Source organism: Cotesia typhae, unplaced genomic scaffold, assembly GCF_013202065.1.
Source record: "Cotesia typhae breed Kobodo isofemale line unplaced genomic scaffold, CoteBio_Ctyphae contig_4, whole genome shotgun sequence".
Lineage (NCBI taxonomy): Eukaryota > Metazoa > Arthropoda > Insecta > Hymenoptera > Braconidae > Cotesia > Cotesia typhae.
In genome coordinates, this window is record NW_027423748.1 from 1,126,614 (window position 1) to 1,198,702 (window position 72,089).

The 72,089-nt window shown below is 34.7% G+C and overlaps 5 protein-coding genes and 1 long non-coding RNA gene across 6 annotated transcripts; 3 read left to right on the top strand and 3 right to left on the bottom strand.

Annotated features, from left to right (window-relative positions):
• Positions 1-1,186: 1,186 nt before the first annotated feature.
• LOC141527420 (uncharacterized) lies at positions 1,187-2,147 on the bottom strand. The gene is made up of 2 exons (XM_074242901.1): positions 2,110-2,147; positions 1,187-2,041 (listed from the first exon to the last, which is right to left on the bottom strand). The coding sequence occupies exon 2, from the start codon at positions 1,976-1,978 to the stop codon at positions 1,187-1,189; it is 792 nt and encodes a 263-aa protein (XP_074099002.1). The 5' UTR covers positions 1,979-2,041; positions 2,110-2,147.
• Positions 2,148-2,209: 62 nt separating this feature from the next.
• LOC141527421 (uncharacterized) lies at positions 2,210-3,574 on the bottom strand. Its single transcript, XM_074242902.1, has 3 exons — positions 3,390-3,574; positions 2,566-3,150; positions 2,210-2,391 (listed from the first exon to the last, which is right to left on the bottom strand). The coding sequence occupies exons 1-3, from the start codon at positions 3,409-3,411 to the stop codon at positions 2,210-2,212; spliced, it is 789 nt and encodes a 262-aa protein (XP_074099003.1). The 5' UTR covers positions 3,412-3,574.
• A 4,908-nt stretch (positions 3,575-8,482) lies between these two features.
• LOC141527422 (activity-regulated cytoskeleton associated protein 2-like) lies at positions 8,483-8,830 on the top strand. The gene has a single exon (XM_074242903.1). It carries the CDS (start codon positions 8,483-8,485, stop codon positions 8,828-8,830), a length of 348 nt encoding a protein of 115 aa, XP_074099004.1.
• A 22,858-nt stretch (positions 8,831-31,688) lies between these two features.
• On the bottom strand, positions 31,689-32,475 carry LOC141527371 (uncharacterized). Its single transcript, XR_012479187.1, has 3 exons — positions 32,351-32,475; positions 32,068-32,276; positions 31,689-31,992 (listed from the first exon to the last, which is right to left on the bottom strand). It is a non-coding gene; the product is annotated as an uncharacterized LOC141527371 (long non-coding RNA).
• A 4,807-nt stretch (positions 32,476-37,282) lies between these two features.
• LOC141527425 (uncharacterized) lies at positions 37,283-37,796 on the top strand. The gene is made up of 2 exons (XM_074242906.1): positions 37,283-37,424; positions 37,524-37,796. Exons 1-2 carry the CDS (start codon positions 37,350-37,352, stop codon positions 37,794-37,796), a joined length of 348 nt encoding a protein of 115 aa, XP_074099007.1. The 5' UTR covers positions 37,283-37,349.
• Positions 37,797-62,662: 24,866 nt separating this feature from the next.
• On the top strand, positions 62,663-64,173 carry LOC141527432 (uncharacterized). Its single transcript, XM_074242918.1, has 3 exons — positions 62,663-62,993; positions 63,233-63,817; positions 63,992-64,173. The coding sequence occupies exons 1-3, from the start codon at positions 62,972-62,974 to the stop codon at positions 64,171-64,173; spliced, it is 789 nt and encodes a 262-aa protein (XP_074099019.1). The 5' UTR covers positions 62,663-62,971.
• The last annotated feature ends 7,916 nt before the right edge of the window (positions 64,174-72,089 follow it).

Consider the following 72,089-nt stretch of genomic DNA (forward strand, 5'->3'; position numbering starts at 1 on the left):
GGACACAGAAAATCTTAAAATCGCTGTTTTAAGTTCAAAATAAACAAAAAAAACAATCAAATTCATAACGAATAATTTTTTGCATAAATTATTTAAAAAATTTGTCAAAACACACAAATTTTGAAAAAAAAAAAAACGATTCAAATCGGACAATCATATACTAAGTTATGGTTTTTAAGAGAAAAATCCTCGAAATCTGAAAAAAATTCATGTTTCCCGATTGGGTGGATGAAAAATTTGAAAAAATTTATAAAAACCTTTTTTTAGGAGTACGAAAAAATGTCTAAATTTCAGCGAAGTCGAGGATGCAAATCCATTGGTAAAACGAGTTGGTATGGAATGCCCCATATACGTATACATTAGGGTGGGTCAAAAAAATCGAATAATTTATTTTTGACTTTATACTCTGAAAAATAGGTTCGTAGACACCTAAAAAGAATTCTCTCCAAGTATAAGCTCTTAATTATAACGGGAAGGTCCTCCGCTTTGCGGGTTTCTATTTTTTTCGAATAATCAGATAAAAAAGTTTATATCTCGCTTCCAACTGCTTGGAAAAATATTCCGTGGCATAGATTTTGTGAGAAATTGAATGCTTTACAAAAAAGGTCTCTTATGACTTTTTCAAAAACTCAACCGATTAAAAGATATTCATAGTTGAAGTTTGGCTATTTTAAGGAAAATATTCGTTTTTATTATGAATTTTATAAGTCGATGAAAAAAATTATTTCGGATTGCGGAACTCATGATTTTGTAGGAAATTTACTGCTCTACAAAAATGGTCTCTTATGATTTTTTGATTAAGTGAAGCCGTTACGAGATATTCATCGTCAAACATTAACGAATATCAATATTTCCAGTTTTTGATCAATAATTCGATAAATTTTAATTTAAACTATGAGTTTCAGGAAAATTTACATAAATTTGAGTTTCGATCGATAAAGAAATGTTATAAACAATTTTTTAATATTGTTTTCAGTCTTGAGCTTGTTTGATTGCATTAAAACAAGAAATTAGAGCATTTTTTTCGACATATAGCCAATGATTAGTTTAATTTGAAGTGAATGACATATTTCTTTTCAAATTTAATATGAAAAGTATTGAATCAAGTGAGAAACAACCAGTATTTAACTTTTTTATAGATAAATGTTTTATTGAATTATCAATTGCAATATAATTGTCTATATTTTTAACATAACAGTACGCTATTACTATAAATAATTTCTTTTATTACAATTTGGGAATGTTTTTGATGTTCTTTGACAACTTGCAATAAGTACTGGAATTGTTCTTCATTTTTTGTCAAGCATTGATTATATTCACTGACTAATGCAACAGCTCGCTCTGCTGAATCATTGACAACTTTTAGTTGTTGAAAGTATTCTTTATTTTCGAGATAACTCTCATTAGTAGGCCATAATTCAACATCGACATCAAGAAAGTCATACGGTAGATCGAAGATTTTGAAAAGATTTAATGACTTTTTAGACACAAAGTCACTCAGAGTTCTCTGCGCCAATGAATTCAAATCTTTTTTAGCAATTACAAATCTTTTAGCTTTAGAATCTGTACCTTCACGAGTATTAACAGCTTCAACAATACTTTTTTTTACTTCTAATGGAACGCCATCGTCAAACAGTGATACAATGGCAAGTTCATCGCTCAAATACCATAAGTGCGAAATCATTTTTTCACACGTACCTGAAGAAATCAAAGGATTGATATTTTTGTACCCCAATAAATTTTTCATAAACTGCAAGTCATGATAAGCAGCAGTTGTTCCAGAAGTTGATGAAAACCAAGCTTTTAAATACAATGTGACTATAAAAATACAGAAATGACGAAGACCATGCAATTCTTTCTGAGAGAGTTTGAATTCATCTCTGAATAGATACATTTTCAAACTATAAATGGCCTTAGCCATCCATCTAGCATGATGAACAGCACCAGGACGTTTGAAAGAAATCTTTTCTTGAGGCATTTCTCCAAGGAAAATCAATGATAATTCCAATAATTCTTTATAATCATCTCGGGGTTGTAGTAACTATCAAAAATAAAAAATTTGTCAAAAATAACGAAATTTTTATAATTTAAATCACAGTTAAATCATACCTGTAAAGATTTCGTAATAAAACTAGAGATTTCATCTTTTTATTCGAAATGATATCAGCAACAACAGCATCTTCAACACCAGATTTATAATTAGTTATATCTATATCATCCCAAAATTTTTAAACCTTCCAAACATCTGTACATTTGGCCCAGATGACACAGGCCAAAATACTTCAAATGCGCCCCTTAATACGATCTCAAAAATGTGATGACGACATGATAACCAGATCAACTCTCTTCCCAAAATCTTTTCAATTTCCTTACATGTACCGTTGTGAATTCCTGTAGAACAATAATAAATGACTATCGTTAAATTTAGTATTTAAGAAAAATCAATGGTTATATTTCAAATCCAAACGAGTAAACGATTAATACATTTTGATAGTAAAATTCAGTAAGAAATAGAAATTAAACTAGAATGACAACAATAAAATATTTTTGTAATTGATTGATTACCTGTATTAACAGCCGTAGTGTCAAAACACATCGCCTTGACATACTTAATAATACCCCATTCACTCAATGTTGATAAAATGGCGGATGTTTGATTAACTGCCGTCCCAGAATTCATTATTGGAACTCCAAGTAATTGTTCAGTACCATACGCAGTTAAAAGAACCGGTAGTCGTTCCACAGATTTGGATTCAATTAGATCATTTAGCATTTTACCATCCCAATGCACTACGTATTTATCGTGTGTTTTAAAATTTTCTTTTAATCCTTGAGCAATGTCTTTTCTTTGAACCATACGAGCTCGTTGGATGGACCTATAGCTGAGCGTTGTATCTTCAATTTTTATACCAACAGCTGATAAAACCGGAGCAATAATGAACATCGCGTTTCTACTGCTGACATTAGCTCTGTCAAGTGCAGAAACGACTTCAGGAGTTAAGACATTTATTTTTGCTCGTTTTGTCGGAATTGGGGGTTCATACTCCAAATCAGATCCAGAATTTGTAGTTCCACTTAATGTATGCGTCGAGAATGATTCTGATTTTCCACTTAAAACAATCCCATGACTGGTAGACGGCTGATTCAAGTCTGTAATAAGAGTTCATTTTTAAATTAAACAGACAAAATTTCCAACACTTATTCATTATGATGAGAAGCAATTAAACATGAGTACCAGAAACCGTCGAGTCAAATGTCATACGTAGGAATACCGATATTTATAATGCAAGTAAAGTAGAAAAATGATATTCTCATTGTTTATAATAAATATAAAGGAAGTTTTACACTCCTACCTGAATTTATAACAATTATTTATCTCAGATACTTACTGCTTTCATCGATTTCCATCATATCTGTAGTTGAGTTTGACGCAGGTACAATATTCGAAAGAATCTCTTTGTGTGTACAGAATTTTTGATCCAAATACAACTTCCTAATGTTATCATCCACCCCTTTTAGGAAATTTTTACTTACAATGTCGAATAATTGTTCAAGATCAGTCTGAAACTCCTTTTCCTTTTGGTTTTGCGCTGAATTCTTTTTATCGAAATTTTTTTGTAATTTTAACCATTGACTGTGATAGCGAAGAAATTTTTTGATTGCATTAGGAGCTCCACTAGTTGGAATCTGATTTTTTCTCCACAGTTCAATAACTTGGTCAACTGAATTTTTAGCACTTTGTTTGATTGAATACTTTAAAATTTTAAGTTGGTAGAAAAACACACGCATAACCTCTTTCACTTTTGGTAACTTACGTTCCGAAATTCTTTGTAGAGGTATTCCGATAAAACGTATTTCTTTATTCATTGTAGGTTAATTGATGATAAATAAATTTATGTGATGATTATAAGACTTATTTAAAATGAATTATTTTATTACGTATTTAAGATGATCAGTTTTAGGAACACTGAAAATACGGTATTAAATGGGTAGATACTGAAGATAGTTGAGAGTAAAAACATAGATGGCGTTAGTTTCAGAAGACAAACAGAAGAAGAAATGGAATTCAAAACAAAAATCCCCTCGAACGAAAATTTTATGTATATTTTGTGAAAAACAATTTAAAAATACGCACTGAACAAATTTCATAATAATAAATGACAACGCGATTAGGATTTTAAATTATTAAAGATAAAATTAAAAAAATATTATTAGAATAAAAACTTTCAAATGAATTTTTGAACAGAAAACATCTATAGGAGTTGCTTTTATAATAAAAACTCAAATTTGTCTAAATTTCCTTGAAACTCACAGAATAAATTGAAATTTTTCGAATTAATGATCAAAAACTAGAAAAATTGATATGCATTGATGTTTGACGATGAATATCTCGTAAACGCTCAACTTGATCGAAAAATCATAAGAGACCATTTTTATAGAGCAGTAAATTTCCTACAAAACTATGAGTTTCATCATTCATAATGATTTTTTTCATTGAGTTATAAAATTCATAAGAAATAAAAAATTTTCCCAAAAATAATCAAACTTTAACCGTTAATATCTTTTAAACGGTTGGGTTTACGAAAAAATCGTAAGAGACCTTTTTTGTAGAGCATTCAATTTCCTACAAAATCTAAGGAACAAGATATTTTTTCAAGTAGTTGGAAGCGAGATATAAATTTTTCTATCTGATAATAAGAAAAAATAGAAAACTGTAAGAAGGAGGACCTTCCCGTTACAATTAAGAACTCATGCTTGGAGAGGCTTTCTTAGAGGTGTCTAGGAACCTATTGTTCAGAGTACCAAACGAAAAAAAAAATATTCTTTTTTTTTGAATCACCCTAATATATATATATATATTGTGACGTTATTTTAACGACCGGGGTCTATTTAAAATGAAGGTCACTAGCGCCAACGAATTTTTGTAGTTTTAAGCTGATATTTCAAGGCCAAATACCATAGAAAATATAATTTTAAAGATTAAAGAAAATTGTTTTGTGAATTAAGTGAGTGTTGATGCCGAGTAACGAAGTTTATAGTTTTAGAGTGAATTTAGAGAATTAATGTTACAGTTAAGATTTTAGGATTTTAAGAGTAGAGTAAGTTTTTAGAGTCAAGTTGTGAAAAATATCAAGGTCAAGTCGATTAAGGGTTTTCTTGAGTTATTTTTGAGTTATTTTGAGTTTTGAATTTTGTTTCGGATTTTGAGTTTTGAGTTTCGAGTTCTGAATTTTTAGTGTTGGGTTTTGAGGTTGCAGAGGACGTGGGTAAGTCAGCGTTACCGTGGAGCGGGACTATAAGTGACCCGGTTTCGTTTGACGTTAGACACCAGTCTAACCCTTTGAGACTTACTGGTGGAATGCCTAAGTCTGATTGAGATGCCAGCGCTCCGACGTAAAGGAATATGGCGAAAGCATAGGGGATCAATTTAAGTTTTCGGTTAAGTTTACGTTTTAGCTAGTTTTGAACATTTCTAGCCAATAAAAAATTATCTACTTTTGTTTAATGTTACGTTTACGTTTTGAGTTTTGAGTTTCGATCCCAGCCGTAGTCAGTTCCTGGAGAGCATCTACCAAAGGAATATCCGTACTCAGAGCTTCAATTGTTTGATTAAAGATTCAAAATATTTGGGAATTAATTGATTATAGAGATTTTAGTTGTGAGAGAGTCACGTTTAACAGTCGAGTTTTGGACTTCGTAGAGTACAGTCGTGTTTATGAGTTGCCGCTGGTCACTTCAGGTGATCGGACGTCCGTAGAGTTTCAGTTCCAGGTTATGGAACTGTTATAAGGGGTATGAGATCGCTTTATTTATTGTAATTTGAGCGTTAATAATCGAGTTCTTGGTCATAAGATATTAGTTAGCCGATTCTACAGCACCCTTTTATGTTGTAAATAATCTAGAGTACGTTGACTGATCTATTTGAGAATATTGTTCAAGTTGTTTAGATTCATTTATTTATTTGAGATTATTATTCTAAAATTTATTTATTTTATTTGTTTAATTTTATAAGAGTAAGAGTATATAACATGACTATAGCGTTTCTTATTGTTAGTTATGTTGTTCCGATAATTTTGTCGTAGTTATGTTTAAGTTTGTTATTTAAGATAAAGTTTTGGTTAAATAAATAAGGATTTTGTTGAGTATAAATTTTGGTGTTGCGAATAAAGTCATTGCAATCATGGATCCACTCTTTACTCGAATCACACCCTCTCTCCACGAACCAGCACACTGAGCAACCCCGAGGTATCCCGTTGTCTTTCTGGTTGTTGGTTATTTGGTCTATATTTTGTTAAGTTTTGTGTTCCCCATTACGTTTACGTTTATTGGCTAGTTTGATAGTTTCTAGCTATCAAAAATTATCTAATTTCGTTTATGAGTTTGGGCTAGTTTGATAATTCCTAGCGAATAAAAATTATCTGATTACGTTTTCACTGGTTTGGTAATTCCAGTGATTAAAAATTACCTAGCGCCCTATTTTTATTGAGACCAGCAACCAAAAATCGGGAAAATACCGAAGTATAATTTAGAATTTTAGTAAGAAGTAAGATCCCGTAAACCCCCAAGAAAAATCCGATTATCAATTGGCGATTCACGCCAAGGTCTGGAAGCGGGGAACACTGTAGCGATCGAACACCTGGATCGACTTTAAAAAATTCTCGTTATAAATTGGCGTCCAACGTACGGGCCTGCGAAATAAGAGAAACAACACCTTAAGATCCATAATTTTGTTGCAAGAATTTTATTCGCGGTATTTGAGTTATAAGTTATTGAGAATTATTCAAAGAGTGTTAGAGATAAAGTTTAATCCAAAGTTTGTGTAAAAGATTAGCCTCCGTAATACGTGAAAGTTATTTCTTAAGTTTGTTAGTTTTACAGTTCCGAGAAAACAGTACAGAGAAAAAGAAAATAAAATATCTATTTTAGTTACTCAAATATTTTTGTCAACATAATATAAGTGAGTTCATCGAGTCTTTATAAAGTATCATATTACGGTAATCTTCTAAGGAATGTAACTTTGGCTGTCGAATATTTCTCAGCCGAAGAAAGAAAAGAAAGAATGTCTTTGTTATAAGCTGAGGCTTAGATGCTACAGTGTAAACAACAGCTCAAGTGTTGGCACGAGCCAACCACCCCTCTAGCTATGGTGACAACATCACCGAAAAGCGCGCAAACCGACTCAACGCCTATCAGGAGAAGTAGCTGAGCCCTCCACTCTTATCGGTGGAAGGGGTAGCAAGGGGTGAGTACTGGGCCCTAGGACTGTCCTAATTGGCTAAGACGCTCGAACTATGATCGAATATCGACACCGGCGGTGGCGGAGAAAAATCTCAAGATGACATCGACCCCCGGAAAAAGTCATCGATCACAGCTCATTCCAAAGTGACTATTAGTGCGATTCAGACGTGTCTGCTAATAACTCAAAATTTATCAAAGTTCTTTATGCCATACAAGCTACCTACATTTAGTCTCACCGCTATTACAGTATAATCAATTCCGAAATTAATTACAGTAAAATTACAAAAGTAATTACAATTAATTAACAAATTATTTTGTTAATAATTCAGTGATTCTATTGAGTTGATTCCAGTTAGTGTACATACAGATAATAAGGCTACATTATTCAAATTAAATTACATTGTTCAGACAAAGCTACAGTATTAAAATAAAGTTAAGTAGTAAATCTACGGTAGGGGTTCCTGAATTGGTGAGTTTAATAATAATATCTAATTAATAATAAATTTATATTGCTTTATTAATAATAATATTCAGTTAGCTAACAGTGAAAACGTAATAACTAAGTTAACCTTAGAAAACTCCTTACACCCTAAATATACCTCTCCCGTTACATTGATAAAATACCCCAAGTGAGTTACAGAAAATAACCGAAGTTACATTTAGTACATCATACCTTTGTCTCTTGTACAAAGACTTGCCTTTTCCCACCCCTTTCGGGAATAATAAGTGAGCGAAGATGTCGGACGACGGTTCCACAAAGGACGCTCAGCGAGAAAGGCGTATGAACGTTGAAGAGACCGGCACCTCGGATGAGGACAGCCGGCGATTTCGTTTCAGATCACCGTATAACGTCCTACCCGGACAGAATCCCGAAGACCCGGGGAATACCGGTCGACTAGGTCAGCCGAACACCGGTACAATACCAAAACGAAACCGTTACAGTTGCGATCGGGATCAATTGAGTGAGCCTCCACCCACTCGCCCTGGTAACGACCCACGGCGAGATAGAACCCGATACAGTCTAGATCATCGCCAGAGGAGGGAGTACCGATCTCCACCGCGCCGATCGCACAGTTTTAGGCGAATTCCACCACGTGGACAGGATCCCCGCCGAACACCAGGAGATCAAACATGACGTCCAGTTCACCCAACGCTGGAAGATTACGAGATACCCGACGACGATGACATCAACTATGACGCTAGAGCTCCAGCACCTATCAGAGCCACCACGCTGTTGAGCATCATGCACAAATGGCGCGTTTCGTTCGGTGGTGCACGTCATGAGGATGTCGAGACCTTTATTATGAGGGTCGACGAGGGACTCGAGATGGTTAGGGTGAGAGATGAGGACCTGTTAAGGGCCTTACCGTTCTCACTATCTGGTGCCGCATTAACATGGTATCGAGGCCGCTTGCAAAACTTCCATACGTGGGTAGACGTCAAGCAAACTATGAGATACAGATTTGCCGATCCAGATAATCAAATGGCGTTCCGAGAAGAGATCTCGAACCAACCAGAGGCGCGAGACGAGCTGATCAGTCATTACATCGCGTGTATGAATGGCTTATTCTCACGCACTGACCCTCCGTGACCAGAAATCGAGAGAGTGAAGTACACGCATCGTAACATGTTACCGTCATTCCAATTAGTCATTTCAGCTCAAAATTGTTGGACAATGGACGAGTTGGAAGTGCAGGCAATCCGCCAAGAAAGGATAATACAGAGGGCAAACAATTATCGTCCCCCACCGCTACCGAGAAACTCACTGTGTCCATCGTTTGTCTACTCAACTGAGGATCAGCAGACGGGACGATATAGAGTTACAGATCAGCGAGGTACAGGTACACGTCGTTTGGGTCGGGATAGAATGGATCCCCTCCCACTGAGAGTAGTCCAGGACTCCGAGGATAAACCCCAAGGAGAAATTGAGGGAACCTTGGAAATCGAAGTCCCAGTCGACAACTTGGACGCGCTACAGTTAGGGCGAAAGGCCTCAAGGCCTTAGGGTAAGCCCCAGAAATTTGGTAATAAGAATAAACATACTGCTACAGACTCGAGAACGAACACTGTAATGAGCCTACCAGAGCCGCTGGCTTCGAGCCTCGTTACCAACAACAGCCATCCCAAGGCTGATAATACAGCTGCAGATTCAGTGTCACAGTCTAAAGAATTTCGATGTTGGAACTGTGAGGAGACAGGACATCGTCACCGAGACTGTCCAAAGCCCAGACGAATCTTTTGCTTCAGATGTCGAGCCTCAGGATACACTACAGCAACGTGTCCATTCTGTAACCCGGGAAACGAGCAACAGTGAGACCCCAACCGACGCGGGAATCACTAATAAAACGCCCGGAGTCGGATCAGTTAATCCAGGACACAGTACACCCCGTGGAAAGCTCGACAAGTGAGGCCAATAAAATTCCGGTCATTATCGACTTTTCCCAGCTACAGAATAATTCCATGAAACGAGACAACCAGTCTCCAGCAGCTTTCTACGTCACGATATACATCGGTGACCAACCATTAGAAGCTCTATTGGACTCCGGAGCATCCAAATCGTTCCTGGGACTCGAAGGAATTGCTCTAGTAACTCGTTTGAACTTGCCAACCGAACTGGTGCCTACACGTCGAGTTATACTCGCCAATGGCGAGGAACAGCGAGTTAATCAAACGACTACAACGGAAATACAGTTGCAGAAACGTTTAGTTACAGCACAACTATACTGGATGCCCTCCTTCTCTCAACCATGTGTGTTGGGATTGGACTTTTTAAGCGCAGCTGAGATGGTGATCGGCTTCTCAGCTAACCTATGGTATTTCAGCTCAAAGCCTGAGGAAAAATATAAGTTCGTAAAAGGAACGGTTTCCTCATGTGCAATTATTTGCTGCGGTATCCAGACTCTTACAGGGGAACAACAGGACCAGCTACAGGAATTTCTGGACCATAACATTCTACCATCAGGAAAACTTGGGATGACGAACTTGGTAGAACACAATATAGATGTCGGAGATCATCCACCGATCAAGCAAAAACCGTATAACGTGACGCCCATACTCCAGGAGAGCATTTGGAAAGAAGTCGATAAAATGTTAGACGAAGGCGTCATCGAGGTATCCGACAGCGATTGGTCAAGCCCTGTCGTCATGGTACGGAAACCGAATGGGAAGTGGCGATTCTGTATCGACTACAGAAAGTTAAATGCCGTCACTGAGAAAGCCGCGTATCCGATACCAAACATGACTGGTATTTTGGATCACCTACGACAAGCTAAATACATCACGACTATTGATCTTAGTCAAGCTTATTATCAAATCCAAGTTACGCAGCGCTCCAGACCGTTAACAGCCTTTGTAGTACCAAGTAGAGGATTGTTCCAATTTCGAAGAATGCCTTTTGGCTTAACTAATGCTCCAGCAACCTTCCAGAAGATGATAGACCAACTCATTGGTCTGGAAATGTATCGACACGTTTTCGTATACCTGGATGACATTATTGTCGTTACTGAAACATATGAGGAACACTTGAAATGGTTGAAGAAAGTGTTAGAGAAACTTCAGGGTGCCGGACTAATAATCAACCGAGAGAAGAGCGAATTTTGCTGCTCCGAGGTCCGTTATCTGGGATTTCTCGTCAATTCCGAAGGGTTACAGGTCGATCCAGAGAAAACTTCAGCAGTGAAAAAATTTCCAAGCCCGCGCAACATCAAGCAGCTGCGGAAATTTTTAGGTATGGCGTCTTGGTATAGACGGTTCATCCTGTAACAGTTTTACCTGTTCAGGTTGGCCCCTAATCTATTTTATAAATAAATAAATAAAACTAACAACCAATGTAATTATCAGGGCGCCAACAGGATTTTTAATCACGGTTCCTGGAACCGGTCCAGAGCTGAGAAAACTTAATCTTAGGGTAGAGAGAGTGGAGGAAGGCGCTGTTGAATAATATATAATTAATTAACAAGGTTGATCAACATTTATTAACAATAAAAAAAAAACTTAACAAGGTTTGACTTAAAATTAGTTAACAAAATACATTCACTCACACACTAACCACACTTAACAACTTCCTTATTCTCGACGAGCCCCTTTTCGGCGTCTACCCGTCGATTTCTAACTTATTCTCGACGAGCACCTTTCGGCGTCTACCCGTCGATTTCTAACACGTGCCCCTTTCGGCGTCTACACGTAACGGACCCCTTTCGGCGTCTACCCGATTTCTAAACCTACAATCACCCGCACAGAGACGAATCATATACCGGGCTCGTTGACTCGGCTCACAGGAGTAACAGCCCAGCGACGAAACATAGACCTAGATACTCCTGCAGCTTATACACACATTACTACAGAACAACAGCCCAGCGACGAAACATAGACCTAGATACTCTGCAACTCACACATAACCCACACTTGTCTCACACTCACACTACTACTGACTCTAATTGATTTTTACTTTATAAAATTTTAACAAATCGAATGTAATTAAATTTTAGTTAAAATATTTAAATTAAATTATTCAATCATTAGTAATTTAATAAAACGACAAACAATATTCAATTTACAACCAATTCTCAATTCCAATTGTTAATTTTAATTCCGTTAAAATATTAGATGGATTAAAATTCCTCAGTAACTTATTGTCATGGTCTTAAGAATATATCAAAACTTATTTAGAACAAAAGGTCTTACTGCCTTGAATTAACTTTTGATAATTAAATAAATCACAATATAAAATTCTCAATCACGTTCAAAATTATTAACATAAGTTAATTAATTAATTTTGACTAAATTTTTACTGCGAAAAATTTTTCACTCAATTAACCGATTTCTTGGACTTAATATTCACGCCGATAATTATCAATTTCAGTAATTTTAATTTAACTACTTCACGGACTTAATCCCCAAAATTACTAAATTTACACTTGACGAAATAATTTTATAATATAATATTCTCAATAAAAAATTCCTAATATAATATACTTAATAATTTGTCGATTTTTTTTCAATGACAAAAATCAATCAATTTTACTAATTTAATTGTTATAAGAATTACAACAATAAAATTAACGAAATTTTCAGATGTTAATTAATTAATTGATAATTTTTAGTTATTAAAATTTTCCCGCAAGGTCGATTGAGTGATCCTCGGGTATAAACCCCCATGAAAATCACTAAATCCAAAACTAGGAAATGTTCCACAATTAATTTATTAATAATCGTCGATTAAACGATCTATAATAATTAAATAGGAGAAGTAACTGGGTATTCGGTAAACCGCGGTCCACATCTTTCCCACAGAGCAATAATTGATACCTTGACGAACAAAACGATGATCTAACTCACTCATTGGGGATGAAGTCCTAGTTGTAGTTGGCTTCCTTCGTCTCGTCACTACTCCGGGGATCGGTCCTTCTTGATTACCGTGGCACTCAGTCTGACGGTCACACTACTTCTCCCTTTTCCACTGCACGGCTCACCTATTTTAACCCAAACTCACCCCCTCCTATTCTCCCTTTAGGCCCGAAGATCGAGACGCGCCAGTGCTATGTCGAATAATTATCGATATCCGGTGACTTATCGATTAAGGGTAATTTTACCCTGTTACAATCCCGGAGTTCACTATCATCGCGGCTCCACTCACAAAACTGCTGAAAAAGGACCAACCATGGAACTGGGGTCCCGAACAGGATACAGCTATGCAGACGTTAAAGGAATATCTGACTTCAGCCCCAATATTACCCTGTCCCGAGTTCAGTTTACCGTTCACCTTGCAGACTGACTCCAGCTCAGTAGGACTTGGCGCAGCCCTAACACAGTTTATTGGTGATCAAGAACGAGTTATCGCTTATGCGAGTCGAACCCTGACTGACGCGGAGAGAAAATACATCGTCACCGAGCAAGAATGTCTTGCAGTCATTTGGTCTATCCGCAAGTTTCGGTGTTACGTAGAAGGGTACGAGTTCACAGTTGTTACAGATCATAGTAGTCTACCTTGGCTTCACAACCTCAAAAATCCAACAGGTAGACTTGCCAGATGGGAGTTAGAGCTCATGGAGTACCGATACACCATAGTCCATCGATAGGGAGCTCTACACCACGTTCCAGATGCCGTATCCAGAATTTCAGAAGGGCAGGATAAAATCCTTGCAGTGATAGGCGACGATATAGATCGCTAGTACGACCGACGTGAAAGAGATGTACGATGAAGGCCTGACAAGTTTCCAGACTGGCGAATCGATGGGGAAGAATTATATTTCCACAGACCCTCGAAGTTCGCAGAGGCAGAATTAGAAGACCTCAAAGCATGGAAACTAGTCTTGAGGAAAGTGCATCACCAACGAGCCATCACCGAGTGTCACTCAACACCAGAAGTGATGTACCTGAAGATCAGAACGTTTTTTTTTGAACGAAAATCAAAAAAAAATTTTTTTTGCTTTTGAGACTGAAAACGATTTTTCAGTTTCAAAATAAGTCAAAGAGCCCGGGAAATAGTATATTGGATTCTCAAAATACCAAAACTACCCCTTCAGCAACCCCTAAGACTTAGACATCTAAAAAAAAAAATACAAGAAAAATAGTTCAACGGGTCGTTTGAAGCTGCCATTTGTTCTGAACACTCCTTTTACACCCCCACCTAATATAAAAAATAATCAAGACAATAACTCCCCCGGAACTACCCTTCCAGCCACCCCAAAGACTTAAGAATTTGGAAAAAAATGATTTAAAAATAGTTTAAAAGGTCGTTTGAAGCTACGATTTTTTGAACTACGCGGACAACTATTTTACGTCATTAGACAAAAATTGTTACGCTTTATATTCATGCAATTTTATTTAATCCTTTTGCGTTGCTTGTTCTGTAGTTCTTTGGTCGTTACCCAGGACACGCCACGTGGAGGCGATCATATTTTTATAAAGGATATTAGTATTTATTTTGTTAGATCGATATACGTCGATCGAACATTACTTGTCGTTCTAATATCCTTTATCAAGTGTCCCACCCTATTTTTTTTTAATCTATTATCGATCTATATTAGGGTGGGTCAAAAAAATCAACTATTTTTTTTTTACAATTAATACGGAAAAATGGGTTACTAGGCACCTTAAAAAAATTCTCACCAAATATGAATTCGTAATTTTAATAGGAAGATCCTCCGCGTCGCAGTTTTTCATTTTTTTCTCAGTCCAATAGAAAAAAATTCATTCCTCATCATTAATTGGTCGTACAGAAAAAATTTTTTTAAGAATTTTGTAGGAAATTTAATGCTCTACAAAAAAGGTATCTTATGTTTTTTCCGTAAACCTCACCATTTCACTAATATTGAAGATTTAAGATTGATTATTTTAAGTCAAATGTCACTTTTGTTTATCAATTTTATAACTCGACAAGAAATGGCTATTATTGAATGGGCAATAGAAATTTTTGTAGCACATTAACTGCTCTATAAAAATGAAATCTTATGTTTTGGCGATTAAATTAATCGTTCAAAAGATATTCATCATCAAACTTTCATGTATATCGATTTTAAAAGTTTTTGATTAAATAATCGAAAAATTTCAATTTAATCTATCAGTTTTGAGAAAATTTCATTTTTTGTCTTTAATGTAAGTATTATTTGAATTTTGTTTTCAAAATTTTTATTCAATAATTCCAAACTTTTTATTTTTCATCATTAGAAATCACGATCATGTTGTTTTTTTATAACGTCTTCAAAACGTCTTAAAAAATTTCTCCACTACAGCTGTATATTGTCCTTGGGAAAATTTCTTCTGTAGAGAATTTTTGTTTTGTATTCTATTTACTCTGTTTCCCTTGTGAACTAGCGCCACCTATATTTTTCTTTATAGTTATATTGTTTATATTTGTTTACATTTTCTACAGCATTTCTAGTGTTTCTACAAGTTATGATCTTGTATATGTGATAAAACGATTAAATATTTACAAATTTTGCGGTCACTACATAAATTTATATATTTATCGTAAATATGGATAAGGAAATTCATTTGATCGGAAAACCCATGCAAAAAATTTCAGAACGTAAGTTGCCAACAGTGAAAGAGGTTATGAGTGTTTTTTTTTTATCAGCTCAAAGTGTTAAAATGTTCTATCAAACAAAGTGCTAAAAATGCAACTGATCAAGTTATTGAACTATGGAAAAACAACCAGATTCCGACTAGTGGATCAACTAATGTAATACAAAAAATTCTTCGCTATCATAACCGATGGTTGAAATTGCAAAAATCTTTTGTGCGAAAAAAATCATCAGCCCAAAACAAAAATGTAATAATATTTCAGAATGAAATCAAAGCATTATTTGATATTGTAGATCATAAATCAACAAAACTGCTTGATAATGATATTCGTGAACTATATTCAAATCAAAAAAGTGATACCCGGAAAGAAATTCTTTCAAATAACCCAAATAAATTAAACAGTACTATGAATACGATGGAAGTAGATGAAAGTCGTGAGTATTTACAATATTTAATTATTATAAATTTTAATCAGAATTGAAAATAAATTAAATTGATTATAAATTATGAATAATAAAGTATATTATTGTTTTTCTAATTAATTAAATCACAAATATCAATATGTTCGTAGATGATAAATAAAAAACTCTTTGTGTTCCTTATTTGATGTCAAAATGAATGAGTTCCATATTTTTGCTTCCATTAATTAAATAACAACGCTTATTTTAGATTTGAATCAACCCTCAACCAGCCATGAGATTGTTCGAAGTGAGGAATCAGAGTCATCTTCAACTCTTACATTAAGTCAAGCTACAAATTTTGGTTCAGATTTAGAGTATGTGCCTCAAATACTGACAACACGAGCAAAAATAAATATTCTAACTCCAGAGCTTATCTCAGCACTCGACAGAGCTAATGTCAGTAGTAGAAATGCGATCTTCATTATTGCTCCAGTTCTATCAAGTGTTGGTGTTAATGTAGAAGATACAACTCTTAGTTATCGAACAATTCAACGAACTCGCATGCTTTTACGAAAAGACATTGCTATAGGACTAAAAGATAACTTCAAAGCTCATGATAAATATGTCGTGCATTGGGATGGAAAAATACTGAATGACAATTCTGAATCGAAATTTTTGGATCGATTACCGATTATTTTGACTGCTTTTGGTACTGAGCAGTTACTTGGAGTTCCAAAAATGAATAGTGGATCGGCAGAAAATCAAACAGCAACCATCTTGTCAACGTTAAATCAATGGGGTATTATTAGTTACATTAAGGCGATGTGTTTTGACACGACTGCGGTTAATACGGGTAACTAATCAATGATAAAATATTTAAAAGAAAATTTTATTTTCATCGTTCTAGTTGAATTGTTTTCATACATTAATTAAATTTTCGACACGTGCCCATTAGTTATAATTCTTTATTTATTTATAGATTTTAAATATGCGTTAAAATTTTTATTAAATACAGAACTTAAAGTGTAATTATCTATTTTTACTATACAGGAATCCATCATGGTACATGTAAAGAAATTGAAAAGGCCTTAGGAAAAGAATTAATTTGGTTACCATGTCGCCATCATATTTATGAGATCATTTTAAGGAGTGCATTCGAAGTCTATTGGCCAGTATCATCCGGACCAAATGTTCCAATATTTGGCAGATTCAAAAATTTTGGGACACATTCGATAAAACGAAGTATAAATCTGGTGTTGAAGATAGTATTGTTGCTAATATTATTACGAATGAAAAAATAATCTATCTTCATTTATTAAGCGATACTTACAGGTATTATTTAAATACAATTTTAAGTGTAGAGGATAATTTTTGATTTTTTACGAATAATTGATTACTTTTGGTAGTTATCGCAACCCCTAGATGACTATAAAGAAATATTGGAATTGTCATTAATTTTTCTGGGAGAAATGCCACGAGAGCAAGTTTTCTTCAAGCGTCCTGGTGCAGTTCATCATGCAAGATGGATGGCAAAGGCAATTTATTGCCTAAAAATGTTTATTTTTAGAGATGAATTTGACCTTTCTAAGAAAGAATTGGATGGTCTTCGACAATTTTGTATTTTCATAGTTATGGTGTATGTAAAAGCTTGGTTTTCATCAACTTCTGCGACTTCTGCTACTAATCACGACTTAGAGTTTATGAAAAATTTAATTGAGTACAGTAAAATTAATTCTTTAATTTCCTTGGCTACATGTGAAAAAATGACTTCACATTTATGGTACTTAAGTGATGAACTTGCTATTTTATCACTTTTTGATGATACCGTTCCATTAAACATAAAGAAGAATATTGTCGAAGCTGTTAAGACTCGCGAAGGTACAGATTCTAAAGCAAGAAGATTTATTATTGATAGAAAAAATTTACATTTAATTCTGCAAAAAAATATAAGTGACTTTGTTTCTAAGAAGTCATTAAAACTTTTTGAGATCTTTGATCTGCCGTATGATTTTCTTGACAAAAATATTGATTTATGGTCTACTGATGAGAGTTATAATGAAAATAAAGAATTTTTCGCACAATTGAAAGTTGTTAATGATGTGGCAGAGCGAGGTGTCGCATTAGTAAGTGAATATAACCAATGCTTAACGAAAGACGAAGAGCAATTTCAATTTTTATTGCAAGTTGTGAAAGAGCATCGAAAAAACTACCCTACTTGCAACAAAAAATTGTTTGAAAATAAATAGCTCAGTTGAAAATTGAAATAAAAACTATCTTATAACTAATCGGACATTTTTTCTCTAAAACTGAAATCATAATATATTTATAATGAAAACTTTGCTTTTTTATTGATAAATGATTAACTAAGCGATAAATAATGTACAATTTATTTTTTTAAATGTAGATAAAAATACTTACACATAAAAAAAAAGCTTGAAAAACATTTTGAAGTTTCTCAGTTGATGAAAAAAATTTTTCGTGTAAATTTTCTCAAAACTGATAGATTAAATTGAAATTTTTCGATTATTTAATCAAAAACTCTTAAAATCGATATACATGAAAGTTTGATGATGAATATCTTTTGAACGATTAATTTAATCGCCAAAACATAAGATTTCATTTTTATAGAGCAGTTAATTTGCTACAAAAATTTCTATTGCCCATTCAATAATAGCCATTTCTTGTCGAGTTATAAAATTTATAAACAAAAGTGACATTTGACTTAAAATAATCAATCTTAAATCTTCAATATTAGTGAAATGGTGAGGTTTACGGAAAAAACATAGGATACCTTTTTTGTAGAGCATTAAATTTCCTACAAAATTCTTAAAAAAATTTTTTCTGTACGACCAATTAATGATGAGGAATGAATTTTTTTCTATTGGACTGAGAAAAAAATGAAAAACTGCGACGCGGAGGATCTTCCTATTAAAATTAAGAGTTCATATTTGGTGAGAATTTTTTTAAGATGCCTAGTAACCCATTTTTCCGTATTAATTGTAAAAAAAAAAATAGTTGATTTTTTTGACCCACCCTAATCTATATTCATTCCGACTCTTTTCTCGGAAATATATTCGAATACTATTTCTAGTTATGTTAAAAAATTGACTTAATGAAAAATTTTGAATGATTGTTATGTCGGACTCAATGTTCGACATTTTTATTTAATATTGAATAGACTTTAATTATTTTAGTAATAATTTTGTAATTTTGTCGTTACGTACATTTACTTTGTTATCTCAAATTTTTGTTATCTTCAAATTTATCAATAGTATTTTCAAAAGAAACTTATTTTAAAAAAATTTAGTTTTAGCTGGGCCTGACCACACTAAGAGATTTAAGCCTGAACAAATACCCTAATGGAATTTTAAACTTTGTCGAGATCCGAAATAGAAGTTTTCGATAACAAAATAAATGTATATATAAACAATAGTTTAAATACAACGAAAGTAAATAATGATAAAAGAAAAAAATAAAAAGGAATGTCATGATAATTCTAGTATCAACAAAAAAAAATATAAATGTTGATAATTTAAGGAACAAAAATTAAATAACTATAGTTTAAGTCTAAACAAAAAAAAATAAATAAATGGTTCTTTTATTTTCGAATGACATAACGACTTAAATAAAAAGAAAAATTTAGATCTAAGAAACTAATGATAATTTGTAATCTATACACAAATTAATTTTTAGCTAACTAATTTAATAATACCTCGTGAGTAGAATAATAAGATATGATCATCGGAAATTATATTTTAATTAATAATTTAAAATAGTGAAAAGGGTAAAAATTTAATAATAATTCCTTTCTAATTATTAAATATAGAATTTAAGAGAAGGGGGTCAACAGGCCCTTGAGACAACGTGGAAGGAGTAGTGCGCAACCCGAAGCGTTGGGCTCCTTGAGAAAGGGAAACTCGGACCACTGAGTGTTATTGTAATTGGCCTAGAGTTTCCCCTGAACATAGACTTTAGGAAAATGTCACCGCCCACAAGGTCTTGTCGATTTCAGTTTTCCAATTTTTTCAAATCAGTTGTAACGGGTTTTGCTCTCCCTACGACTCGTACACTAATTATCGGTGAAAAGAAAAGTAGAAATCTGCCAAACGCCTATCCCCTGCTCAGATTTATTACTCGTCGGAGTCCAGGATCGAAAAAGGGATGAAAGAATGAACCAGGTGGAAACCCAAATTTGCGGTTAAAGAATAGATACTTTATTATTAAATCTCTAATTACACAAGAAAAGACGGATAGCCCTCTACTACTACCTTTACAAAAGGAAAATTTCGCGTTCTCGCGTTTTCACGGTGACCATCGGTCGGTAACACTCCCACACACTCCCAACAAGACTCGCGGTCTACTGTTCGCGGTTCTAATTACCCCGGTCGCCGTTGGGGGTGTCTGGTCGACGAAACCCCAATAGCCCTACTCGGCCCTTCCCCCCAGAGGGTAAGCGGATGGTCTCTGTCTCGCCCCCACCTACTCGACTAGTTTCACCTGCCGTACCTCCGCTGAAGGCCTTCGTACGGGGAGTCCCTAATCTCCAGGAGTACTGAAGCACTTACCTTGGTCTCGGTCGGACTCGAAGGTAGAGCTCTTCCGTTTTCGTTGTCCAGAGAATGGTCTTCTTCAGGAGAACTACTGCCAGGAGACTAGTTGCTAATTGTCATTAATTTTCCGGCTTTATCATTTTCCAAACAAGTCACTCACAGCGAAACGGAATGATCGTTTTTGCCATCTACTTTGTATTTACAAACTATCAATTTAATTGGCTTCCCTTCATTCTCTATCCATTCGTTTCGCCAAATTCTAAGTTCTTATTTTCGATTTCAAATTATTTTACATTTTAATCGGCATTTCGCTCATTCTCTATCCATTCGTTTAGTTCCCATACAAATTTTGGCTCGGGACTTATAAAATTTCCTTTGCGCTTAAATTAAAATAATTTTCCCAAAACTTATTTTTCATACTAAAATATCACAAAACTTCGAAAATTGTTCCTTCAAATAATTATTTTGGCGATTTAATCCTTTCGTCCAAAATAATTATTAGGCAATTTTTAACCATCCAATATATTTTATTTTCCACAATTACGCGCTGGCAAAATTTGGAACAAGTAACAAAATTTTATTAAACCATAAACAAACGATTGTTAAGTAATATAAACAAGAATAAGTAACATGTTAAATCGAGGTACACAAATCGGTGTTCCGACATTTAAACAACAAAAATAATAATAGTCCCTGGATAAACAAAAGAATGTTATACGTAAATAATAATAATTTAACTGAACTAAAACGGTCTTAAATAATAATAATACTTTGTTAAATAATAATACGGTCAAAAACAAGATGAAAATAATAACTTTCCGGTGGTTCCGCCTGGCTTAGTGTCAGGCGAACATGACGGTCGAAGAGTAGGTATTCCTACTGTTGCCTCGCTGTCTCGCTCGCATCTTTGCTCCCGCTGTTTCGCACTCCCGCTCACCGTCTCACTCGCTCCCACTAGACCTTACGTCACACAGTTCAGTTCAAGTTTTTACCACCTCAACATGAGGTCAAGTTTGGAGTAGACCCAAGTTTCATCAGTTCAATTTACAATTTAAATTTTTCATTTCGTACGCGTTGTTTTAAAACAGATTCGATTTAATTCTTTCCTTAACGCTACTGAAGCAGACAAGAAACGGTGACACAGATATTGAGTAAGTGTAAAATTATAAGTTTCGTTTTGTGTATTTCTTTTTATTCCGAATTGAAATTTGTATTAGAATTTTAAAATATATCTATGAAATTTAACTCATATTTATTATTCTTCATTTCACGAAATTTTTCCTGTAAGCTTCAGATCCTTATCTATTAGCCTAACGGCTAGGATAAAAATAATTAAATTTTAGTTGCGTTTTCGACGTAACAGATTTTATTACCCAAGATTAAAATTTCCTAACGATTTTAGATTTTTTGTAGGTACTACTTGGTTCTACGTAAGGTAAATGCTCAATGGTTTTATAACTTTATTATAATGTTATATTCATGTTTTTTTTTTCCCAATCTTGGTAATTTTTCAGCTGACCGAAGAAAACACAGTGTATTTGCGTAATTACATTATGTATCATTGTTAATAATTCAAACTTTACCGTTACGTTTATTGCTAAATATTAAAATGAATCATATAAAAAAAATATACTCTTAGTCGCATTACTGCTGACCGAATTACTCATCAAGTTCGTCTCTATTTAACTTTTTTTTCTTTCGAAAAAGTTGTTCTAACATTTTTTATTGTTAATACCTACGAAACCAGTATTCTTGGTCGCATTACTGCTGACCGAATTATATTTGAAAATTTTCTTTGGAGAGCTCATTTTTTTGTAATGTAGATAACAAAATTTTGGAAAATCCAATAGTGCACGCCTCATAATCTCATTTTTCACAATAAAATTGATTAAATTGAGAGATAAAAAACAAAATAATAAAAAACAGAAAATTCTGCTATGGTTTAGTGGTGCCGAAGCTCTAAGGTAAGGAAAAAAATATTATAATGAAATGTATATATATATATATATATATATATATATATATATATATATATATATATATATATATATATATATATATATGTTGTGACGTGGGAAAATTTTCCCACTAAAATTTCATATTCGAGATTATTTTTTTTAAGTAGTAATTAGTCTAGAATGTTGGCGAAGCTGACGGAATGCGGAGATTCGACGCGCCTGTGTCGCCCTACGTGGTTTGCGGTCAGAAGGCGAAGCTCGAGGTAATTAAAAAAAAAAAAAATTAAGCCGAACCGTGCCAAATTATCAAAATGAGTATGGATGGATGCGTTCGAAATAAATTTACTATGTAATTAAGAATGTGTGTGATAGAGAGAGCGAATGACAAAAGCGACCGAGCGAACCCGCAGTTCAGTTCGCAATCAACGACCGAGGAGACATCTGGAAGCGACAACGATCAACGAGGGAAACCCGAAACCGGAATGGAATCAGAATTGACCAATGACAGGACGTTGAATCACCGGGAGCACACCAGGGCTCCACCTGAACGCCGAATGCCGAACTGAATTGAGTATCGACCAACCATCGACGATGGAAATTTATCCAACGACTGCTGATTGGACGCGCAGCTTGGTAGCTGCGCTAGCGAAAAACCATATGTTGCTGAAAAACGGAAAAGCCAGTAATTCTGGGCGAGATACCGAAACGACTGTTGAACATTGTTAATTTTGTTATCACGATTAAAAAGAAAAATTGAATCGATTAGTAATTATTAATTGTGAAATTCTGATCCGGACCCCGAAAAGCCACTGTCGAACCGCTGTCAATTTATTGGCACGATCCGAAATAAAATTAAACGATTAAGTATTTTTTTGTACAAAATTCAGCCGCTCCTTGGTGCATTGATTGAATTGACGATTTTGTTAATTGTGTGAGTTGATCGAGTCGAAGTTAGAAATTCTCTCGGGAATTATTGTAATTGTCAACCGACAAAAGTCGAGAATTCGACACACGTTTGGTCATTTCAACAACGGAAATTCCGGGAGGCCATCGCCGAGAACCTCTGCCGCCGTCAGCAACGCCGTGACCTTCTGCCTGGATCCACACCTTCACCGAGAAGTCGATTGGACTGGGGTAAGTGCGGTCGCAGTTATTATACACCTGGGTGACTTCACCGCGGTCCACGATTAAGTAGAGAGTTATGATTTGCATTTAATTAATTATTTTTTTTATTGTATCGAAAAATCAGATAATTACGAATTTTGTAATTAAGTCAAAAGGTAGAATTTTACCGAAATTCAGCAATTGCGTTGTTGAATTTCGGCTTCGGGGTGACGTCAGCCAGGTATCCGGTGCCAAAAATATTTTAATCCAGTGTAAAGGAATGTTGTGTACAGTGTCAATTTATTTGATCAAAGTTTAAGATTGCATGCCGAATAAAATTGGCTCGAATCAAGGGCCATCTAAGAGCGTAACTAGGGACTATACCTCGAGCTTTGTCCCGTATATTGCCCGCCGGGTAACAACAGTTACCGACGGTTCACTTACCCGCCGCGGTGGATAATTGATCGATCGATTGTGACACCAATAATCAATATCCGACAAATCGATGCTATTGATAAATTAAAAAATTCGGCTGTTACGAAGAGCAGTGACGATAATTCGATTTTTTTTTTTAAAACGCGAAATTTGTTGCTGGGAAAGAAGTACGAACCGTATAATTTTTTTGTTTGTTGTTAAGTTTATTTAAAATGTAAAAATTTGTTATTACGAAAGGAAGGCTACGACAATTATATTTTTTTTGGAAACTCAAATTTATTTGTTACGAAGAAAGTGACGATAATTAATTATATTGATGAAGTCGAAATTTTTGTTGTTAGGAAAATAAACGCGAACTAGAACATTTTTTTTTCTTTCTCTTTGTTAATTTTCTTTGAATTGGTTAATACGAAGCGGCGACATTTAATTTGTTTTGTTGAGAAATTCGAAATTTGTTGTTACGATACGATTATTTTTTTTGCTTTTTTTTTTGTTGTTAGTTTTTTTATTTGTTGTTGGCGATAATAAAGCGAATGCAATTAATTTCCTTAATTCGAAATTTTGTTTGTTAAACGAATCAAGAATAACTCATTATTGGTAATTTCGATCATATTCAGATTCTTTTTTTTAATTGAATAGTCCCTGCGCATTACTTGTTTCTTTGAGCTGTCTCTATTTTTCTATTCTCTGGTGGCAAAAATATTCTGCATCGATTTCTACACTCGCTCTACAAAATTTAGGATCTCTTCGACGTTGACCTGCCGTCCGACGACGATCAATTGCTGAATTCGAACCGCGGAACGTAAAGTTCCTGGCGCCCAACAAGCTACGAACCAGGTAAGCCAACATTTAGGTGGAACTCCCCGGCGCTGTCGACGCCAGCACCGTGAAAAAAAAACCCATCATAATATATATATATATATATATATATATATATATATATATATATATATATATATATATATATATATATATATAGGAGAGTTGCGTCTATCCACGGACATAACACGAGATCTCTGAAACTATAAGACCTAGAGACTTGAAATTTGGTATGTATATTCCTTTCCCGAAGTTTAGGTCAGCTAAGAACGGATTTTACGAAATTCGACCCACAAGGTGGGTTGCGGGGGTGTTAACTTAAAAAAATTAAATATACATTGACATAACACGAGATCTCTGAAACTATAAGACCTAGAGACTTGAAATTTAGTATGCATATCCCTTTCCCCGAGTCCAGGTCAGCTAAGAACGGATTTTTCGAAATTCGACCTACAAGGGGGGTTGTGGGGGTGTTAACCTAAAAATATTAAATTTTTCAAATATTGCTCCTATAAACTTGAAATTTGGTATGCATATTCGTTTCCCAGAGTAGAGGTCGGCTAAGAACGGATTTTTCGAAATTCGACCCACAGGCGGGATTGCGGAGGTGTTAATCTATTTATATATAAGCGAAATACCACTCACTCACTCATCACCAGATCTCCGAAACTATTCGCCCGATTGACTTGAAATTTAGCATACTTACTCCATTCGTGATGTAGACGCTCACTAAGAACGGATTTTACGCAATTCCTAGCTATAATGAATTTTTCGTCCACCATCACGTATGCTACTCCCTCCCCTCCCTCTCATTCTTCCCCTCCCCTCCCGTGACTTCTTCCCCGTTCCCTATATCTCTCTCTTTTTTTTTTTTTTTTTTGGAAAATGTCATTTTGATTCCCCAATCTAAGAAACCCATCAAGTGCCACCCATCAATTATAGAACTCACCCCCCCCCCAGCCCAACCACCCACGCTAATCAACCGTTGCCATGGTTACCGTTGATATGGATACCGTTGCCATGGTTATCGTTGTCCTGGATACCGTTACCATGGATACCGTTGCCATGGATACCGTTGCCATGGCTACCGTTGCCATGGATACCGTTGCCATGGCTACCGTTGCCATGGTTATCGTTGTCCTGGATACCGTTACCATGGATACCGTTGCCATGGATACCGTTGCCATGGTTACTGTTGCCATGGTCACAGTTGCAATGGTTACCGTTGCTAAAACAACTGTTAACATGAATAAATTGTAATAATAAATTCGGTTGTAAACTAAATTCAGAGGAATGATTAGAATAAAAGTAGAAAGTTACTAAATATTAATATTCTATACAAGTATTATTCAACAGTATTATTCTACACAATGTTAGGCAAATACATGGATTTTCATCGATTGATTGTTAGGACAGTAGGAATTTATAATCATACTTTTTTTAAGAAAGAATAGCTTAATCATTAATAACTGAAATAGCTAATATGTATTGAAATGAACATGAAGGATAAACTCCATTATATCATAAAACAGATAAATATAACATAAATATTAATGTTGATATTGTTAAATGATTATACTGATTTAAATGATTAAAAATAAAATGGTAAATTGTGTGTGATATATATAGGAGCTGTTCTATAGATAGATTGACTCATCACGATATCTCGGGAACCATCGGACCTAGAAACTTGAAATTTGGTAGGAATTATACGTTTGCCCTGTAGAGGTCAGCTAAGAACAGATTTTAAAATATTCCACCCCCAAAGGGGTTCGCGGCGGCGTTAACAATGCAAAACTCCAATTTTTAAACTGTAGCTCCTATCAACTCCAATTTTGGTAGGAATCTTTTGTAAGAGATGTAGAAATAATCTATAAACAAATTTCACGATATCTCACCTCACAGAGGGTTGCGGGGGTGGGTATTAACAATCAAAATTCTTAATTTCCAAGCTATAACTCCTACAGACTCCAAATTTTGTAGGAATTTTCTATAATAAATGATGAAAAAATAATTTATGAACGAATTTTACGATATTCTACCCCAAAGAGGATTGTAGGAGCGTTAATAATAAAAAATTCCCGTTTTTAAACTATAGCTCCTATCGACTCCAAATTTGGTAGGAATCTTCTGTGAGAGATGTAGAAGTCCATGGGAAAATTTTACGATAGCTCATCTCACAGGGGTTTGCGAAGGTGGGTGCTAACATCAAAAATTTTTAGTTTCTAAGCTATAGCTCCTATAGACTCCAAATTCTCATTTCAAATTTTTTTCTTTGTGTCAATTATTACACGACTCTACAAAAAAAATTTTCGTTCTTTGTCCTAAAGTTTATACTATTATTTTCCAGTTAGTTATGCACAAAAACGAAAAGAAAATATCTTTTTTCGGTATAAAGTTTGCTTTTGTGATAGTTATAATAATAATACTCATTTTTCAATTATTTCATAAATTTTAATTGATTTTAATATTTTTAAAAAGACCGCGCGGTGAGAGTGGGGTATTAACGTTTACACTGTGCCGCTAGATGGCACCCGAGTGATAAACAACCATCAGATGTTATTTACAAGCCCAGAATAACTTAAAATGTCGTCACGAAAGTGCAAATACGATGCTGATGCATTTTGTTTTATATGTGGTCAATTTATTAAAGTTCGAGACGTGAAATATGAACTAAAGACATCTCACGTTCTCTGTGAAGCCTATGAAGCATATTTTGACTGTCCTGTACGGACTCAAGATAAGCCATGGGCTCCACATGTTGCTTGTAGTTATTGTAAAAGGTGTTTGGAAGGTAAGCAATTTTTATTTAATTAAGCGATGAATCCAAAATAATACACATATTAATTTATATTTTTATATTTTTAGGTTGGTATCGAGGTGAGAAAAGGTCTATGAAATTTGCAATACCAAGGATTTGGCGAGAACCAAAAGAACATATTACTGACTGCTACTTTTGTATGGTGAATCCGAGTAAAAGACGTAGAGGTAAAAATGCAAAACCTATTGAATATCCTGACCTCGAATCTTCTTCTGCTCCAATTGCTCACGACCTAACACGACCAGTACCTAAGCCACCGAAAAAATTATCGCAGAAAAGTAGCTCATCTTTTAGTTCTTATAAAAGTAATTCCGATAAGGAGTTTTTGCCCTACACCTGAACAACCAAAATACTATCTCATTACTTCAGAAGATTTTAACGATCTAATTAGAGATTTAAATTTGCCAAAAAAAAAAAAGCAGAGCTTCTAGGCTCTCGGTTAAAACAGTGGAATTTGCTCGATGATGTTAAGATCACGGATCAGCGGACTAGGCATGAAATGTTTGCAACGTTTTTCACGAAGGAAGATGGACTTTGTTTTTGTAATGACATTAAAGGTATGTTTGAAGCAATTGGCATACCCTGTGTCCCTAGCGAATGGCGTTTATTCATTGACAGCTCTACAAAAAGTTTAAAAGCAGTTCTATTGCACAACGGAAATAAATTTCCGTCTCTTCCAATTGCTCACTCAGTATATCTTAAAGAAAATGATGAAAGTGTCAAAATTTTGCTTGAATCTGTAAAGTATCATGAGTATAACTGGGAGCTAATTGAAGATTTTAAAATGGTGGGATTTTTAATGGGGCTACAGGGTGGATATACAAAGTATCCGTGTTATTTGTGCTTGTGGGATAGCAGAGCGGATTCTAAACACTATATTCAACGGTCATGGCCTGTAAGAACAGAATTGTGTGTCGGAAAACATGTGACAGGGAATTTTAATTCCGGCGCGGGGCTTGTGTCACTGTTATCTTGTCGCGGTGAGTAGGGACTACTCCGTACCTTCTGAGCGTGAGTAGCTAGTTGTAAGACTCGTCACCGGGTCGTACGGGTCGCTAAGTCCCCACCGCTGTCCCCCAGAAAATCTAAACGGGAACGAGATAATGGAAAAATTCGAGAACCTGAGAGAGAGGTTATAAAAGAGCCGGCGAAAACGAAAACAGGACCTTTTGGCGGACGAGACTTGTGGTTGTACAGTGCTCAGTGACTTACCATCAAAATAAACGTAAGTAGAAATTTGCTCGAGGCTTCACGAAAGAGGAACGAAGCGAGCCGTTATATTCTAATTCTTTATTAAAATTTCATTCCGTTAGGCCGTTAGGCTGACGAATTTGTATTTGATCCGTTATTTATTTATCGGCTTTTACAGAGATAATTTGTACGAGAGAAAATTGAGATCAAGGAGACGAGGAAAGGAATTTACGGACTCGAGAAGCTGAAGGAAGTTGCTGTTCGCAAAATTTTACTTACTCTGGAACAACTCCATCGTTGACAGATAAAATTGGAACTTCAGGTAAATTGGTTATTCAGGCCATTCTAATCGTCATTAGGCCGAATTAACCAATCTAAGTTTTTATTGAGAATAAAATAAGCGTCTCGAGTAGTCTTTACATAATTAGCAAATTCCAATCGAGGTAAGTTCGTCAAGGTAATTTAGTAATTAAGACAATAGAACTAAAAACATTTATTAAGTAACTGCAAATGAGAAATTAAATAAATTCAATTCGGTCTTTTGTTTATAATTATCAAAAAATTATTTAAAAATTAGTTCAGAAAATTTGATAATAAATTTGAATAAGTACGTAGTTTAGGATAAAGGTCATTTATAGTCATGTGTTAAATTTTTGGCAATTGTGGAAGGATAAATTTAGGCCCTTTGGCTAAATTTAATGAAGCAATTTTAATTATTGAGTTTGAGGAAATTTGGGAATTAGGAAATTATTAAAGAAAAAATTGTCAGAAGATATTTAGTGAAATTTGGTGAAATTTAGTTGAAGAATTTTGGTTGAGAAATTTGGAAAAGTAATTCTGTAGATTCTGTGATTAGGATTGTATTGAAATGAATCAATTAGGAAAATCGACAAGTGATAAATTTTGTGAATTTGAAAATTTTGTATTAAGAATTGTAGGAAATATTTGATTGTTATTTGGAATTAAAATTCGGAGAATTTAGAAGTAATAAAAGTTAGAGAGATTGAGTTAGCGTCCGGTGGACGATGTAATAGATAAGTAAGGAAAAATGATGGAATAAGGAATCCATCAGGTTGACGTGAAAATTGAGAATTTTGATATGCCATCAGGTTGACGAGGGGAAATATTAGATTTTAAGGTATTCCGTCGGAGTGACGAGGTTGAATAAATTGGTTATTTAGTTGTAAGAAAAATTGGCAAGGGCCAGCGTAGGTGAGAGGTTCTCACGATTAAGTTAGTTTAAGTTGTAGGAATAATTGGCAAGGGCCAACGTAGGTGAGAGGTTCTCACAATTAAGTTAGTATTAAGGAAATTGTTAAGTTTGTAGAGTTGGTTGAATAAATCAGTTTAATTTTTATAAATAATTTTTCTCAGTTTTATTTACAGCCTTTCTCGGACTTCTCACGACCCTGTCTTTTCCTCTCATGTTTCCCCGGTTTCTGGGACACCGAGTCTAAAACCCCAGTGGCGCCCTTTCTAAAGAGGAAAGGGGTAGCTAACTGAACCTGGGCTAAAACCCCCTGGTTACAAACAGAACGTCAAATTTGAGCCGATTGTTGAAGCGGAAAAGGTGTTAATGCCGCCTTTGCACATTAAGTTAGGGTTGATGAAACAATTTGTTAAAAAACTGGATGAAACTTCAGAAGCTTTTGGATACTTAAAAAAATTTTTTCCGAAGTTATCGGAAGCAAAGGTTAAAGCTGCGGTTTTTGTTGGTCCGCAAATAAGACAGATTTTCGCTGATGAAAAATGTCTAACGTTGCTGAATCGTACTCAAAAAGCAAGTTGGAACAGTTTTAAAGCAGTAGTTTCTGGATTTTTAGGAAATAATAAAGCTGAAAACTACGAAAAGTTGGTTGAGGATATGCTTACAAATTTTAAGGCCATGGGCTGCAGGATGTTATTAAAAGTACATATGCTGCATGCTCATTTGGATAAATTTAAAAACAATATGGGAGCCTATTCCGAAGAGCAAGGAGAACGTTTCCATCAGGCCATCGTGAATTTTGAACAACGCTATCAAGGCCAATACAATGAAAACATGACGGGCGACTATATTTGGGGTTTATTGAGAGAAAGTAGCTATGAACATAAAAGAAAAAGTAAAAGTGTGCACTTTTAAGTTATTTTCCACTTTTCTGTAAGCTAATTTGATAGTAAAACTTAATAAAAATAATAAACATTTTTATTTCAATAGTTTTATTTTCAATCAAAAATTAAAATACGAGATTTTTAAAAATTTCGTTCAATCAGTCTTCTAAGCACAAAAGCAAAGTTTTTCATGCCATATATTTTTTTTCCGTCTTATTACGACCTAAACTACCGAAATTTAATGCTTTGCAATCAAAGTCAAATTTCATGTTGACCCGTGTTATTCATTTTTGAAAAAAAGGCCACGCAAACATTATAGTGATTGCACATTGAAAGTTAGAATGAATATTAGCTGGAATAATTTCATAGATAAAAGGTATATGCTTATTCGATGAAATTTGGAATTTGTGAAAGTCAAAACAATACTCTAATCAAATTTTAAGTTTAGATCGAAAAATACAATTCTATAATTGCCCAGCGAAGCGGGCGGGTAACAGCTAGTATATGTATATTGTGTTCATATTGTTTATCTTTTACATTGTTCCTTCAGTTTACCTTATGCTTTTTAACTTATAGTAAAGGGTGTTGCAGAAATAATTCGGCCTATTGAAATAAAAAAAATTACTTTGACTTAATAAGAAATAATTTTTAAGTACAAAAATAAAATAAATAACTCATATTTAAGTTTCTATGAAAAACTGTTAGCCTGCGTCTCACCTCATATTCTTCAAAATACGGTTCTCTATACGTAATTTGAACTTATGCTTTATCAAGATTCAGTTTGTTAACAAATGGACTAGAATCTTTTATTATAATGACATTATCAATACTAAATTGTCTGATGTAAGAATTTTTTAAGTCTACTTCAGAAAGTTTCGTTAGAATATTTACTTGAAAAATAAATTCCTTACCATCGATATCACTCAATTTTCTTCCGTAAAAACTAACTTTGATATAAGGTTTAATTACTCGTTAACCGGATAGTTCATCTATTCTTGAATAAGCTTCATGAAGTTTGCGAAACAAAAAAAGAATAATATTAAAATATTAAAAGTATAATTTCTATATAATTGAATTATATTTACTCATAAATATAACATAGTTTTTTATAATTATATGCAGTTTCTTATGTTAGAAGTAGTATATGATAAACATCAAGAATATCTTGTTTTTCTGTTGGGTCCATGTTTACGACCAACAAGAGTAGATAATGATATCTCCATTAGCATTTAAGATATGAGTTCACAGCTGCACCAGATAATTTTAGTCAAGATTATCTTGATTCTGTTTCTATTCGTGTTTCTCCGATTCTTGGAGGTACTTGTTAAGTTTTTCAATAACCTCAGGTAGATGAAAATCTGAAAAAAAATTTGAAATTATTTTGTGTAGAATCAATATTTTTAGTTTTTACGAGAGATTTGAAATAAGAGTACCTATCAATACATTTATTTTGAAGATGTACACTTGAAACAGGTTATATGAGGATGATCAACCTCCCACGATGAGCATCGATCCATCTAGCTCTAGGTAAAAGTATATCTGGTGCTATGTAAGAATAATTTAATGGTGATGGAGCAATCATAGCAGGTAATATAAGTTCACCGAATTGAAAATATTCATCTTTTCATAACAAAGATAACCGCTGAAAAAAATTAAATTTATTTAATGTCATAACAAGTGTATTTTAATTTTATTAATTATTAAAGATGCACTTACCATATAAGTGATTGGAGTTTCTTTTATTTGAAAGGTGCTCAAATCATCAGCTGGAAATGTACTCCAATTTTGTTCTGTCCAATAGGTATAGGATGTACATTTACATTCGTGTGAGTTTACGCATGCGCCACAAAATAAAAAAATTAATCTAAAAAATTAATTAAAAATATAAAAACGATCGAACAAAGAATTAAATTGATCGAACAATTCATAAAAAAAAATAATCTATCAATTAAAGTTATAAATATTAAAATTGGAAATACAAAGCGTTAGCTTACAACAAAAATTTATTTAATTTTTTATAAATAAACAATAATCGAACAAATAATAATTTTTAACGAACATTAAAGAACAAATGACGAACAATTGATTTGTTTATAACAAATTGATATTAAACAATTTGAAGTCGACAAGTTCAATGAGGTAGAATTTTGTCTAGTAAAAATATACACGATTCCAATATTTCAATTGAAAGACCCAGTGATCGGTTCTATAATAGAATACGCACTTTTATTACCTCCTCTGTACATAGTGGTTCAATAAATTGCTGTGCGATAGTTATCTTAATTTTTATTTTCTTTTCATTCATTAACAACATAATTTAAAAATTTATTATCATTCACCGCATCCGGCCCACGAGAAAAGATTAGTATAACCCCTCATCTCTTTTCGGGGATGAACTCAGATTGGTATTTGAATGTCTCTCAATGATGTAAATTTCGTTTCCCAATCCTTTAGTTTCTCTTGGTGAGCACGTGGGAAACTTACGAGTTACCACGGACTGTTTTTTTGATGTTGTATAATTGACCCAGGGTTTAATTGAGTCCGCTCACCCATAGGTGCAAAAGAATTGCCTGACCCGGGTATATTTCGAGTTGCTCACCCTTGGATCTTTGACCAACAAAATGTCCTGGGTCATATAAAGTACATAGTGATTCTACCTCATCCTCTTCCTAAAGAAACTCGTCGAGACTCAGCTTGTCGCTCTACTTCGAGTCCTTGAGACCCGGTTCTCGGTTCACCGAGACGTAACATTGTATTATAGTTTATTAAATTTATTGTCTAGTTCGAAAATATTACAGATGAAACGCGACAATAAATTTTAATCCGCAATATGTGCAATTCAATTTTAAAATTTAGAAAATATTTTGATTTAAAAATATGTTCGATAAAAAACAATAAAATTTGAAATAAATCTTAGAATCCAAAAAAAACAAAAACAAAAATTATCTAAATTTTACGTTGAAAATAAGATTTTCAAACTTTGAAAACAATTTCCTAAAAAGAAAAAAAATTTTTTTTAACTCAATTTCGAAAAAAAATGAAAGAGAAAAAAAATTTTTCTTATTAAAAATGAACCATTTTAAGAATCTCAATAATAAAAAAAAAATCATTTTGTCGAGTCGACAATTCCAAAAACTAAATTACAAAAGAAAAATTTTTAATGAATGTGTGACGTTCTGGGAAAAAAAATGTGAATTTTAAATCGAATTTATTTTAAAATTAATAAATCATTTTCTTAGAATTACATTCCAAAGGAGATTCGTTGCTTCGTTGTTGAATTAGCAACGCGGCAACGGAAATTTTAGACGATAAGAAGTCGTCGCGGCCTGCGAAACGTTAATGTACCCACGTCAGCATGGGATCCGGGCCTTGACGACGTTCCCGAGATGTAACTTGAGCCCAACAATGGCTGCCACTGATTATTTGTATGATTAAATAATTAACTAAGTCAATCGACCGGGAGCGCTCTTCGAGCTTAGACCTTGTCCACCGGCTTCTATCTAACCTTTTTCTTACGATTAAATTTCTATAATACAATGTTAATCTTGACTAATTACTTCTAATAGGGGCGAGCGCTTATTAGCTGTTCCGCCCTGTTCCTATCAGTAAAAATTAATAATTAAGTTATAAATAAAATCATGGTACGAGACATTATCTGTGCGGCCCACCGGAGATCTATCGATTAGCTAACGCGGCTGGCCTGGAAATAAATTTTGAAGTTCGAAAAATCCAGAACGTAACAAAGAAAAAAAAAGTTCATTTTCTGTGCAAGAAAAAAAATTAAGAATTTTTTTTTTTTTCAAATTTCTGGAAAATTTTGGAAAAAGGAAAATAATATTACAGAGTGATAATTCCGAGAATTAAATTACAAAAGTACACTTTTTGAGAAAGAAAAAAAATTTAATTTTCTTTATGAAAAAAAAATAAAAGAATTTATTTAAATTACATTTCTAAAAAATTTTGAAAAACAAAATTTTTGAAAATTAGTCTTCTAAAAAAAAATTTTTTTTGAAAAGTAAATTTCAAAAAAAAAAGTTCAAAAGTAAATTCCTCGAAGATGAAGGAGAATTAGTTTTACTACGTATTAAAAACGATAATTACTTTCAAATCACTAATCTAAAATTCGTATTGTAACTAGTTGAAAAGAAAAATAAATTTTACGTAAAAGATAAGACTTTGTCTATCTAAGAATTTCTATTGTAATATATTTTGAACTGTAATCTATTACAAATGCATCTAGTTATCAGTTCCGTCAGTATTATGATAATTATTTTCGATACTCTTGGTAACTGTTGTCTGGAGGAATTTTAATCTCTTTAGAAAGAAATAATATTCTTGAGAGAAATTATTCAACTACCACCAGCTACCGGGTTTTGTTTTTAATAATTTTATTTTATTTTAGTTACCCAAACTAACTGAAATCGATAAGTAATATAATCCTTTTAAAAAAGAAATAATATACTAACTTATTTTCAAATACCGAGTTTCGTATATCATAATGATTGATTTTGAATACTCTCGTAACTGTTGTATTGAGGAATTTTAATTCCTATTGAAAGAAATAAAATTCAAACTATTTTCAGTTACTGGGTTTTACTCATGTCGATTCCGGTTTTATAATTATTTTAATTTGCGAATTATATATTTGTTAAAATAAAGATAAAATTAATCCTAAATTTAACTTCAAGAAAAAAAAACACGTGTGGCACTCGGGGACTGCCACGGTAAAGCTATTGTATAGCTTTTTTTATCAACTTATGCAATTATAATTATTTGTTTATTTTAATTATGCAGTATTAAGCTATTTTTTTTTTCTTTGATATTAATTTAAGTTACACTTTTTGAGCGTGGTGACCGATAAGAAAACAAATTTTTTTCTTTTATTGAATAAATGAGAAGTTAATATTGTTCAAAATATTTTTATTATCTTACAATGCATGTAGGTTATTCTGGAATTTTTATCATTGAAACTATAGGCTTATGGTAACTGAAATAAGAAACATAAGTTTGAGACTTGATATCCTCTAAATATCTGGAAAATACCGCGTCAATGGTGGTCCCATATTTTGTTGTGGATTCTTGTGGATCATTATTCATTTTCAAATTCAATTGTTCCGAAAGAAAAGTTGTCAACCGTTCTGATTTTTTATCAGCGAACTTGATGTTGAAATCGCCAGCCAAGATAAGTGGAAATTTATTACCATTTGTACCAAGTATTTTCGACCCATCTTCAGTGTACTCCAATAAAGTGCGATGAATAAAATGCTCTACCTCGTCCAATTTTGGATTCGGAGAAGTGTAAATTGCTATCATGACTATGTGTAGGCCTGTGTTATGTCCAAGGGCGTTATTAGAGCGGTAGCGTAAACGGTGGAGGTTTGGACTAACAGTTTAAAGAATACGCAACGGAGGTTTTAATTCCGTTGTTGTAATTATTTATGTGGGACGTTTTTGAGATACGAACTTACCACGCCTTCATTTGAGACTGACGGATTTTTATGTTAGCAGATGTACTTACTCTCTGCAGGAATTTTCGTTGTTACTGTATCCGTGATTCTGGGGCTGCTGTTAGCGCCTTTTCCTGACTTGGGCCCTGTGGTTGGTTCTCGCAGCGGATGGAGTAGGGTGGATTTGGGCTGCTTATATTACGGGCTTCTTATTTTATGGAATGACTTGTTGGAAACTGATTTCACTTTAATTGAGATTTATTTTTATAAACATTAAAACTTACACTTTCACAATTTGAATTTTAAAGAATTTAACTTAATGAATTTTAGTAATTTAATTGAGCTAACGTCCTCCAGTCCCCCGTAGGATAAAGTGCGCAAATTTAGCTTTTTAGTAGTATTTTAATTAAACTTACTGCCCGGATTCTCGCCTAAGTGCAGAGCAAATTAGAATTCTGAGATTCCGGTTCTCTAGATATTTAGAACTAATAGCTAATACGTGGCCTGCTGGTTGAACCGAATCTGAACTCGTCTTAAGTGCAGCGCAAATTAAGATGAGTGACTTTTACAAGGCACGGGTCCGTCAATTAAACGCGGAAGTCGAATTAATTGCTCAAAGACCAATACGTGGCCTGCCAGTTGAACCAAGTCTGAACTCGTCCTAAGTACAGAGCAAATTAAGATGAGTGACTTTTACAAGGCACGGGTCCGTCAACTAAACGCGGAAGTCGAATTACTTGATCAAAGACCAGGCGTCAGCTATTGATCGCCTTTTTTAAATACTCGCGGTGCTGAGATTGCAGATGTCCCCGCTAGTCAACCAGCAGTCGCGTAGCTTATATTTTATTGTGGCTTTCGCGCATGGTGAAGTCTTCCATCTGCGCGGGTGATTTAAATTTAAAGAAAAATTTTGGGGTGGACATAACATTCCCCCGGAAAAGCGAGAAGCTAGTATAGTTTTTCGGTTTTCCTATGGCCACCTTCCCCATAAGCGAGAGCCACTTACAAATTTTGATTTAACTTAATATAATTTGATATAATGAACAGAGTAACAGTAGGAGTCATCTAGTGCTTGTAATTAAGTTTAATTCATATTTTAATTTTGCAATGCATTGCATTGTACATATTTTGCTGACAAATGATATATTTTTTTTTTTTTTTTTTTTTTTTTTTTTTTGCTTCTCGAGTTCGCGTAGTCGGGTTGAGTGTTAGTGTACTTCAAACCGTGGGCTGTTGTAAGGATATTCTCCTCAAAAAAAAATAAAGATATGTATACTTGTGAGGTGAATTTTGAAGGCTATGGTACCTGGTACCAGATGGTCCTAATGATGTATGGGGAGAGGGTAAGTAAAGCATTATTTTAAAATTGATAACAAAAATTTGTATATAGAAAAATAAAAAATTATTTAATATTTTTTTTATAAAGAAATTTTTTTTTTCAGGATTTGAGAAGGGCGATTCGTCTCTTAGCGGGGTTGGCTCGTCCTATCCATCCGAGAGAGGCCTTATTTTCGGCTTCATGCCTGGTGACCCTGTTTGGCTCTCTGCCTCCCGAGGTCGTGGATGCAGTTGTCTTCTTCGCGTTCCAGGACCTAGCGATGGTAGCTGAGGTTCAGGACTTTGAAGAAGTGCTTGCCCCCAACCACGAGGACATCGATCGGTTAAGGATCGCCTTGCTCGAGGCGGTCTTTAATGGTTTGGTCGCCATGGGATAGAGGTATATTGCGTGATGCTTCATAGTTATTATTTAGAAAAAACTTTAGGATTTAATTGTTTTCTCCTTCTTTTTTTTTTTTTTTTTTTTTTTTTTTTTTTTTTTTGCTTGCCTGACGTGTCGGGTGACATCGCTTCCGCCGAGAGCTGGACGCCTTCTCTTTTATTTTTATGTGAAAACTTATATAAAAGAAATATAAAAATTCTTTTTTTTTCTTTTTGAAAAATAAAAATTATTTCTTTTTATTTCGTATTGTTTTCTCATTTTTGTTTCCTGTACTTTCTCCTTTTTTTTTTTTTTCAAAATTAATCCTATTTAGAAAAAAAAGGTAAGTAGAGTTTAACGGTATTTTAATAATTGATTAATAAAATAGTTAACTATAGTAATTTAGTTAGATAATTTAGGTTTAGGTAGTGAGGAAAATTTCTTAAAGGTTTATTTTAGAAGAGTGTGAGAGAGAGAGAGAAGTGTATTCGTAATTATATGTGTATACGTGTATTATATGTATACCCATGCGGTAACGCGGTTGTGGACGTGGCTTGCCGAGAGGCGGTTGCGATGAAGCGGGCGTCGATAAGCTACTCCGCTGGACTTAATAGCTCGTTACGTTTAACGCTAGATGCCTCTTCTAGTTCTCTTTTCCTATTTTATTTTTGATTATTAAATACTAAACTTTTAAGTTAATCGTTTTGAATTATAAGAAGAAATTTTTTTTTTTTTTTTTTTGAAGAAATTTTGTATGAGTGACGTTAGCTCTGAAATAGAATTTTCATATAAAACGAAGTAAAAATTTTGTATATGGAAATTGTTGGGTGTATATATTTAATAGTTAAATATTTAATAGTTTGACATAATAATAGATAATAACATGACTAAACATGATAATTGGTTACATATAGGTGATATGAATTTAAATAGTGTATAATTGGGTTCTTAATATAAGTTTTATATATTGAATGTAATTAACTAATTGAATAATTTGATAATATATAGAAAAATAAAAATTCTTAATGTAAAAATAAAATTCTTAATGTATGATATAGTGATAGTAAAATGGAAAAGGAAAATTTTATGTTAAATTTATATTATATATAAAGAAAAGCGAGAAAAAAATTTTCAATTGAGGTTTTGCGCTGTTTCCACTCGTCCCCTCAAGGCCGGAGGTAAATTTATCTTCGGTCTTGTGAGTTTTATGGTCGCAAAAAAATTTTGTAAAATAAGAAAAAAATTTTGTAGATTAAGAGAAAATTTGTTTTACATTTTACTATCTCTTTCTCTTAGAAATATTGATGTGAAAACCGTTGACTCGTTTTTGGCTATTTTAAAATTTCATAAGGCAAAATGTCATTGGAAGATTTTTATTATTAATGGTTTACTTTATCAATTTTCGGTTTTCCCCAAAATGAGCCATCGGTTTTATGATTAACAATTCTTTAATGTTGATCTTATTTTCCACGATGTTGATGTTCGGTTTGTCTAGATCGGTGATTTGTAGTCTTTTAGTCGGAATGTTTTCGACTTCTTTGGTTTCTCGTTGTTCTCGGGCGCTTCTTCAGTCGTTGTTTGCTTACTCGGTGAGCTTCCTTCTTCGTTGGTTTCAGATTTCTCTGGGAGTGATTCATTGACTTTCGACGGTGATGTCGTTTTTTCTTTTGTTGTTTTCACTTCTATAACGACTGGCTTTTCGATTATTTTGTTGTTCTGTCGTGTTTTTAGTAGGCATCGACGAATGAGCTTTTGTATTGCGAACCCGCTTATAATGATCGATAATATTCCGATTGTTGATACCGATCCGATGGTTATTTTCTTATTTATTTCTTCATTTTGGTGATCTAGTGCTATTAATGACATTTTTTCTTCATTTTCTTCTAGCCCTTGACCCCAAGGTTCGAATTTATCGATGATTGTAGCTGGGTTTGAAAGTTTTGTTAGTAGATTGGGATTTTCGTTGTTAAATATGATACTCGAGTTTAACGTTTCGAGAGATAGATTGAAACTTGGTGCGATAATTTCTATGTTTGTTGAATCTCTAGCTGTTCCTCGGACTTTATATTGGTTGCAGTTTGCTTGGCATCCTTGTTGTAGGTGTATTAGTCCGATTCCGTTGATTATGGTGTTTCCGGTAGTTAGTTCTGGGCATTTCCACTGGATGTTTTCTTCTTTACACGTTGAGTATGCCCACGTGTTTTTCTCGTTCATTTTTATCCAAGTTAGTTTACATTTTTCGATTATTCTTACGTTGCACTCTCTGAGATTTTCTGTTTTTGGATTTATGAGTAACTCCATTTCACAATCTACTTCTTTTTCTAGTTTCGTTATTTTTGTTGGAATGTCGGTTGGGCAGGCCATATCTGGTCCAATGGGTTTGCAGTTGTCCACGTAATCTTGTTCAGCGAGGAAATATTCTTCGAATGCAGGTTCCGTCATTAGATATTTTGACGTAGGCTGAATTGTCAATGTTGATAATTGATCTCCGATTTTCTCGGCCTTGGGAAGTGATTTTAGTTCATATGATAACCACGGCGTCTGGTCGAAGAGTGGTACGGTTATTATTATCAGGAAGTGGCCGTTCGATTTTCCTGTTTCTACTTTCGACACCTTCGCTAGCGTGCTGATGTCCATGTGGTCCAGGGGTTGTGGCGGATTTAAGGTCGGATGTTTTTTGATCATGTCCGCGGTGGCTTGGTTTAGTTGTTTAGCTGACACCGTTAGGTAGGTCAGTTTTCCCCATTTTGCTTCCTCTATGGCTTTTTCTGCATTATTAAGAGTTCTTAGGTGGTTAGTCATTCGGTGAATATTTTCATTGCCGATCATTGAGAACAGTTGAATCCTTTGCATGTCAGTAATTTGTTTATTCGTTGTTTGTTGCAGAGATGCTGAACTTTTTGCTAATTCTTTGATTCGGTTAGTTAGGTTCGTTTCGTCGTGTTTGAGGATTTCGTTGATTTCGCTCTTAATAATGTGGGTGTTATTTTGAGATAGGTGTACGAGTTCCCTGTTGTCTTGATATAACTTGTCTAGTTCGTTGGAGATATGTTCTTTGTCGCTGTAGTCCATGGTTCCGAATAGTTTTCGCGCAATCGAGCCTACGAAGCCGAACCACGGTGCTCTTTTGGTGCGATTCTGTGGACGTAGTTTTTCGAGTTGAGGATCTTCGAGGAATTGCCTTAGCCGGTGTTTTGCTTGTTCGATTTCAGCATATATTTCCCGGTGTGTATTTGTTCTTAGGTACGACACACAGGATGAATGATTGAATTTTTGAGCGCATATCCCATAAGCTTCCCATATGTTTTGATTTAAGTAGGGATAGAGAGTTACTAGTTTTTCGATGTTTATTGAGCTGATGATTTGCCATTCTTCCCTGATGAGGTGGACTCTTTTGAATGGATCGTATAGTAGGCCCGGATTCGCCTCCATTGGTTTTATTTTCACTTCGTCTGCTCCCCATGCCAGGTATCCGATTCCCAGGAGGAGAAGTGGTTCAAGGATCATATTAGAATTTTTCGTAGATTTCTGCGTCTAGATATGTGTATATTTACTGAAACAAACAATCTAAGTTCTTTTTAGTCGAAATTTTCGCGGCTGGCTGGTTTAGCCTTATTCGGGTGGATTAGTTTCCGTTTTCCGTTTTCTTTTTCTATTGTTAAATTTCCCATTTCGTTTATTTCAACTATTTTAAATGGGCCAGTATAGTGATGATCTAATTTATTTTTTCTAGGTTCTTTTAACGTATACACGAAGTCTCCTACGTTAAATTTTGCGGGGTGTATATGTTTGTCAAATCGGATTTTTGACTCGTGTTTAGCTTTCGTTAGGTTTTCCGCAGATATTCGTTGAATTTCGGAGATTCGGTTAATCAGGTCGGCTAGATAATCGTTATATGATTCGATTTTACTGAAGTCGGGAAATTGAGTTTGCGACAGTTATTGCTCTGATATCTGGGAGAGGAACTGCTGCAGCTGCTTTGGAGAAATTGTCTTGGATCGTTAGGATGTGTAAGTTACCGTCAGGGGTCATAGGTAGAGGTCCTACCGTGTCTATACTAATTTTCTCGAAAGGTTCAAAGGGTGTATCTGTGATGGACATAGGTTGTTTGGTCTTTATTCGCGTGAGTTTATTTTTCTGACAGATTTCGCAAGCTCGGATATAATTATAGATATTGTCTTTCATTCCTGGCCAGTAATATCTTTCACGAATGCGCCAATAAGTTTTTACTACGCCTTTGTGGCCGCCTATTAAGCTGTTATGATTTTCTTCGATTATTTTATTCGTAGGGATTCATCTGGTACCTCGACATTCCCTTCGCACAAAGTAATTGTTAGTGGGCAGTCTCTTAATTCTTGTAGTAAATAAGCTTGGATGTTAAGGTCATCGAACTCATCTCCTTGTTTTGCACAGCGGAGTGAATGAATGTCATGTTTGTGCATCGACTGTCGAAGGTTTCTCAATCCTTCGATCAGGTCTGTTGGGTCTAGTTTTTCGAAATGTTTTGTCTTAATAAATACCGTGAAGATTTTACAACGACCTAATTTGGTGACAAATACATCCCCTTTTGTAGGTTTTGAGGCATGAAGGTCTTCGGCATTTATAAATTTTAAGTCATGGAGCAGCTTCGCTACAAGTTTTATTATTTCGCAGTCGGCCGCTAAGAAATGTAATAAATGGTCTCGGGCATAAGTGAGCCCATCTCGGCTGATTGCAAATTTTATTTTTATCTCGGGACCTTTTTCAGGTATACTTTCGTCTGAACTAGAGGGTGAAGATATTTTTGGTCGATTACATCGTTCGGCAAAGATATTTTCAGCTTCTTCGAAAGTTGGAGGGTCGAAAGCGATGAAGGGTGGTCCAAATCGGTGTGTCCCTACATCATCCCCCACTGTTTTATTCCCGCATGTTGTTAACTTATTTAGGTTTCAGATTCGTGGGATTTTTCCGAGTTATTATTATCTGGTGGATTGGTTGATTTAATCCTTTGTGGTAAATTATTTATTTGTTCTACCCGTTCTGGTTCGATAGGGGTGTTACTCGTGTTGCACGGTTCAAGTTCGATTATTTCCTGTATTCCCTTGCCGCGTTCGTCTACGATTTGGCGGCTTGCGTGGTCATAATGGATACCCATGGCCGCTAGTTCATCAGGGATGAGGACTCTTCCGAAGATTGGGGTTCTGGGTTCTGGACCGTCTCTCAAATATCCAGTGAATCGGGATTTAATTAAGTTTTGTGGTGTTAGTGAATTTTTATTCATTTGTTTTTTCTTTTTATCGTGAATGTTGATGATGTTTCTGATGTTAGCAATTTCTGCTGAGGTTGCAGGTTCCGGCTCTACGATGACGGGGTGTTCCGTTTCACTGAGAGTTTCATTTTCTTCGCTTCTTTCCGCATCTTCTGGGCTGATGTCGCTGCTTGATTCTGCTTCGAGGTCATTGTCGTTGTCTCTAAGAAACTCGTCGACATTAATTTCAGTTGCAGTATCATCTACGGAATCTTCTTCGCTTCGCCAGAGCGGAGGCATTTTACTTAGCGATTGGCGGATGTTTTTCGCAGTTTCAGAGCTGGTTCTCTTCATTTTTACTAACTCTTGGGGGGTATAGTTAGTTTTTGCTTCGTCTAGAAGCATTTTTTCTAGAGCTTTTTCTTTGTAAGAATTTTCCGGCGGGGGTCGTTTTTTTATGATTTCGTCGAACATTTTTATTAACTCGATGGTTTTTCGTCTTTGTTTTGGTCGGATGATGTTTTCTCTATTCTTTTCTACTTCTTCGTCCCTCTCTGCTTCGTCGTCCCCCTCTTTTTCGTTTCCGGTTTTCTGCGACTTGGGATCATCTATAGTTAACTCAAGGTTGCTATTTTCGAAGTAGTTTATTTTGGGAGGGACTCGTGTTTTTCCCATTTCCCTTTTCCTAAGACGAGAAGCGATTGTTTCTCTGACTTCGGGGGCGCTGCTGATTCTTGGTCTGTTTTTCGATCCGAGAGGACGACCAGGGCGCTTGACCCATAGAATCGCTTCTTCATCCGAGAGTATTTTACGAGAGTTTTTTATGGTAGTATTCTCCATGATGGGCAGTGCCAAATATTCGTTTTCGGTGGTATTGTTATTTTCGTTTTCTAAGGGCTCGGGGCGACCTTCGGGGTTGTATGAGAGTCCTTCTGCATATTGTTCGGTGATTTTGTGCCGAACTATGACAGAAAATTTGTATTCGCTTAATCTGGACCGCCATTTAGCTTGCCTTTCGGTGACAGTCGTGCTGTCCCTTAGCCAGGTGACACAAGGGCTGCTCGTTATTAAAGTAAAGTGTTTTTGGAGATACGGTCGAAATTGTTGGATGGCATAAACTACTGCAAGGCATTGCTTTTCGATGTCAGTGTATCGGGTTTCGGTGTCGTGAAAGACACGTGAAACACATGACACTATTTTCTCTCCGTCTCTTTTTAAGTCATCGTCCCCTTCTGTTGTCTGCTGACTGAGGATTCCGGATATCCCTGAGTCTGACGCGCGGACAGCGAGGATGAAGGGTTTGTTAAAATCTGGGTATTTGAGGAATGAATCTACGCAGAGGGCATTTTTGATATCATCGAATGCCTTTTGTGCTTCCTCGGTCCATATGAAGGGCTTCGTTTTTCGCGTGAGATCTGTTATAGGTTTAGCCCTTTCCGCGAAGTTTTGTATGAATCTTCGGTAATAGTTTGCAAGTCCCATAAATTTCCTGGCTTCCGTATGATTTCGAGGTCTTGAGGCATTTTTAAGTGATGAAATCTTTTTAGGGTCTGGTTTTATGCCTTCTTTCGTTATTACGTGACCTAAATAATCTACTTCAGGGCAGAGAAATTTACATTTTTCGGGTTGGAGGGTGAGACCAGCTTTTCTCAGTCTATTGAATAATCTTTGCACTCTCACCCCATGTTCTTGTAGGGTTTTTCCATAACTGACTAAGTCATCGATATAAATAAACAATTCTGTCCCTTTTAATCCGCTTAAGGTGGAATCCATCATCCGTTGGAAGATAGATGGAGCGCATTCTAGTCCAAAAGGCATGCAACGATATTCCCAGTGCCCGTCTGGAGTAGAGAATGCCGTTTTTGGTGCGTCCGCGGGGTGCATCGGGATTTGGTGGAAACCCATGGCGAGATCAAACACGCTGAAGAAGTTAGCGTCGCCTAATTGGTCTAATATATCGATAATTAGAGGTAAAGGATAGGCGTCCCCTCTAGTGATTTTGTTTAATTGCCTAAAGTCAATAACCATTCTATATTTTTTTATAGAGGGGTCATTTGATTTTTTTGGTACAATCCACAAGGGTGAGTTGTACGGCGAGTTAGATTTTCTGATTATTCCTTGTTTTTCAAGATTTTCGACCTGCCTGGCGATTTCTTCCCGATGTTCTGGGGAAATCGATATTGTTTTATTCTCACCGGTTCGTTGGTGGTGGTTTCTATCCGGCAGGTGAAATTCTTGGAACGACCTAATTTATCTCCGGGGAGGTGAAATACGTCGTGATTATTTCTAATGAGATTCTGAACTTGTTCTTTTTCTTCCTGATTTAGGTGATCTACAGGTATTTTCTGAAGTAAGATCTTAATACGTTCTTGTTTGTCTATTACACGATTGGAGTTTTCTATAGAAGAGTCGTCGGATTCATCCCCCTCTGAACTAGGGTTATCGAATTCGAATTCTTCGAGTGTTTGAGGTCCTATATCGATATCTACTGGGTTTGAATTGAGGTTGATGACCATGCACATGGCATACCCGTCATTTACCTTGACAACGGCTTCTCCTCCGAGTACCCCTTTTGGAAGGTTCATTCGGGGAGGTATCCTTCGTCTTTTTCAAACTCTTGGATTGGTACTGATATTGATACTCTCATTCGAGGTGGTAAGGTGTAGCTGGAAGAAGGCTTTGTTTCGAAGCTAAAGGGTGTCGGTTTCGAAGGGCAGGATAATAAAACTAGGGTTTGGTTATCATAAGAAATTTCCGCCTTTTCAGCTTCGAAAAGTTGTTTCCCAGAATTCCCACTCCAGGGAATGGTAAATCTTCCAAACAGACTTGAAATTCTACATCAATATTGAGGATTTTTAAGGTGGTCGTTCCTAACGTTTCGAAAGTGCTATCACTGAGTCCTCGGAATTTCCTAGCTTTTCCGGTGTCGATAATTATTTCGGGTTTTAAAGCAGATGCATTGATGAGGCATACATCCCCCCCGGTATCAATGAGGAAGCGTTGATAATTGCCTAGGAGTGAGTTACACGACACGTATATTTTTGGCCCAATTCCTAGAGCGAGGACTTTTTGCTCTGGGAACTTCCTTGGGTTAATTATAGGGATGGGTTGTATTGGTTTATTTTTCATTACTAAGGTATTCCAGTAAAACGAGATGGTTACGCGTTCTCGAGTAAAGAATTCATTTCCGAGTATGGCCTTATAACCTCCGGGTGGTTCTGATACGAGATGGAAGGTAATTTTTGTTCCGAATACTTTTAAGTTTATTGAACCGATTATGGGCATTGAGCTAGTAGCGATGCCTCCTACTACTCCTGTATTTTCGTTGTTACAGAGGACTTCGTTGCATAGTTCTTCGATGCAGAGTAGGTTGAGGTCAGAGCCGGTGTCCAGGAGTGCGTTTACCCCTCCATTACGAAATGCTGGGCTTCGTATATGGACCGAGGGGCCTTTTCCGGTCGTTAGACATTTTGGTTTGTCCTTCCCTGGACTCGTAATTCTCCTGCCGTCATCAATGGCGGGTTCTGTTGAACGAGTGGTGGTTTTACGTTGTTCGGATCGGGTTGTTGTTCCGATCTCTGATGGGTTATCATTTCGTTCGTTTCTGGATGGTGTTCTAGGTCCGGCCTCTGGGAGTTTTGGAGGATGGGGCGGGGGTGTTGATTTTGGAACCCCGATATGGACCCTTTGGTACTGTTGATAATTGTTGAGGTTCCTCGTCGGTGTAATCAGAGACGGGACGGGCATACTCGCCATTGCCTCCTGTTGACGAGCGCCCATTCCGTTTAAAGGGTCGTAGGCGTCTCGACGTTCTCCCTTCGGACAAAACGGACAATTACAGACTACTGAAGGGTCCTTTTTATGTCGTAATTTGGCTTCTTCAGAATCTTCGTCGTCTTCGAAGCGAACCGCTCTTTTAGTGGGACCGTTTACTCCAGGGTGATAACGATTTTGATTGAAATTTTGAAAGGTTCTAGGTTGATAGTAATATTGATTTCTCGGTGTATATTGTGGGTTTCGTTCGGTTCCGAACGCGAAAGTGGAGCCTAAAATCTGCTGTTCCCTCTGATAATTCGGACCGTAGTAATTCTCTTCATAAGTGTCAGGGTATGGGTCTTCATAGTAGTCCGTCGGATGTACTAGTCTATGAGTGAATGTTTCTGGGACTTGTCTGTATTCGTGGTATGATAAAGTGCGAGGCAATTCGCGATAATTACCTCGGTCATCGTAGTCACGAGAAGATCTCGGCATCTGTGGATAGTGTCTATTACCGTCTTGTCCCTTTCGTCTGTGAAATTCTACGGAGGGCGGTAGGGATTCGCCTGGTATAACTCCGTCGTCTCTCATTGCGCGTCTACGGTCTGGTCTTCTGTACGCGTCATTTTCGATGGCCTTGTACATGTCGTCTAATGTTTCGGCTCTTCTCATTTTACATAGGCATCGTAAAAAGTCTGGTAAGTATTCGTAGAAAGTAATGGCCGCTGTCTTTTCGAAAGTTCGTTTTACTACAGCCCTATCATCTTCGGGAGCATTAAGTTCGATACGCCGGACCATTTCGCTTAACCGAAAATAGAAATCTTCGATATTTTCAGATTCTTTTGGGGCTGCGGCAGCTAGATTTTTCTGCTACGTGGTGTATGGGTCGCCTCTTTTTAACTTTCGCCCTAGGATTAGTAAAATATCTTCAACGGAAGCTAGTTCTGCATGTTCTATTAATCTTTTAGCTCGTCCATATAGTTTTTGTGCTACGCGGCGGGCGAAAAAGCCCTGATTATCAGCTGGAATGCTGGGTAACCAGTTTCTTACTATTCCGTCAAATAATTCGAAATCTTTTATCGCGGTGGGACCTTCTCCGTTAAAATACGGGAGCGCATCATGTAATTCTTTAGCGAGGGTTTGAATTTGGGTATTGAGGTTTTCCTCGTTTATAGAGGTATCAACGCGGAAGGTTCTTCTTTCCATGGCTCTAAACGGGAAATCATTAGAGCAAGGCACGAAAAACGTTCCGGATTCGTCCTCGAATGGTTCCACGATTTTTATTTGATTAAATCGTCTTAAATTTAGCTATTCTGTGTAAGAGAGGTATTTAAAGAAGGGTTACAAGGGAGGTTTGTTCAAGAGAAGAAAAAGAAAAATTTTGATTTTATCTAATTTAAATCGCGATGTATTTTTATTCGGTCATTAGGTAAGTAGGTCAACAGCTGTAGAGTACAATGTCACGAAAGAAAGATTAGTTATCGCGGTGTATGGTTACCGAGTGACGAGTACGGTAGTGTAAGTAAGGAAGAGTTGATAGTTGAATTTGTAGTAGAAAATTTTACGATGAAATGAGAGAAGATTTAAATGCCTTTAATTAAGCCAAAAGAATTTTAACTGATTTGAATAAGTAATTCCCGTGTTCGAATGAATATTCAATAGTGGAGAATAGTTTAAGGAGGTCAAACAGGAGGTTAAAGGGAATTAATATGTATAATTCGGAAAGATATTAAAAGTAGAAAGGATAAGGTTTAGATTTTCGGATAAATCTATTTGCAATGGGGATTTAGAGGTCGTGTAGACGGGTTTAGATGAGCATTGATAGGGTTTTGGGTTTGTCTAAATTTTAGTATTTTTTGTAAATTTCCGGGATAGCCTTAACGTTTTCTAAGATTTTCGGACCGCCAGCCTGATTGACGACTACCTTATTCGCGGGTTCCGTATCTTCTTCCCAATATTTAGTTTCGATAAGAGGGCGGTGGTATATTCTGCCGTTAACGAAATCGGAATGTATCTTTTTCAGATGGTATCGATAGCCCGACCGTCTACTCTTTCCCATTAACTTTTCTCGAATTCCGGAAAAATTTTTATCGATTTTAACCCAACATAGTAAAAGTGTTCGAAAATTTTGGATCGTAAAATTATAATTTTATCGATTGATGATAGGGGATTATACTTTTCTTATAATTAATATGGGTTAATATTACAAGTATACAAATATAAAATTTGTTTTATACCCTTGTGAGTGTGTAATCTAGAGAAGGTGCTAAATTCAAAGCACCCTTCCCAAGAGTTTTGTGAGAGCTTCTTTCGTAAAAGAAAGTGCTAATTAAAGCACCTTTCTAGTACTAGGAAACTTCTGTGAGAATTTTGTCAGATGAGGTGCTAGGTTCACAGCACACTTCTCTTAAAATGTAGTGTAAAGGTAAGGGATAAAAAAAAATTTTCAAAATTTCGAAATAAATAGAGTTTAATGTTAGTATTGCTTAGTTAGCAAAAATAATTTCTTTATTTCGCAATACCGAATTAAAATAAATTTTGCTGACAGGAATTGCGATTGCAAATTCCGTTTGGTGTTAATCAACTCTGGCATATACGCGTCAGCGAATTCCTTTTGCGGTAATTTAATGTCTAAAGAATGTACGCTAAGGTCAAAAACCGATTGCGAAACAATATTATTGGAGTTCTATAACTTTTGAAGGAGAATTCCAGGCAAAGAAAAAATTTTCGAAATATAGAATTTAAATTATGTCGAAATATAAGAGAAAATTTTCGTAAGACTCAAAATTCGTTCTAAAATAAAAATTGAAATTACGTCAAGATTGAACAAGATTATAGATTAAATTTACACGGTGAATTTACTTTACTTTACTAAAAAAATTGAATAACGAACGAAAATTGTTAGAGTTTTTAAATTTTCTCAAACGGAAGTTAAATAATTTCGTATTCGAATATCCCACCGCTGCCACCAGTGTTCTTTATGTTATGTCCAAGGGCGTTTTTAGAGCGGTAGCGTAAACGGTGGAGGTTTGGACTAACAGTTTAAAGAATACGCAACGGAGGTTTTAATTCCGTTGTTGTAATTATTTATGTGGGACGTTTTCGAGATACGAACTTACCACGCCTTCGTTTGAGACTGACGGATTTTTATGTTAGCAGATGTACTTACTCTCTGCAGGAATTTTGGTTGTTACTGTATCCGTGATTCTGGGGCTGCTGTTAGCGCCTTTTCCTGACTTGAGCCCTGTGGTTGGTTCTCGCAGCGGATGGAGTAGGGTGGATTTGGGCTGCTTATATTACGGGCTTCTTATTTTATGGAATGACTTGTTGGAAACTGATTTCACTTTAATTGAGATTTATTTTTATAAACATTAAAACTTACACTTTCACAATTTGAATTTTAAAGAATTTAACTTAATGAATTTTAGTAATTTAATTGAGCTAACGTCCTCCAGTCCCCCGTAGGGTAAAGTGCGCAAATTTAGCTTTTTAGTGGTATTTTATTTAAACTTACTGCCCGGATTCTCGCCTAAGTGCAGAGCAAATTAGAATTCTGAGATTCCGGTTCTCTAGATATTTAGAACTAATAGCTAATACGTGGCCTGCTGGTTGAACCGAATCTGAACTCGTCTTAAGTGCAGCGCAAATTAAGATGAGTGACTTTTACAAGGCACGGGTCCGTCAATTAAACGCGGAAGTCGAATTAATTGCTCAAAGACCAATACGTGGCCTGCCAGTTGAACCAAGTCTGAACTCGTCCTAAGTGCAGAGCAAATTAAGATGAGTGACTTTTACAAGGCACGGGTCCGTCAACTAAACGCGGAAGTCGAATTACTTGATCAAAGACCAGGCGTTGGCTGTTGATCGCCTTTTTTAAATACTCGCGGTGCTGAGATTGCAGATGTCCCCGCTAGTCAACCAGCAGTCGCGTAGCTTATATTTTATTGTGGCTTTCGCGCATGGTGAAGTCTTCCATCTGCGCGGGTGATTTAAATTTAAAGAAAAATTTTGGGGTGGACATAACACCTGCATAGTTGCATAAGCACGCACAAATATCTCCAACAAATGAGCGCCTAACATTAACATCGCTAACGTGTGCAATATTTATTTCAATATTCGGAGTCATAATATTAGTAACATTATTATTATTTTGGTAAATAACTACCCCACCTTTTGGAACAGTACCTCGTTTGAATTGAACAATACAATTGAAATTAGGTATTTCAATCGGATTATCATGCGTCATGCAAGTTTCGGTAAGAATTAACACATTTGTTTGTCTCGTAACTGAATCTTGTAAATCGTATTTGTATTTTTATTTTTTTTGTATTTTTTATTTATGCCCTTTGACGTTCACAATTTCTGTTTCTTTTCAGCTCTTTAAGTATTTCTTCTCTATAAAACGAAAATAGCTAGGTATAAATAATAGGTATAAATAATTAGGTATAAATAGTGTAATTACACACCAAAACAATTATTCATTCAAAAAATTTGAACAAAAAAAACGATATTTTTAAGAGTTTGATCATCGGATTTCGCGCGATGAACATTTATATAGATATAAAATATCATATATACTTTCTCTGTGCGGCATTAATGTGTATTACCTATACACAAAAAACAAAGGTACTAAATTAAGATCGCTCATTTTAATATCATATATTTTTAGGTTATTTTTATAGCAGTATTATATATAAATTCAAAAAATACTGCATTTGTGATTATAATAAAATTTATGTATATAGAGTACTCACTCATTTTCTTTCACTATTTTTTCATCACTTTCTTCATTAATAAATGCACTTTGTTTATTCATATTCAAAACAATTTGTACACAAATTTTACGCGTACAGCTATTCACTGTTGTACATAGATGATAGATACCTATACAGTGTAGACTCTACACGCATACGTATAGTCGCACGCACACAAACACCGTGCCGAAGTCTACCGAAATGAAACGACGTTAGACGATTGTTAGGTATTTTTCGTTACGGAATTTCTTGGTTCGGTCGCCGCGCTCAAAGCCCGCGATAAAAGCTATGCAATAGCTTAAAAATTTTTTTCGACGCTCAACTAACAAAATTTTCTAAATTAAAACAATTTTTTTTCAAATAAAAATTTAACTTATGACTGAATAAATTTTAATTAATTAATAATTAAAAATTTATCATCCAATAACTTCCATTCTCCCTCTACGGGGTACTTGATAGTTGGGTGCCAAAGTTACAGTTTTGCTTCTCTGTCCAATTGGCCCCTAATCAATTAATAACAAACTAAAAATTTAACAACAAATTATAGAATAATTATTGAAGAGCGAACAGGTGTATTATCACGGTTTCTGGAACCGGTTCAGAGCACAGAAAACTTATCTTAGTGTATAGAACGTGAAGGAAGGTTAAATAATAATTATTTAATTAATAATTTGGCCAAAATTTATTAACAATAAAAATCAACAACATTGAGATTTAACAACAATAACAAAATGACACTCACTCACTCTCACTGTCCACAGTTGACAAGATCCTTATTCCCGTTGTACCCCCGTCTGGTCGTCTATACAACGGTTTTTAATGCCTTATTCTCGACGAGCCCCTTTCGGCGTTTACCCGTATTCGAATTATTAACTCACTAAACAAACCAAACTAAACTAAACTGTTTTAATCACCCTGCACAGAGATCAATCGTGTGCAAGGGATCGCTGACTCGGCTCACAGGAGTAACAGCCCAGTGACCAAACGTCCAATCACCTCTACTGAATAGAGGCAACTCTCTGACTGCGACTAAACTCTACTGTTTTATATATATTATAACTGAATTTTTGATTTGACGGAAGTCGATCCAGGTGTTCGATCGTTACAGTGTTTCCCCGCTTACAGACCTCGATGTTAGACGCCAATTTATAATCCGAATTTTCAACTTATAGCCGAAATTTGCTTGGAGTTTTACGGAAATTTACTTCTAACTAAAATTCTAAATTATACTTCGATATCTTTCCGATTTTCGGCCTCTGATCTTAATAAAATTAGGGCACCAGGTAATTTTTAATCACTGGAATTACTAAACCAGTGAAAACGTACTTAAATAATTCTTATTTGCTAGGAATAACTAAACTAACCAAACTCAAACCAAAACTTAGACAAAAACGTAACCATAACCTGAACCTAAACGAAATTAGATAATTTTTGATAGCTAGAAACTATCAAACTAGCCAATAAACGTAAACGTAATCGGAAACACAAAACTTAACAAAATATAGACCAAATAACCAACAACCAGAAAGACAACGGGATACCTCGGGGTTGCTCAGTGTGCTGGTTCGTGACGAGAGGATGTGATTCGAGTAGAGAGTGGATCCATGATTGCAATGACTTTATTCGCAACACCAAAATTTATACTCAACAAAATCCTTATTTATTTAACCAAAACTTTATCTTAAATAACAAACTTAAACATAACTACGCCAAAATTATCGGAACGACATAACTAACAATAAGAAACGCTATAGTCATGTTACAGACTCTTACTCTTATAAAATTAAACAAATAAAATAAATAAATTTTAGAATAATAATCTCAAATAAATAAATGAATCTAAACAACTTGAACAATATTCTCAAATAGATCTGTCAACGTACTCTAGATTATTTACAACATAAAAGTATGCTGTAGAATCGGCTAACTAATATCTTATGACCAAGAACTCGATTATTAACACTCAAATTACAATAAATAAAGCGATCTCATACCTTGTAAAAACAATGTCGATGCTGAGTAACTTTTTATTTTATTTTGAACAACTTTATAACTCTGCATATTTATCTGGAGCCAAAAATAAAATGCAAAAGACTGAAACCTTAACCTGGAACTGAAACTCTACGCACGTCCGATCACCTGAAGTGACCAGCGGCAACTCTTAAACACGACTGTACTCTACGAAGTCCAAAACTCGACTGTTAAACGTGACTCTTTCACAACTAATATCTCTATAAACAATAAATTCTCAAATATTTTAAATATTTAAACCAGACTTAGGCATTCCACCTGGAAGTCTCAAAGGGTTAGACTGGTGTCTAACGTCAAACGAAACCGGGTGACTTATAGTCCCGCTCCACGGTAACGCTGACTTACCCACGTCCTCTGTAACCTCAAAACCCAACACTAAAAATTCAGAACTCGAAACTCAAAACTGAAAATCCGAAACTCAAAATAACTCAAAAATAACTCAATAAAACCCTTAAATGACTTGACCTTGATATTTTTCACAACTTGACTCTAAAAACTGACTCTACTCTTAAAATCCTAAAATCTTAACTGTAACATTAATTCTCTAAATTCACTCTAAAACTATAAACTTCGTTACTCGGCATCAACACTCACTTAATTCACAAAACAATTTTCTTTAATCTTTAGAATTATATTTTCTATGGTATTTGGCCTTGAAATATCAACTTAAAACTACAAAAATTCGTTGGCGCTAGTGACCTTCATTTTAAATAGACCCCGGTCGTTAAAACAACGTCACAACTCCTTTCCTCCTAGGGGTGCTTTTCGATACGTTGATGATATCCTCTCTGAACGTTGATGTTATCCTTTCTGAACGTTGATGTTGTTGACCATATTGATTCGATAATTGGCTTGACTGTATGACTTGAGCTTCTTAACACTGGATCCGGTCCATTGCTTTGGTGGTTGTTGACGGTCTTACGGCACTACGTGCTCTTGTCTCCACTTGGTGTTCGTAACTGGATTTCTGCGAGTTTTACAGCTCGCAGAAAAATTTATTTCGCGGTTTTGTAACCGCCTGTAACGTTTTATTTAATAAACTTCATGTAACTTTTGGCCCTGGGCCGCACTGTACTCACGTCGCCTTAGCGAGGTGTTACCTCTGAACATGTATCGAGAACGAGTGATAAACTCAACTGTAACTGTATTATAAGGTATCTGTAACCCGTGGTTCGAAACTCTCAGCGTCGGTCTACAGGTGACCTCTGTACCTCGTTTCGTTTTGGAGCTTTCCTCAGCTGCTCCCATGGGACATTTCCTCCATACTCTCGTCAGTATGTACCCATTGCTTTCCACGCCACACTGCAGTGTGGACAGGTCCGAGCGGTTTCACCAGCCCTACCACACATCTGGCAGAAGACAGTCCTCTCCTCGGGACACTGACTGTACGGGTGACCCTCTTTTCGGCAGTTCTAGCATTTTCGTGGCCTGTCTTACCACGTAAATGGTTTTACGCTCTCCTGGTTGGTTAATTTGGATCGTTGACTCAGTGGAACTTTATTCTTCCCGTCCTCTTTCTCCTTGTCTGTAGCGTAGCGAGTCTTGTTTTCCTCCGACTCAGTCTCTCGACGCTGGCTGGACCTTCCTCTTTCCCTTGCGGGTGAGTAGCATCTCCCCTCAGTAGCTGCCACTCGTACTGATTCTCGAGCTCTTTTTAGCCGCTCGTTTGCTGACACTGGTGGTCTCAACGGCTGCCTCTCCGATGGTTTACGCAGCGGGGCTTTTGTCTGTGCTTCTGACTTGGCTTTAGAGGGTGGTACTGTATTAAGTCGTTAAATGGAACCTAGAGCTTGTTATCGGAGGTTAGTGCGTCATTTTCGGTAACCTCCATCGGGACTTCGACGATGTCCGTCTGAGTGCTTGCGTGACTCGTCGATGGTCCTGCCTGTACCCCTGCGTCTTGTTTGAGTGAGTCTGGTTTTGATTCCTCTGACACCCGAATCTTATAACCAGATAATTTCTGGAGCGGGCATGTGCCATCTTTCTTATGGCTCATGCGGACTACCATCTTCCCTAGAGCTTTGAGGAATCCGGGCTTGGAGTAATCTAACCACCTCATGTACTCAGCATATGGGCGGATGGGGACCCAAAACTGGTCTTCAGGCAAAACCCACGAGAATTCCTCAGGTATCTCATCGTAGATACTCTCGTAGTCGTCCTCGCCTTGATTTTCTGCAGTTGGCTCCTCTATTACGGAGTCGTCATCGGAGATGTCGATGACCATCTCTAGGTCGGCCATCTCTTGAGCTAGACTACGTTCTGACATTCAGGATCTGTAATATAAACTTATTAGTATACGGTAACGACGATGCTTGACTATAACTAAAATGAAATCAACTGTAACAGGAAAAGGAACCTATAACTAGGAGGTAGGATTATTCTGAGGGAACGTGAGGCTTTAAATGCTGAATCGAGTAGTTCCCCACCACTCTCCCTTCTAAAACACTGAGCTCATAAACGACTCTCGAAATTTTTCGTGAAACTCGGAATGGACCATGAAATTTATCACTCAATTTAGCTGCTATTTTCTTAGCTGGATTAGATAGCGCAAAGTGCTTTTCCATACCAAATCGCCGACTTATAATTCACGTGCTCGATGTCGTTGGTTGTAATAATGAGCTTGTCTCTGAAAAGCTGTATCTAAGGCGTGCACGATGCTGTTCCTCAAGTTGTCCAACTTCCTCATCCGTGTTTGCCATTCTTGTACCGGACAATGTACTATGTCGGTGTTTCGCAACAGGTCTCGTCGTAACGGTGCTGTAGTCGCAGGCTCTCTTCCCATGTTTAGGAAAGCTGGCGTCGCCTGGATAGAACTATGAAAAGCTGTATTATGAGCGAACCGAAATTGCAAGATGTGTTGATCTCACGCTTGATGATTTTCATTTAAAAACGCTGTCATTATTGTCTTCAACACTCGGTTTACTCGCTCTACTGGATCGGCTTGTGGGTGGTATGGTGGTGTTGTCATGTGCCTCATTCCCACACGCTCGGTCAGTGCTCTGATATCTCGGTTTACGAATTCCGAACCGTTGTCAGTAAGTAGCACTTGTGGTGCTCCCGATCTCAATATGACTAAATCTTCCAGAGCTTCACTGATTGCTGCACCTGTAGCACTTCTGAGTGGCCTTAACTCGATCCACTTAGTGTACAAGTCATGGATGACTAACAAGTAAGAGTAGCCTTTCCTACTTGTATGTAATGGACCCATAATATCTGTAGCGACCATGGACCATGGTTCCTGAACAAACTTCTTACACATGAAGCCAGCTGGTGGTGCTTGCTTGACCTTTGTACGTTGACAGACTTCACATTGTCGCACATGTTTCACTACATCATGGAACATATTTGGCCAATAGTATGTATTGGCCATCTTTTTGTAGGTTTTGTCGACTCCCAAGGGTCGCACGAACGAAAATCAAAAAAAATTTTTTTTGCTTTTGACACTGAAAATGATTTTTCAGTTTCAAAATAAGTCAAAGAGCCCGGGAAATAGTATAATGGATTCTCAAAATACCAAAACTACCCCTTCAGCCACCCCTAAGACTTAGACATCTAAAAAAAAAATTCAAGAAAAATAGTTCAACGGGTCGTTTTAAGCTGCGATTTTTTTAACGGTCCTTTTAGAGCCCCACAGACTACAAAAAATAATCAAGCCGATAACTGCCCCGGAACTACCCTTCGGAGCCACCCCAAAGACTTAATAAATTGAAAAAAAATTCAAAAAATTAGTTCAAAGGGTCGTTTTAAGTTGCGATTTTTTCTGAACACTACTTTCACACCCCCACAGACTACAAAAAATAATCAAGCCGATAACTCCCCCGTAACTACACTTCGAGCCACGCAAAAGATTTAATAAATTGAAAAAAAAAATCGTTCAAAGGGTCGTTTGAAGCTGCGATTTTTTCTGAACACATTTTTTACACCCCCACAGACTACAAAAAATAATCAAGCCGATAACTCCCCGGAACTACCCTTCGAGCCACCCCATAGACTTAAACATTTTTTAAAAAATTCAAAAAAAATAGTTCAAAGGGTCGTTTGAAGCTGCAATTTTTTTCAGACGCACCTTTTTCACCCCCACAGAATATGATAAATAATCAAGCCGTTAACTCCCACGGAACTACCCTTCGAGCCACCCCAAACACTTAAAAATTCAAAAAAATAGTTCCACGGGTCGTTTGAAGCTGCGATTTTATCAAAACAGTCCTTTTACAACCCCACAGACTACAAAAAATAATCAAGCCGATAACTCCCCGAACTACCCTTCGAGCATCCCTAAAGATTTAAAAAATTGAAAAAAAATAGTTCAAAAGTTCGTTTGAAGCTGGGATTTTTTTCAGACGCTCCTTTTTCACCCCGACACAGACTACAAAAAAATCAAGCCGATAACTCACCCGGAACTACCCTTCGAGCCAACCCATAGACTTAAAAATTTTTTTAAAAATAAAAAAAAAAATTTCACGGGTCGTTTGAAGATGCAATTTTTTATAAACACTCTTTTCACATCCCCACAGACTACAAAAAATAATCAAGACAATAACTCCCCCGGAACTGCACTTCGAGTCACCCCAAAGACTTAAAAAATTGAAAAAAATTAAAAAAGTATAGTTGAAAGGGTCGTTTGAAGCTTCGATTTTTTCTGAACACTCCTTTTACACCCCCACAGACTAGAAAAAATAATCAAGCCGATAACTCTCCCTGAACTACTTTTCGAGCCACCCCATAGACTTAAACATTTTTTAAAAAATTCAAAAAAAATAGTTCAAAGGGTCGTTTGAAGCTGCAATTTTTTTCAGACGCACCTTTTTCACCCCCACAGAATATGAAAAATAATCAAGCCGTTAACTCCCCCGGAACTACCCTTCGAGCCACCCCAAACACTTAAAAATTCAAAAAAAATAGTTCCACGGGTCGTTTGAAGCTGCGATTTTATCAAAACAGTCCTTGTACAACCCCACAGACTACAAAAAATAATCAAGCCGATAACTCCCCCGGAACTACCCTTCGAGCATCCCTAAAGATTTAAAAAATTGAAAAAAAATAGTTCAAAGGTTCGTTTGAAGCTGGGATTTTTTTCAGACGCTCCTTTTTCACCCCGACACAGACTACAAAAAAATCAAGCCGATAACTCACCCGGAACTACCCTTCGAGCCAACCCATAGACTTAAAAAATTGAAAAAAATGAAAAAAGTATTGTTGAAAGGGTCGTTTGAAGCTGCGATTTTTTCTGAACACTCCTTTTACACCCCCACAGACTAGAAAAAATAATCAAGCCGATAACTCCCCCTGAACTACTTTTCGAGCCACCCCAAACACTTGAAATTTTTTTAAAAATTCAAAAAAAATAGTTCCAGGGGTCGTTTGAAGTTGGGATTTTTTTCAGACGCTCCTTTTACAACCCGACAGACTATAAAAAATAATCAAGCCGATAACTCCCCCGTAACTACCCTTCGAGCCACCCCAATGACTTAATAAATTGAAAAAAATTAAAAAAGAATAGGTCAAAGGGTCGTTTGAAGCTGAAATTTTTTTTAAACTCTTTTTTTACACCCTTACAGACTACAAAGTAGAATCAAGCCGATAACTCCCCCGGAACTACCCTTCGAGCCACCTCAAAGACCTAATAAATTGAAAAAAATTAAAAATAAAATAGTTCAAAGGGTCGTTTGAAGCTGCAATTTTTTTCAGCCGCACCTTTTTCACCCCCACAGACTACAAAAAATAATCGAGCCGATAACTCCCCTGGAACTACCCTTCGAGCCTCCCTAAATATTTAAAAAATTGAAAAAAAATTCAAAAAAAATAGTTCAAAGGGTCGTTTGAAGCTGCGATTTTTTTCAGACGCTCCTTTTTCACCCCCACAGACTACAAAAAATAATCGAGCCGATAACTCCCCGGAACTACTCTTCGAGCCACCCCAAATACTTAGAAATTTGAAAAAAAATTCAAAAAAAATAGTTCAAAGCGTCGTTTGAAGATGCGTTTTTTTTGGACGTTCCTTTTACACCCCCACAGACTACAAAAAATAATCAAGCTGATAACTTCCTCGGAACTACCCTTCGACCCACCCACACACTTAATATATTGAAAAAAATTCAAAAAAAATAGTTCAAAGGGTCGTTTGAAGCTACGTTTTTTTTGGACGTTCCTTTTTCACCCCCATTAAATATGAAAAATAATCAAGACAATAACTCCCCCGGAACTACCCCTTCAGCCACCCCAACGACTTAAGAATTTGGAAACTAATGATTTAAAAATAGTTTAAAATGTCGTTTGAAGCTACGATTTTTTGAACCACGCGGACAACTATTTTACGTCATTAGACAAAAATTGTTAAGGACTCTTAACTTTCCTGGAAGTGACCGATTAGCAACTATTAGCTGGTTTACTAACGTTGGTTTTTTCTACTGAAGATTTAGTTAGTAAGTGATGGTGTTACCCGAGTCAAAGAATTTCGAACTTTGCAAATTCCGAGACGATTACGCTTTATATTCATGCAATTTTATTTAATCCTTTTGCATTTCTTGTTTTGTAATTCTTTGGTCGTTGACCAGGACACGCCACGTGGAGGCCACCATATTTTTAATAAAGGATATTAGTATTTATTTTGTTCGATCGATATGCGTCGATCGAACATTACTTGTCATTCTAATATCCTTTATCAAGTGTCCCTCCCTACTTTTTTTTTTATCTATTATCGATCTACATTTATTCCGACTCTTGTCTCGGAAATATATTCGAATACTATTTTTTGTTATGTTAAAAAATTGACTTAATGAAAAAATTGAACGCTTTTATTATCCAAGATTAAAATTTCCTAACGATTTTAGATTTTTTGTTGGTACTACTTGTTTCTACGTAAGGTAAGTTCTCAATGGTTTTATAACTTTGTTATAATGTTATTTTCATGTTTTTTTTTCCCAATCTTGGTAATTTTTCAGCTGACCGAAGAAAACACAGTGTATTTGAGTAATTACATTCCGTATCATTGTTAATGATTTACATTTCATCGTTACGTTTATTGCTAAACATTAAAATAAATTATATCAAGAAAAATACACTCTTAGTCGCATTACTGCTGACCGAATTATCAATCAGTTACATCTTTACCCTGATAAAAAAAAAATATCGAGATATAGAAAAAAGTATTGAAAAGTGTCAGTTTTCTGGTCAATCCAATACTTTTCAATACTTTTTTTTTGTCTCAATATTTGAAAAATTGAAGAGAAATGTTGAAAAATGAAGAATTTTATTACGATCCTTTTACGAACAAAGAATTAATATACACTTTGCTTAACGATATTAAATATCAATGCCGAGCTTGTAAGAAGTATTTGAACAGCTTTTGTATGAGAAAAACATAGATAACCAAGCAGTTAACAATAGAAAAAAATTTCAGTTATTTCCAAGGTCAAAATAAGCGATAAATTTTCTATTAATTTTTAAACTGAAATAAAATTGTAAATGTTAATAAGTAGGCCAGTGAAAGAAACTGGATCTTTCATCTTATACAAAAATGTAATTTGTACAGAACTCGATCGGCAATTCAACGACTAAGAATATTGTATTGCACGCCTCATTAGCGAAGCGTTGAGGTTGTGCTCTACTATCGACATTTCAAAAAAAGCAGTTTTCTTGAAACTGAAATTTATTTTTGCAATTTATATCGCACTTATTGGTTAATATGAACACACTTATATCAAGTCAAATAATTTGTCAGGCACATAAAATATATTTCAATAAAAATTTTTTAGTTTAACATAGTAAATAATAACATGAAACATAATATTTTCTGGATGTTCCTGTATGGATGAGTGTATGTGGCCGGGAAATTGGTCGAATAAATGATCGTACCGGAATAATTTTTTATTATCTAAAATAATACACAATGGATTTTCTTAATTAATATGAGCGTTCAATTCACGGTCGTTAAATTATTATTTATACAAAACTAATATAAGCCTGTAGATTTTTTTGTATGTGTATATATATTAGGGTGGGTCAAAAAAATCGAATAATTTATTTTTCACTTTATACTCTGAAAAATAGGTTCGTAGACACCTAAAAAGAATTCTCTCCAAGTATAAGCTCTTAATTATAACGGGAAGGTCCTCCGCTTTGCGGGTTTCTATTTTTTTCGAATAATCAGATAAAAAAATTTATATCTCGCTTCCAACTGCTTGGAAAAATATTCCGTGGCATAGATTTTGTGAGAAATTGAATGCTTTACAAAAAGGTCTCTTATGACTTTTTCAAAAACTCAACCGATTAAAAGATATTCATAGTTGAAGTTTGGCTATTTTAAGGAAAATATTCGTTTTTATTATGAATTTTATAAGTCGATGAAAAAAAATTATTTCGGATTGCGGAACTCATGATTTTATAGGAAATTTACTGCTCTACAAAAATGGTCTCTTATGATTTTTTGATTAAGTGAAGCCGTTACGAGATATTCATCGTCAAACATTAACGAATATCAATATTTCCAGTTTTTGATCAATAATTCGATAAATTTTAATTTAAACTATGAGTTTCAGGAAAATTTACATAAATTTAAATTTCTATCATAAAAGTCACTCCTACAGGAGTTATTTGTTCAAAAATTCACTAAGAAGTTTTTGTTCTAATGATATTTTTGTAAGCTTTATTTGTAATAATTTAAAATGTCAATTGCATTGGCATTTCATATTATTACGGTTGTTTAGTATGTATTTTCAAATTTTATTCTACCAATTATACATAAATTTTTTTGTGAGAGAGGCTTTTTGTTCTGAATTACATTACTTCTTCTGTTGGTACTCTAACGCTAGCGCCACCTATGTTGTTTTTCTTAACTATCTTCGTTGTCTACTTTTTTATCAGTACATTTTCAGTGCTCCAAAAACTCATCATTTCGTATACATGATAATAACAATTTTTTCGAAATAAGTCATTTTCTCATTATATAAATTCATTTATTATCAATAATTCTACAATGAATAAAGAAATACGTTTAATCGGTATACCTGTGCAAAAACTCACTGACCGTAAGTTACCAAAAGTGAAAGAGGTTATGAGAGTGTTTTTCTATCAACTTAAAGTTTTAAAGTTTTCAATCAAACAAAGTGCAAAAATTCAGCTGACAAGGTTATTGAATTGTGGAAAATAAATCAGATCCCTACGAGTGAAGCTCCTAATGTAGTCAAAAAAATTCTCCGTTTTCATAGTGAGTGGTTGAAATTACAAAAAGATTTTAATAAGAAAAGTGATAAGGTAAAGGAAAAGGAGTTTCAGACTGATCTTGAACAATTATTCGACATTGTAAGTAAAAATTTCCTAAAAGGGGTGGATGATAACATTAGGAAGTTGTATTTGGATCAAAAATTCTGTACACACAAAGAGATTCTTTCGAATATTGTACCTGCGTCAAACTCAACTACAGATATGATGGAAATCGATGAAAGCAGTAAGTATCTGAGATAAATAATTGTTATAAATTCAGGTAGGAGTGTAAAACTTCCTTTATATTTATTATAAACAATGAGAATATCATTTTTCTACTTTACTTGCATTATAAATATCGGTATTCCTACGTATGACATTTGACTCGACGGTTTCTGGTACTCATGTTTAATTGCTTCTCATCATAATGAATAAGTGTTGGAAATTTTGTCTGTTTAATTTAAAAATGAACTCTTATTACAGACTTGAATCAGCCGTCTACCAGTCATGGGATTGTTTTAAGTGGAAAATCAGAATCATTCTCGACGCATACATTAAGTGGAACTACAAATTCTGGATCTGATTTGGAGTATGAACCCCCAATTCCGACAAAACGAGCAAAAATAAATGTCTTAACTCCTGAAGTCGTTTCTGCACTTGACAGAGCTAATGTCAGCAGTAGAAACGCGATGTTCATTATTGCTCCGGTTTTATCAGCTGTTGGTATAAAAATTGAAGATACAACGCTCAGCTATAGGTCCATCCAACGAGCTCGTATGGTTCAAAGAAAAGACATTGCTCAAGGATTAAAAGACAATTTTAAAACACACGATAAATACGTAGTGCATTGGGATGGTAAAATGCTAAATGATCTAATTGAATCCAAATCTGTGGAACGACTACCGGTTCTTTTAACTGCGTATGGTACTGAACAATTACTTGGAGTTCCAATAATGAATTCTGGGACGGCAGTTAATCAAACATCCGCCATTTTATCAACATTGAGTGAATGGGGTATTATTAAGTATGTCAAGGCGATGTGTTTTGACACTACGGCTGTTAATACAGGTAATCAATCAATTACAAAAATATTTTATTGTTGTCATTCTAGTTTAATTTCTATTTCTTACTGAATTTTACTATCAAAATGTATTAATCGTTTACTCGTTTGGATTTGAAATATAACCATTGATTTTTCTTAAATACTAAATTTAACGATAGTCATTTATTATTGTTCTACAGGAATTCACAACGGTACATGTAAGGAAATTGAAAAGATTTTGGGAAGAGAGTTGATCTGGTTATCATGTCGTCATCACATTTTTGAGATCGTATTAAGGGGCGCATTTGAAGTATTTTGGCCTGTGTCATCTGGGCCAAATGTACAGATGTTTGGAAGGTTTAAAAATTTTGGGATGATATAGATATAACTAATTATAAATCTGGTGTTGAAGATGCTGTTGTTGCTGATATCATTTCGAATAAAAAGATGAAATCTCTAGTTTTATTACGAAATCTTTACAGGTATGATTTAACTGTGATTTAAATTATAAAAATTTCGTTATTTTTGACAAATTTTTTATTTTTGATAGTTACTACAACCCCGAGATGATTATAAAGAATTATTGGAATTATCATTGATTTTCCTTGGAGAAATGCCTCAAGAAAAGATTTCTTTCAAACGTCCTGGTGCTGTTCATCATGCTAGATGGATGGCTAAGGCCATTTATAGTTTGAAAATGTATCTATTCAGAGATGAATTCAAACTCTCTCAGAAAGAATTGCATGGTCTTCGTCATTTCTGTATTTTTATAGTCACATTGTATTTAAAAGCTTGGTTTTCATCAACTTCTGCAACAACTGCTGCTTATCATGACTTGCAGTTTATGAAAAATTTATTGGGGTACAAAAATATCAATCCTTTGATTTCTTCAGCTACGTGTGAAAAAATGATTTCGCACTTATGGTATTTGAGCGATGAACTTGCCATTGTATCACTGTTTGACGATGGCGTTCCATTAGAAGTAAAAAAGTATTGTTGAAGCTGTTAATACTCGTGAAGGTACAGATTCTAAAGCTAAAAGATTTGTAATTGCTAAAAAGATTTGAATTCATTGGCGCAGAGAACTCTGAGTGACTTTGTGTCTAAAAAGTCATTAAATCTTTTCAAAATCTTCGATCTACCGTATGACTTTCTTGATGTCGATGTTGAATTATGGCCTACTAATGAGAGTTATCTCGAAAATAAAGAATACTTTCAACAACTAAAAGTTGTCAATGATTCAGCAGAGCGAGCTGTTGCATTAGTCAGTGAATATAATCAATGCTTGACAAAAATGAAGAACAATTCCAGTACTTATTGCAAGTTGTCAAAGAACATCAAAAACATTCCCAAATTGTAATAAAAGAAATTATTTATAGTAATAGCGTACTGTTATGTTAAAAATATAGACAATTATATTGCAATTGATAATTCAATAAAAAATTTATCTATAAAAAAGTTAAATACTGGTTGTTTCTCACTTGATTCAATACTTTTCATATTAAATTTGACAAAGAAATATGTCATTCACTTCAAATTAAACTAATCATTGGCTATATGTCGAAAAAATGCTCTAATTTCTTGTTTTAATGCAATCAAACAAGCTCAAGACTGAAAACAATATTAAAAAATTGTTTATAACATTTCTTTATCGATCGAAACTCAAATTTATGTAAATTTTCCTGAAACTCATAGTTTAAATTAAAATTTATCGAATTATTGATCAAAAACTGGAAATATTGATATTCGTTAATGTTTGACGATGAATATCTCGTAACGGCTTCACTTAATCAAAAAATCATAAGAGACCATTTTTGTAGAGCAGTAAATTTCCTACAAAATCATGAGTTCCGCAATCCGAAATAATTTTTTCATCATCGACTTATAAAATTCATAATAAAAACGAATATTTTCCTTAAAATAGCCAAACTTCAACTATGAATATCTTTTAATCGGTTGAGTTTTTGAAAAAGTCATAAGAGACCTTTTTGTAAAGCATTCAATTTCTCACAAAATCTATGCCACGGAATATTTTTCCAAGCAGATGGAAGCGAGATATAAATTTTTTTATCTGATTATTCGAAAAAAATAGAAACCCGCAAAGCGGAGGACCTTCCCGTTATAATTAAGAGCTTATACTTGGAGAGAATTCTTTTTAGGTGTCTACGAACCTATTTTTCAGAGTATAAAGTCAAAAATAAATTATTCGATTTTTTTGACCCACCCTAAATGTACACCTATAATAAACAGTGTAGGCATTCTGAGAATTTCACAAGAAGCAACCGGTCATAATGAAATATAGGTATATATACGATATACGTGTGTATATCGAAATATGGATACATTAATGCAGCAAGCGCTCGACAACTTTTAGTAAGTTTAGATTAGCTGGCAGAATAAAATCAAATTTTGTCGAAATTTTGTTAGAATAATAAATTAATATTGGTATGAATAATTGGAAGATAGACTTATCAGAGGATGTAATGCGTGCCGGTCACCAACACATCCCAATATATTTCCAACCAATGTTTTTAGCAGAACTTGATAATTTTCAGCGTACACCGTGTGAACAATACCCAAATAGTTTAAAAAAAAAAATTAATAAGTATTCTGAATCTGTTTTAGTAATAAATTTATTCATCCTATCATAAAATGATAAAAAATTAAGCAAAATTGATCAATACCTAAAAGGTTTCAATGTAATCTAATTTTGAAACTAATACCAAACATTTTCGCGTTTACATAATGTTATGATGTGTAATTGTTGTGATAGCTCTAACTTATGTACGATTAACGCCATCAACAGGTTATTCCTCTTCATCAACCGGCTTACTCAAAACAGTCAAAACAGTTTCATTGAAACACATACTCGTACAGTAATGATGATTAGCACCTGTATCCGTGAGGATTGACACAAAATAACGAGGCTCCTGTCTTTCTCTTGACAATGTTCATCCATATGGCCGGCAAAACTATAAAATAAATAAATTAATATATTGATTTTAAATTTAGTATCTATAATTTTTTGACAGTACTTGCCTACTGGATACTATTCATTAAATGGTGTATGGAGCCTGTTTTTTTCAGGAAATCTGCGGAAAAAGTATTAAATTAAGACGTTCAAAGAAGAGTTGGATATTTCTGTATTTCTGAAAAATTGATGTGGGTGTTCAAATAAAAGGTATATATGAGTACAATAGTGGTAAGAACTTATGTTTATAAAAATGTCAGTACTCAGTATACATATTTGTTAAAATATTATAAATATAAAATCAGATTTAATATTTAAATTTACATTTCTCAATGTAGACGAAATAACTTAAATATAAATAACTCGAAAAAAAATCTTATAAAAAATAACTAAAACAATTATAGCTATAGACAAAAATAGAAACAAATTTTTACAATATCCTTTTTAGAATAAGTTCCCTTGTGGAAATAATTCTCTGAAAAAACTCTTGAAAAGTCTTTATAACTCTGAATAAGACTTTTCGAAAGTCTTCACATCCCTAACTAAGTAAAGGAAAGACTTAATAAGTCTTCAAAACTCTGCAATACTCTTCAAAAGTCAAATTTTCCCTGCAATTTCGGAATTTCTCAAAGAGTTATTAAGACTTGATAAGACTTGTTCAGTTTTACAGGAAAAGAAGAAAATATTTCTTTTCAAAAAAATTACTTATCAGAATTAGAGAAAATTGAAAATAAAACTATAAAAAGAATTAATGCGTGTTTTAAAAAATTTTTTTAAATAATATTTTCATCACGAAAATACTTTGATGGGCATCAAATCACTCATAGTTGAGCAAGTCAAAACATCAACAGCAAATGAAATGCACTTGATGTTGGAAACAGATACTACTCAAAGAGTAAATCCAATCGGTATTTAATTTGGACTATCAAATATTAAAGTCAACTTTCTAGGTAGGAAAGAATTTTCTATCTACACGCTATCTGCTGGAATTAATTGATACCTAACATATTTTAGTTTACGAATTTACAGTTAGAATCTTTGAGTGTTCTTAGTTTCTAATAGGTGGCATGTGGTTAGAAAATTCTTTCCTACCTAGAAAGTTGACTTTAATATTTGATAGTCCAAATTAAATACCGATTGGATTTACTCTTTGAGTAATATCTGTTTCCAATAGCAAGTGCACTTCATTTGCTGTTGATGTTTTGACTTGCTCAACTATGAGTGATTCGATGCCCATCAAAGTATTTTCGTGATGAAAATATTATTTTAAAAAAATTTTTTTAAAACATGCATTAATTCTTTTTTATAGTTTTATTTAATTCTGATAAGTAATTTTTTTGAAAAGAAATATTTTCTTCTTTTCCTGTAAAACTGAACAAGTCTTATCAAGTCTTAATAACACTTTGAGAAATTCCGAAATTGCAGGGAAAATTTGACTTTTGAAGAGTATTGCAGAGTTTTGAAGACTTATTAAGTCTTTCCTTCACTTAGTTAGGGATGTGAAGAATTTCGAAAAGTCTTATTCAGAGTTATAAAGACTTGTCAAGAGTTTTTTCAGAGAATTATTTTCACAAGGGTTATTATTGTTTTAGTCATTTTTTTTTGTTCAAGTTATTTTTTTTCAGTTATTTTATCGTTTAACCATTTTTTTCTTCTATAACTATTTAATATTGTAGAAAAATAGGAGTTTTTATTATAAAATTCGAATGTAAAATGCCCCGTGAGGCAAAACTTGATGACAAGCAGTTGTAAATTTTGGCTTCTTGGTCGTATCATCATAACTGATCCATGTTCCAGATAATCTCCGGCTGTAGGCGATGTAATGACCATCAAAGTAACCAGCTACTCCAGATAATCTAAAATTAGATATATAATTAACATTAAATTGTAACAAAACAAATAGTAATAAAAGTTAAATAATTTACAAACCTATAACGGAAATTATTAACATTGTCATTTATATCAATAACAGGTAAGGTTAAGTAAGTTGGAAGCTCCTGTAGTTTGCACTTTCGACCCAGCGTCTCACTAGGCGTTTTAACATCAAGTTCAATGTAAATGTAGAAGTTCGGATTCTGTCTACGAGTTCTTTTATATTTTTTGCAATATTGACACGAAATATTGTAAATAATATTATCAAATTCCACAGCTTTTTGTAATGATTTATATCCATGTTTTATGACACTGTATGATAATTGATTGGAAAGTTTGTTATATTTTTATTATTATTACCTTTACAATTCGGAGTAGGACAAGAGTTTTTTTCAAAAATACTTGGCTCATCGGCAAAAAGACTAATCCATAGGAAACTAATATTATCTTCACAAATTATTACTTGCGAAATAGGCACAGTAATATGATTTTCTTTACAACTTTTGATTGATTGTTTTATCTCTGTGTGTTTGTAAATAGGATATAAAATTTTTAATCTTTTCTCATAGATATTATCAGTTAAGCCTTGTTTTCTGAAACTGGTTAAAAATTGAAAAACAAAATTTTTAGAACTTTCACAAAATTTTGAAAAATTAATGTCTTGTAGTGCGCCCTCGATAAGTAAATGTACAACTGTGTCAAAGGGACACGTATTATATAGTATCCACTGATAACCATTCATCAATATTGCATCACAGTAATTACCATTAAATAATAAATATGCTTTTTTATTTTTTTGTTTTTCATCAGATATAACGGACTTCTTGTCAGGTTTAACAAATTTATTTTCTAATTTTATTTCGGGACAGTTGTTAAAATATTTTCCAGAGTTAGTTTTTTTTCTAGCTACTTGATCTATTGCAGTTACTAAAGTTTTTTTTGATTTTCTTTCTTCAACGGGAGTACTGGTTTTAAAAGAATAATCATGATCTTTTAAGGCATCTTCTTTTGTAATATTCAAACTTTCATCAGAAATAATCATAAATTCTTCAACATCTTTTTATGTGGAATTAGTTTTAATATGCGATTTGGTTTCATTACCATCAATTAACTCTCCAGGTGTCATCCAATCATATGGATTCAGTTTATTACTTATACCTTTTCCCCGCCAATTTTCGAAAGGATCATTTTTATTTTTTTTTTCAAGTATATCGCTTAAATCATAACTTAAATTTCCACTATTATCACAATCAGGATCAAAATTTGTATTTATATCAATATCAGAAGTAACTGAATCCAGTTGATCGAATTGACTTGAAGTACTATTACTTCCACTATTTTCCAACAATTTTTCGGCAGTTACTTTGTTTTCTTCAGTTGTATCACTTAAATTATGTTGCAAATTACTACTAATTTCATAGTTTGCATTTACATTGAATTGCGGTTCATCAACGTCAAATTGAAGAATACCAACCTTTTGATCAAATGGACAACTGTCGACGTTATTTGAATCAAAATCTACATCATTATTAAAGTGAGAAGTATTGTTATTAGTATAAGTAGTAGTTTCATCATCCAAGTCATTTGATATATTTTTTTTTTACTTTTTATTGGTTGCTTCAGAGAATCTTCACTGTTATCACTAGCGTTATTTATTTTGCTCAAATCACAATTTAAAATATCAACAAGACTTTTGTCTGTATTGTTTAAATTATTATCAATAAATTTAGTTATTTTCATCCTCAGTAAACTCACTCCCCCAATTAAATAATCAAGATGCAATTTTAAAAATGTATATATATCGGTAGGTAAAGAAACTTGGTGTTCCAAGGCCATCTTCAAGTCTTTAAAGTCTTCGTGAGCTGTATTACAGATAATCAAAATTAACGTTAAAATTCTTTCGAATTTGGAAAAATCTTTACTGTCTATTAAAAGACAAATACAGTAGGTATAGAATTTTTTTACAGATGGGTGTAATACCGATTTAAAACACTTCCAACCCGTAATTGTGTGGACAAAATTCGCCACATCCAACCTGATGTAAGTCTTGATATCAGTCGTTTTTTGGGCATTTTTAAGGTTTTCAAAGCACACTTTGATGTAATGCTTCAGCGACATGTCATTAAAAGCTCGTGACATAGCATTTAATTGAGCTCGGGATCCATCGGAGACGGCTTCATGTGGCAACAATTTTACTGCACTAACCCACTTATTCAACCACAAAGTAATAGTATGAGCATCTTGCATTTCTGTCAACATCTGGTATACGCATTGAGAAGTTTTATTAAAGTTAATAACAATTTCATACAAAAATATGTACGAACTTTTTTTACCATTAGTAACTAATTTGCGAACAACTCCACCTGTTGCATCTATACAAATAGAAGATGATTTTTTATGCAGGCGCCGATACTCCTTGTAGCAATGCATTTGTGACTGAGTAGCATAAAAAACAAAAAATGGTTTCCCAACTAAAATAATTGAACTTCTGTAAAGAGAATTCTCATTTATACGATCAATTGCTAAGAAAATATCTTTTCGATCAATTGGCTTGATGCCTCTTTCATTATCGAGGAACTGCTGTTTTGCTTTATGTAGTACGTCTGGTTTATACAGAAAAGGACACCCAGTATCACCAGACCTTAGTAACTTTGTTGCTGCTTGGCGTTGATAACCATGAACACCTAAATCGTTTACTTGTCGACTGATTGCTTTTCTTGTTTCACCTCAAAGTGGTCTTTTATAATCTTCGTGATTTTCTACATTTCGAGTATCGCGGCATTTTACTTTAATATATACGGGACCATCATCATAGGGGATATCTTCTATAAATCCAAATAGTCGGTTGCCACACTTTCCACTTTTACAATGGGCTTTTATGGTTAAATAATAAGAACCATTCGTATTTAAAGATCCTTTATCGAAGATAAAACAACATTTCAAGCGATATTGCTTCCAAAAAGCAAACGCAATGATGCTCGTCCAAGCTCCTTTATTTAGTTTTATTTGATTTTTACCAGCACTAGGTTTCACAATATCATTCCATAATTCTCTAGATATTTCTACATCAAATTCATCAAGTTCTTCAATATTTTTAAAATAAGCAGCTTGATCGTAAAAATCAGGATCATTATCATGGTCATCTTCTTCAGTGCTATTATCTGAATTTTCTTCTTTAACATCAGCATCATCGTTGTCATCATCATCGTTACGAACATTCTTATTTGTATTTTTTTCATTAGTAAAATATCCACATTCCCCTAAAGCAATTGATAGTATTTTTCTTCTGTTTTTATTTACGTTTGTACGAACAGCATTTTCATTCCACTGGTTTTTTAGTTCATTGGAAATTAGTCGCCAGACTTTTGAAGACCATTTGGGTTTTTGAGGAGGGATAAAATACTGAATATGTTTTTTTAAAGCATTCACTGCCGATTCAACAGAAACTTTTGCTG

Coding starts and splice junctions, on each gene's coding strand:
- LOC141527420 (XM_074242901.1), bottom strand. CDS start 1,978: ATGCCTCAAGAAAAGATTTCTTTCAAACGTCCTGGTGCTGTTCATCAT.
- LOC141527421 (XM_074242902.1), bottom strand. CDS start 3,411: ATGATGGAAATCGATGAAAGCA. Junction 3,151..3,389: donor GATGGAAATCGATGAAAGCA/GTAAGTATCTGA, acceptor CTCTTATTACAG/ACTTGAATCAGCCGTCTACC. Junction 2,392..2,565: donor CACTACGGCTGTTAATACAG/GTAATCAATCAA, acceptor ATTGTTCTACAG/GAATTCACAACGGTACATGT.
- LOC141527422 (XM_074242903.1), top strand. CDS start 8,483: ATGCACAAATGGCGCGTTTCGTTCGGTGGTGCACGTCATGAGGATGTC.
- LOC141527425 (XM_074242906.1), top strand. CDS start 37,350: ATGTATACTTGTGAGGTGAATTTTGAAGGCTATGGTACCTGGTACCAG. Junction 37,425..37,523: donor TAATGATGTATGGGGAGAGG/GTAAGTAAAGCA, acceptor TTTTTTTTTCAG/GATTTGAGAAGGGCGATTCG.
- LOC141527432 (XM_074242918.1), top strand. CDS start 62,972: ATGATGGAAATCGATGAAAGCA. Junction 62,994..63,232: donor GATGGAAATCGATGAAAGCA/GTAAGTATCTGA, acceptor CTCTTATTACAG/ACTTGAATCAGCCGTCTACC. Junction 63,818..63,991: donor CACTACGGCTGTTAATACAG/GTAATCAATCAA, acceptor ATTGTTCTACAG/GAATTCACAACGGTACATGT.